Consider the following 68,753-nt stretch of genomic DNA (forward strand, 5'->3'; position numbering starts at 1 on the left):
TTAGCACAAGGTGAATTTTTTTGGAACGAGTTGAAAGTAGTTGAAGGTCAGGTACGCTGTTCCCAGTAACACCACCCGTTCTGCTTGAGAAAGAGCTGTATTGGAACACATTCACTCAAGATGATGAAGATGAATTCATACCTATCATGGTTCACATTACATTGATTCACTTGTTGTTGCAAAAGGAAGGACTAACGTACCGCCAGGAGTAGTAGCCTTTTTCAATCACTTATGGGAGGTGAAAGGAATGTTGTGCCTCATTAACTTGAGTAACTTCACACTGCATGTTCAACTAAATATATGGTCATATGGACAAAGTTAACAGCGCCATGACAAAATACTATAGTACTAATCTTCACGTGGCCCATAAATGAATATGAATATAGGAGGTGCGTGTGGAGCGCACCCATGAGATTAGAAAAGCTCCACTACTACATAACTAATTGCCTCAAACTATAAGGATTTACACCCCAATTTTTTTTAGCAAATTTCATTGCCGCACCCCCAAAATTTTCACAACTATAGTGAGAATATAATCAACAAAAAATAATAATAATAAAAAATATTTCAATAAACTAACGTTTTTTTTTTTACTTCTCTTTTTGCTTTTACAAAAATTATCATTTATCATTTATTCTGAATCCAAAACCATTAAAAATGGACAAATGTGTTTTCGAATGTTTGATGGGTTAATAAGAATAAAACAAATAGGCAAAGACCTAAAACCAAACCGGTCAGTTTGTATAATTCTAATCACCCATAACAAACCAGTCTCTCTCTTTTCTTTCACTCTTAATTCTTAAACAAACCTCATACCTCAACAAAAAAAAAAAAAAACAAAAAACAAAAAACAAATTCATAAAGAACTTGGGGCGCAGTTTGTTGTATGCTTGCCTTAATTATTTGTAAAACTTGTTATCATTATCAATAAAATTTCCACTAAAAAAACAAAAAACAAAACAAGATAATTTTTTATTTTCAATGTTAATATTTTATAGTTTTCTCCACATGATAGTAAGGTTATATAGACTTATAGCATTATAGTTAAGAAATTAACAATTTGTTGAATTGTTGTAGACTTGTAGACTAGATTATGTGGTTATCGAAAAAAAAAAAAAAAAAAAAAAAAAAAAAAAAAAAAGATATATATAGGCGTAGATTATATCAATTAATAATTTAAGTGCTTAAGTAGTTAGTGCTTAAGTAGTTAAGTCCATATTAAATTTTTATTAGTAGTTAACACACTCTAGTTTTGTGAATTAAAATAAATGTATAATTTTGTTGATATTTATTTTTTAGACTTTCTGATAAAAAATTAAAAAAATTGAATATTTTTTTTAGGTGAGTGGGGTGTGCACATAATCTCGTATCTGGCTTAGAATCCTAGCTCCGTCCCTACTTCTACATCCGGATCACTCTTTATCATAAGTTTCACCTCCCACCAATAAACGATGAGCACCCATATTCACTTTTTTTTTTATTATAAACATTAATGACGAGATTTATTATCGTTTCTCGCATGCCCCCGTAAATTCATAGTAGGTGCAAATTCTCCCAATTTGTGACCTACCATACGATCTGTTATATAAATGGGCAAGTGTTTCTATTTTGACTTGTTCCCCGCCGTGATCGAATGAAAATAGATAAGAGGCTCATGGGATTGACGTGAGGGGGTAGAAATGACTATATTTCTGGCCATATTGTTTCCATATAATATCCATGAGAGGTGGCTGTACTAGTAGTTTTGAGGACCTTCCAAAAATTATCTTTGAAAAAAAAATCAATTGTCCTTGTATGACTTAAAGAGCAAGACAAGCAGATTGCATCCGTACCTAAAAAGATATCTGTGGGTTGGCGTTTCCTTTCGCAACATAATAGTCTTGTTAGGTGGAAATGAAGGGCAGCCACTTGGTGATTGTTTTTTTAAGGTTCACCATTACAATTTACTAGTCACTTTGAAGTTGTTTATTAAAGCATTTTTAGGAGAAAAACCAAGAAAACACTAAAATTTTGAACCAAACCAAACCCCAAACCAAAAAAACACAAACCAACTCCAGGAGAAACATCAAATATTCCACATTAAATGACGCAATTTTGGATAAACCGCACCATATAGCCTACACAGCTTTCTCAAAACCGCGCCACTAAAGCCCATCTTAAAAGCCCAAGTCCACGCAAAACTGCGTGGTGTATCACACATCAACTTTTTTATTTATTCTCTTTCCAAATCTCTCGCACCATAGAAGCCCACTGTCTAGCCCAAGCCCATGCGGTGTTCAAAAAACCGCATAGTTTTTTCAAAACTGCGAGAAAGATTTGATACAGCACCAAAGTTGAAATCAAATTTTTGCCGATGTGTCTCTCCTAAAGATGAAAAAACACCAAAATATTAGAAATTCGGTATTTCCCCAATTTTTTGAACACCGCAAAAGAGATTTGATACAACACCAAAGTTGGAACCAAATTTTGACCGATTTCACCAAAATTGGAACCAAATTTTGACCGATTTGGTGTTTGGTTTAGTGTTTTTTTAGTGTTTTCATCAACATGTGTCTCTCCTGAAAATGAAAAAATACCAAAGTATTAGAAATTTGGTGTTTAATGCTAAGATAGTATCTCACCTAAAAATGCTCTTAGATGACCATCTTCTAGTAGAAGGGTTTTGTTTTAGTAATCTCAATCTCATCAAAGAACTTGTCTTGGAAGAGCTTACCAGCGCTCAACGGTTTTCCTGCAATAGCAAATTGTACTAACCAAAGAATTCTTACACACTAATTCAGACACACAAACAGGAGACTGATGAGACAACAGCGTCCAACAGCCCATACTGTCTTCCAGAAGGTCTAGAACACATTGGCTGCAGCCCAATTTTCAACGAATCACTGCCAGCTAAAGTTTACGTTTATGGTAGACTGGCTTACAGAGATTGGAACTGTTATTAATGTGAGGCCATCAAAATATCCATCAATCATTCATTTACAGTTTTACACACTTGGTGCTCTACCTAAATGCCTAAAACTCCACCCAAGTCTCCTATCAGAATTCGAATCATCGACACTGTTAAAGATCACCCTAGCTAAAACTAAACCTTTCAGCTCGCCAAATCTTTACAAAATGATGCTTCACCTTACATCTCGTAATCTACAGTAACAAAATTTGATAAAATCAGAACTCACAAAATAAACTTCTCAGCATTTAATGATCAGCCAATGATGCCGCTTTGATTATTTCTTCAAGACAAAACTTCCTAAAACCTGAGCTCCACAATAAGACAACTGATGATATATCACAAAAAATTTAGACAGACCAAAGAAAAAAGACCATAGGAGGCCAAACCAGCTGTAAAATTTTGTTGTCATCATCCCCTGAAGGGTCGATACAAATCTACAGCTTACTCTTTTTTCGCTAAATATATCTACAGCTGGCTTGAGGTTTGCCAAGGGCAAAGATCTTCAATAACCCATGCCGCCAACTGCTGGAGCTTCTGTCTCTTTTTTTGGGAGTTCAACTACAACAGCTTCAGTAGTGGTCATCAAAGATGATACACTGCATACAATAGAACATTTCAGTTGCTGGAGTGGATACTGAAGAGAATGAAAGAGCATGAAGAAGAAATAACATGGGCATGGGAGGAATCAAAAAGAAAATGCTGCACAAATTATCTTATTTCGCTTTTTTAGCCTCAATTGTCCATAATTACCTGGCAGCATCAACCAACGCAGTTCTAATCACTTTCAGTGGGTCAATAATTCCAGCTTTCACCATGTCTACATATTCACCTGGTTATACAAATTAAGTAAAGATTAGAGAAACCTATATTAATTTAGCTTAATAACATTGTTGTAGCTGCATACCTTTAGCTGCATCATATCCAAGGTCATAGTCATCCTGCTCCAATAGCTTGCCAACAATCACAGCACCCTCAACTCCAGCATTAGCAGCAATTGTGTGAACTGGCATCTGAAGTTGAAAGAAGGCCCAAAGGCCAAAACAAAATATTAGATCAGTAAATTAGGTATCAAAAGGTCCAAAAAAAGGGGATGCAAATGTTGAATTGAACTCCACTTATAAGTAGCCACTTGTATACTTAAATAGTGTCAAAAGGAAAAATCATGCAGAACAATTTCAATGAGACTTCTATAGAGAATATCATGTTTGTCGAATGTTTGCAATAAATACGTGTTCTAATAAACCAGTTGGCAATGAAATATTAACCTTCAGAGCATTCTGAATAATCTGGACTCCAACTTTCTGGTCAAAATTTGCAGTTTGCAATTTGTCCAACTCCTTTGATGCATAAACAGGGCGACACCACCACCTGCAGAAGAAAAGCTCTTATAAATCACATTTTCAATCCCCTAACCAACCTAAAGAAAGAGTGACAATTTATCAAATATTGAATTTACCTGGTACAATTCCCTCTTCAACAGCCGCTCTGGTTGCATTTAGTGCATCAGTAACTCTATCCTTTTTCTCCCCGACTTCAGTTTCGCTAGCACCTCCAATCTGCAAGAAAACTCACGCCAAGCACTAATCAGCTTCTCATACCACATATAATATTTCTATAATATTTCAATAGGCAAATCAGATTGTAGTCATCTGGCTATTTTGGAAATTATTTGCAAAAAAATCGACACCCTTATCACCATTAAGAAAAGAGAAACAGTTCATTGAAAATTAGGACCAAACCTTTAAAACAGCAACACCACCAGAAAGCTTTGCAAGTCTCTCTTGCAACTTCTCCTTTTCATAATCAGAAGTGCTTGATTCGATAACAGACCTTAGCTGTTACAAGAATGAAACATGTTACTATTCCTTAACAATTCACACTATTCAATAGATTCAAGCAATCACTTGTCCCATAAATTGACTAAAGTTGTAAGATGTTTGATTAGAGTATTGGAACAGAAAGGTATCACACAAACCTGCTCACATCTTTCTTCAATTGCTTTCTTGTCACCAGCGCCATCAAGAACAATTGTGTCATCCTTAGAAATTGTGGCCTAAGAATTCATTTACAATTAACTCAATGAGGATTAATGTAAAGAAGGGAAAGACTAAGTTTCTGGATTAAGATCTTATTCCTAGCACACCTTTTGCAAGCACCAAGCATATTTTGGTCCACCTTCTCGAAGTTCCATACCAAGCTCTTCAGTGATCAGCTAGAACAGGGAAGTTGCATGGATAAGTTGATTAAGTAACATGACAGAATAAATTGCTCCTAAAGATATGCAGACCAAAACAGTTAACTTACCTCACCCCCTGTGAGAATAGCAAGATCCTGCATGTTTGCCTTCCTGTTTTCTCCAAATCCTGGAGCTTTGATGGCACATACCTGTAACATGCCCAGTTTACTCTTTCTATTAGATCATTACATACATCACATATCTAAATACCACTAACGAACCTTTATCATGTAGTGGAAATACCTTTAGTCCAATTCAAGCTTATTTAAAACTAAAGTTGCAAGCACCTCGCTTTCCAGGTCTTCCAAGAACTATCAATAAAGGCCTTTGAGTCTAACAAGAAGAAGTTTGTATAAAATGAGAAACAATTAAATCTGAAAATGCATGCAGACCATATGAATAGATTGAACAAATTAATCGTCAAATATTTTTTTTACCTTCACTGCTATTTCCAACACTTTCACCAAAGCACTTAAATTCGATATTTTCTTCTCGTGGATTAATATGAGAGGATTTTCCAGCTCCTGTAAACAGAAAAACACTGATTAAAGCTAAATTATAAGCATTAAAATAATCTACAGACCAATGCCCAAGGAGACTAGTAAGGGACCGGGGGTCAGCGGGATTGTAAAAAGATCCAAAAAAAAGTATAATTGTAGACTATACATAGGTATCCTGATAGGGTATTAAAATCACATCAAGCAAGGGATGTAGACTGTCATTACAAATGGACAAAACTTACGCATTTCTGAGTCTTCTGGTTGGTAATAAAATAAGGGGATATATATCCCCTATCTAATTTCATTCCCTCAACAACTTCCAACTCATTTTCAAGTGTCTTGCCGTCCTGCAAAAGTATCAACATTAAGAGTCAGGATCTCATATTGTTGGCAGTATAGTAAAGACCTAGTATGCTCAACAAACAAAGCAGATTGACCTGTCAAAAGTACAACGACAATTAAGAAGTTAAGAATTTAAGTTGTGTTACCCAATGGAATGAAAAAAAAAAAATACGGTTAGAAATTTTTGTTGTTTTCTTTTTTAATCCGGATTTTTTCAATCCGGGAGAGAAGAATCTAATTGTCCCAAAAAAAAGAAAACCTGAAGCCATCATATGGTCCCCACAAGGTAATATTCAGGAATCTTAGCTGGAAAATTTGTGCATCTTGACATTCTTACAAAAAAAGAGGAAAAACGGGTACCTAAGCAATTCGGTGAAAGCTGAAGTAATTACAGTATGTGAAAAATAGCTCACAAAAGCTGAGCACACACAAAATTAAGCAATGGAAGCTAAAGCAATTGCAGTATGCAAAAAAAAGCTCAGAAAAGCACACACAAAATTAAGAAAACAGGATAATTAACAATTGGATATAATTTGAGCAAAGAAGAATATAATTAGCAATTGGAATTGATTAGTGCAAACAGGACTAAGAAGTTTGAAACACTTACCGCAATGGTAATGACTCCCTCTTTGCCAACTTTCTCCATGGCTTTTGCTATTAGCTCACCAATCTCCCTCTCTCCATTTGAGGATATGGTACCAACCTTCACAAAAACCAATTTAAGTTTGCAAAACAATAACTTAAAAGTAAAGCAATTGCTACGCAATAAAATCTTGACAGATATATTTCTTCTTCCTTTTTGTGAACACTTTTAACAGTTTTCTCATTTAAGTAAAATAATATCTCAGATGCTACAGACCTTATATTAGAAGGAAGAGTATTAGAATAAAAAAAGTAAAAAACAAACAGACCTGAGCAATTTCCTCTGATGTGCTAATCATTGTTGCTCTACTCTTTAAGTGTGTCACAACAGCATCAACAGCCATCGTGATGCCACGTCGCAGGTCCATTGCATTCATTCCAGCAGCCACTGATTTGCACCCTTCGGAAAATATAGCTCGGGTGAGGATAGTGGCACATGTTGTACCTGCAAAGATAGACAACATCCACAAATTCTTGAGACAACAAAAAGCAAAAGTATTGTCTAAAAGTGAGTAGAAATACATTTAAATGATTACACAAAATCCTACCACAACACAATTCTCTCCTATATCATGAAAAAAAAATCAATAAAAGCTTACCATCGCCTGCTACGTCATTGGTTGCATTTGCAACCTGCTTCACAAGGCTAGCACCCATGTTTTTAACTTTATCCTCGAACTCAATACTCTTAGCAACAGTGACACCATCTTTTGTCACTTTTGGAGAACCAAAGCTTTGTTCCAACACAACATTACGACCCTTTCAAAAATACATACAGTATAACAACATTCATCAACAACTTTAATCATTCAGAATCAAAAGACACATTTCCCTTATCCATAATATTAAATTGCAATAAAAAAGACATGAATAATTGTTCACTCAAATAATACCTTGGGACCCATAGTCACTTTCACAGCATCAGCTAGCTCTTCAACTCCTCTAAGCATCAAACCACGAGCTTCGACTCCGAACTTAATATCTTTAGCCGCATAATTTCTGTTCCAACTCAACCTACTAGTAACAATCTGTAATCACAAAACATTCAGCAAAAACAAAAAAAAAAACATTCTTTCCACAAAAGAAAAAAAAACTAATCATCACTCACTTGTTGGCTACTCTTCCTAGCAATCCTGAATAACAAAAAACACACAAAACATTCAAATAAACAAAACAAGACCCAACAAACAAAATGATTTAAAACTTGTAGATATTTGTTACCTGGCTTTAGAAGCAAGGTTTAAGGCTGCTCTATACATGATTTAGTGAGAAAGGGGTGGTTGTAAAAAAGATGGTGAGAGAAAAAGTTGAAAGTGAATTAATAGGAAAGGACTAGAAATGAGTTTGGGATGAAAGGGAATTCTCTAGAAGAAGTGTTGTAGGGTTTAGGGCTTATAAAATGGTTACACCAAAGCACAGCGCCAAGGGTGTGACCGGGTTATGTGAAGTGGGTATGGAAACGGGTTGCCTGTTTGTCAAGTAATGGAACCGAGTTTGAATTACATTTTTGAGGCCCATTAAGAGTCCGAACTTGTTAACTTGTTATATAGTATCTTGCGCAGCTTATATAATATTTTGCACAGTTTATATAGTGTCATATATAAACATAAATTAAAATTTTAGTAAGTATAAATTAAAAAAATTGTTCACGACACTATATAAACTGTTCAAGACACAGAGTTTCGTAGTCCGTTTAAGAACCGGACTATATATATATATATCATTTTAATCAGTATAGAAAGCTGAAGGAGCAGATTTGGTGTTACATGTTTTGGTTATGGAGTAATAACTAACACCTGATTTCGAGCACAATTGGTGCCATAAACAGGAGTACAGAACATATGTCGTGGGCTTAAACCAGCCATTTTCTGGTCATTGTGATAATCATTATCTACTGAAGCCTGGGTTTAGATTCACTCATTCACACAGTAAGAAAGTAACTGAAAGAACTCCAGTTTATTAGAGTATCGGGGACTATCAAACTACATTAGATGAGCAAAGCTGCTGGGTGAAAAATTCTTAATTCCATGACTATCTCATTCCAATTTCCAATAGAGTCAATTATGTTGATGATGGTCTGGTACTCTGGTGAGATATTTTTACTTACATACATAGGAGGTTAAAAAGGAGAGAAAATGTAATTGAACATCAACCAGATTCTGACGCTTGCCAGCTGAAAGTACCCATACATAAGTCAGAGCTTAAACAATTATTATACGGATGATAAACTTTTAGTCTATGACATGGGTCAAGGTCATATAATTCCAAAGAAAACCTTCAAGAATTGAATAACAAATGGAGCAGTAATTAAGGATGTATTTTATTATGAAGTTACCCAAGTCAAAGTATTTTCCATGACTACGTGTGGCGGAGTCTTTTCTACCTGAGCATTTCATTCCATTACAAAATCACCAATTATGAATTATCACATTAAGTACTTCCGATAGGAGAATTCAAAGCAAATACAAGCTAAAAGCAAACCAACACTAGCTTTTGAAGTACAAAGACCAAACAGAACTATAACAAACTTCCAAACCTTGCACATGCCATGCTTCACGGACAGACGAGTAGTCCAGAAGTTCTGAATATGCACAAAGTCACAAACACCATCACTAGGTTAATCATTTTGATCATGATCTATTGAGAAATGGGTTCAAAGTCAAGCAGCACCCCTAAGAACCCGTGTTGGGTCTTGGGTGTTTCTGAAAACATTGTAAAAATTGGACACGACAAGTGTAGCGAGATATGTTAGTTTGGTACCAAAAAAAAAGTGCAGCGAGACAAGACATTCTTCCACTACATGAGTACATGACCACTTCATATCATTCCATCAGAAAAGGAACATAGTATATAGTATAACCAGAGTACAACCAATAAGACAAAACATAATCCAAAGCTAATTATATTCAAAGCTAAAAGCATGCCAACAATATTTTAAGCTAGAAAGTACAAATACCAAAAGAAACTATACCCAGCACTTACTCCTACGCATTCAACATTCCAATTTCCAACTCCCATGTTTTAACTTTTAACAAACAACTAAAGCATGCTTTTCCTAACAATTCCTACAATAAACTGTCAGCTCTTGCAGGCAGCCTCCTGAAGAAACTTAAAGCTGGTGAAGGTAAACTGCTCCTGAACTTGGGTGGCCTGAATGCATATAGAACCCAAAGGGCCACCACGACCTGAAATGGAACAGCATAAAACCCGACAGCGGCAATCAAGCAAAGCACCACAAATAAGAAGGTAGCTCGTGGGTCTCTCCAGCTCAGCAAAGCTTGGAACCTTTCACCTTGTGTCGCTAAATCTCCCACAACAGTTTGTATCCTCCCTGCAACACTTCTCAATCGATCATACCTCATCCGAACAATTTCAGCGCTGCGAGATGTTGGGAACGTGTCAAATTCCTCATCTAGCTCATCCGGATACACTGTCTCAGCATGTGAGAGTCGCATGTCCATATGGGGCGGATGACGGGGTCGAGACTTATACCTCCACACTCCCAAAAGTGAGAGATACAGCAATATACATGGGAGGATTAGCTCTGGACAGAAAATAAGCACAAGGAACAATGCCAGGAACAAGACTGAGTACACAGGTTTTTGCCAGCTACGGACTGATTCCAGTGATCTGCCAATATGGATAACACCAGAAAGCACAGATACAAGTCGAGTAAAATTTGCCTTGCTCCTCCTCATGCTCCACATATGTGAATCATGGTCAAGCATGTATTCAACCACTTCGTCCAAGTGGTGGCTCTGCTCGGCTCAGACGGGCAGCCACCACATTAGTTGCCTGATACCTCAGGCTCTCAACTTGAGAGACGGACAATGGCTGTGCATAGTGCATCTTTGGCAGCAGTGGTGACATGTACATATGAAGCACATTAGCCATATTCGCACAAGAAAATCGAATAGCCAAATGAAGCTCCCCCATTTTCTTAACACCAGAAGGGTGTAGCATCAGTAACGGGTATGCATGAGTGTAGACACGATCAGATTCCAAAGTCGAAAGTCGAATTCTCACTTTTCCTATTCGAGAGTCACGCCCTCCAGCCCCAACTGTAGTGTTTTTCTCTAAGTGACAATTGTCAAACACTCCAACTGTCACGACGGTGCAGGGATCAAACACCTCCCATGTATACTGCTCATTCCATTTCGGCACCAAACTGTCGATCACTGTACGAGTGCGAACCCATTTCTGACCATACTTTGCAATGCAGTATGCATCAGTTGTGCTTCCTTTTCCCTCCTTGATCTTCATTGGCATTAGTCCAGTTGCTCCCAGTACACCCATCTCAAGCACACCAACATGCGGTTTCCAGAGCTGTTTTGCAGTAGGCCTTCCATCACTACTGTACATCATGGACTCATCCAAAACATGGTAACCTCCATCAAGTGAGAGACGAAGATGAATCCTAGAACCAAACCTGTTAGACACTTTTGACTCATTGAAGTTATTGTTCATATCAAGACTAAACCACTTTGAGACCACAGGCTTGTTATCCAAACGTCGTTCTATTGCATTAACAGGTACATGTATCCGACCCAAAACCTCATCTCGACCAGGTGCCAAACGATCCTCGACAGATACCATCAGATAATCTTCGAAAGGCTCTGAAACGACAAACATCATGTCCTCATTCCAAAAGGGATTTGATAGGCCTCTATTTGCTGTGGCGGGAGCAACTCTAGTCCTTAACACCTGATTCCCCACTTGGGCTTTGGCCATAATCTCTGGAAATCGCATCAACCCTGCACCTTTCTCCCCAGGCACTAGGTCTTGAGCTTCGATAATTGAAACTCGAAGACACCACAGTTTTGGGGATAGATAAACCTTAGACTTAATCGAACAAAGACTATCCAAATGCACATTAGCCGCCTTTGAGTGCCATGCTTCTGCAAATGCCTCATCAGCTTGAGTACCAAACCAGATCGAAGCCATCACTTCTCCCCCTTTTGATTTATCCCCTCTCCTATCTTCCATTCTGTACCATTGTGGAGCTAACTGACTATCAGGTGGAACACGCTTCGGCACCTCGCTCAAATCATACCAAACTCGACCCAAGAAATCATCCTTATTATTTTCCTTCACAAATATTTCTACAACTGAAGACTGTATACAATCTTTGGAGAAGGCAAACACTTGATCCCACTCAGGACTACTAGAACCACTCTTTTTTGTGATTCCTCTATAGTTACCAAGCTTCACTTCTGCTGTTACTTCCCCCATTGTCGAAATATCACGAGCCTTAACAACTCTAACATAAAGATATTGTACTTGCTCAACTAGATCATACGTCGAACTAGTCTTATCCTTATTAAACGCACCGCCACCAAGATGAGGACTAGTTTCCTTAAGTGAAAATTCATTGAAACCATGAAAACCATTGCCGCCACCACCATGAGCAGAACCAGCATTAACAGGAGCATGAACCTGATTTGGGGATGGCCCAATACCTGAACCAGGTCCAGTAGTGATAACAACTGGTTTCATCTCGCCTTGGTTCGGCTCCATTGGTTTCCCAAGCTGTTGCAAAATCTGATTTTGCTGCTGTTGTTGATTCTTTTGGACCATGTGTTGTTTTTGTTGTTGATTCAAAGGAAACATAGTAGAAGATGTTGAATTCATACTCATTTGTTGTTTCTGTTGCTGTTGAAACATCTTCTTCTGTTTCTTTTGGTTCTGTTTATGTTCTTTAGTTACTTCTTCTTTAGTTGTGATATAAAGTTTCAAACTTACTTCACCACGAACATGAGAAAACAAGCTACGTTTATCAAGAGTAAACATTTGAGCCATTTCTTCACCTTCTTTAGCAATATTAGAACCAGAAATCCTAACTTTACCAAGAAAATTCCTACTACTGTTTCCAGACTTACGTTCATTGTGAACACTTACCTCAACAGTTCTATAAGGAAGGTCAGCAACATCAGAAACATGAAACACCAGCTTCTCATTCCACACTGGATTCAAGTCCTTGTACTTCACTTGAGTTCTTAAGGTCTGGTTCTCAAACTCAACTTCCACAAATGCTGATGATGACCCTTCACCATCTTTTGGCATCAAGTTATGTGCTCCAACTACTTCCACAACTAGCTTCTCTTTCTCCATTTTTCTCGACCAAACAACTTCGTTTCAAGCAAGACAAAAAAGAGTGGCAAAGAATAGAAAAACAGTGAAGTTAGAAGAAGAAAGTAAGTAAAAAAAAGGTCCGAAGAAAGAGATTATGGGGGTGTTTAAAGCTATTGGTATGCTTTTAAACACTTGAACTAGTAATGATGAAGGCAAAGAACAGATTTTTATGACTTTCTGAAGAAAGGAGTTACTCTAAAAACTTTAAGTAGTGTTTTAAAACCACAACTTAAAAGTGTTTTTCGGACAAGAAACAAAGGAGTAGAGTGACAAAAGAAAGAGAAAGAGATAAGAGCTGTAGAAGAAGAAGAAGAGACCAATGTTTGAAAAATGTATAGAATAGAGAGATGTTTGGGGAAGAGTGAAAGAAATGAGGCGTTGGATGTTTTTGTGTTGGAAGAAGATAATGGGGACAAAAAAGGGAGGCTCAAGAGAAGGCTAAAACTGGTACAAACTACAAAAAGTGAGAAGAGTGTGAAGAGAGAGTTTGAGTAACAAGGCAAATGGAGCAGTAGCGCGTGCTCAGAATCTGACAGAGAATCTGTTCATATTTTAATGCAATATTCGCTTTGTTCGAGGTTGTTTTTTTTATTTTTTCCTTGAGAAGCAAGAAGATTATTGTCTCTTTATTACAAGTAGTGATTTTTGCTGAAAAATATTTTATTTTTGTAACTCCTATTTCTTTTCTCTTTTTTCAAAGATTTGAGACTTGAGAAGAGTGAGATTTCTTGTGTGTGTGGTCTTGATAATTGGATTCTATTATGGTACTTGGTTTGGTAGACTGGTAGAGTGTACACTGAGCGTCTGAGCATGAGTTGTCATGGTTATGGAGAAGTGTGACATAAGATGTCTGCAATTCTGCATCAAAGAAGAATTTGTACGAATGCCTTCATGGTCCACTGTTGGGGGCCATTTGACTATATCTGGAAGGTCTGGTGGTCAAAGGATCTGAACCATTTAATAGTGGAATAATATAATATGTGAGGTGGATAATGAAAATGATATCACAGGTCACATGATATTGTGAACTATGAATCTATGATAGCAAAGGGGTACGAGTAACATCATATAGGACATTCATAAGATCTTGTAAAATTCAATGAATGCACACGGGAAGATAATGTATGATATTATGATCGAGGATTTTGATGTATGATTTAACGGGATCTAAATCCAAGTCATTTTTCTCATATAATTTGTTTGTGAAGCTTTTGATATCATCACCATGAGGCTTGAATTCAAAACTCCTATGATCACCAAATGTTAGTTAAGTGACCAAGTGGCTCGGACGGAGGAAATGTGGTCGGGTACCAAGTATGGGATATTTAAAGATGGGGGCTTTCCACACCAACAAAAGGAACATAAATTGGCTCTGCACACAGCACAAGGACAGCTTTGTGTATAATATTTCTAGTAATTCAATTGTGAAGCTATTTATTATGGCTTCACCAGACGAAAAAATGGGTCTACCACAGAATATATAATCAAGCCTGTGCTCAATGTTGTACTTTTGTTTGTTAAACTGTGGAGTGATTGAATGTGAGTGGGAGAGAATTCACCTTCTGCATTTAAGACCACATCTACAACTGGTTGGTGTCTCCTTATAATTATCAAAATTCATGTCCAACCGTTTAATCTGCTATTCCCTTGATTCATGCAATTCTGTTATTGAACCTTGTGTACGCTGGGCTCGTGGCGTGTATGGAAACAGGCTCTTGGAAACCAATTATGTTGGTAATAGATGAGAATATGAAACTTTGGTATATATATATATGATGATGGTACATAAACTTTGGTATATGTAATGTACGCAATAAAGGATACAGATCAGAGTAGCAGTTGTTCAGTTCTAGTGTTACAAACTTTTACAGTTACTCAAATGAGTTGAACCGTAATTCTTGAAATCGATATCTGAAGGGGTTGTGATCATCCACAGCAAAGTAGCACTTGTGTCCTAACCTTTCACTCGTTCCCCAACTCCCAACTGAACCATACAAATTTCATACGTACAAACGGTACAATACATCAATTTTATTTGGAGGTTCAAGGCTCCCAGTTTATCACGAGGAAGCCATGTGAGCAAATAGGCGTGGGTGCCTGCCTAGCATATAGATAAAGGGTTGGTTTGAGCACTTGGGGGTCGTCGTTCATGTCCCCAGTCTATAGATGGATCTAATAGTAATTTATTATAAAAATGGTTAGACCTCTCAATTTTTTTAACAAAAGCTCCACTACTGGACTCCCTGGTTCAATTACTGGGTTACATATACTCTTGCACCCCCAGACATTGAATCCTAGTTCCGTCCTTACTCCAGTCCACACTTCAAACCTAGTGTTGCGAGTTAACAATCAAGATTTAAAAAAAAGCAAACCTAGCTATCGAGTAATTTCGTAAGAGCTTAATGATCAAGTGAGTGGAGCGAATGTTATGGACCAGGGAGAGGATATGTAGCCAAAAATATTGTTTTGTTGGTTTTTGTATGATTGTCCTCAGTCTCTCTTTTATTCTTCTTCGCCCCAAACTCACCTTCCCTCTCCGTCCGCTCACTTCCCACTACTACCAGTTATAGTGGATGTCTATCTGGCCCGAAACCCAAAACCCGAACAAAATACCCGCACCAAACCCAAGCCGAAATATATAGGGTAGGGTTTAGTCACACTTTCTAAACCCGGCTTGACTCGAGCCCGACCCAATAATTTAGCTCTAAACCTATTAAAAGGGCTAAAAAATTTGAAACCGAATCCGGACCAAAATCGAACCCCAAATTCGGTTTCAATTGCATACTACTAATCTCACATAAAAAAATGAGTTAGATAAATATTTGGATTATGATCTCATTTATGTTTACAGTGACGAGTTATTTAATATATTGCATTATGAAAAAAAATTATGTTGGGATTTCCAATTTTTTAAGTAATTGCACATGATCATGTATCTATAGTTCATTATGAGTCAATCTATTTTTAAATCATATCAAATAATTATGTCCGAGTATAGGTGTTTATTAGAAGTTTTATTTTGTTTGAAGGATTGGTAGATAGCCGAATAATGAATAAAATGTAGATATATATTTCAAATAAATTTTTTTATTGTCTTCTTTTTCATTTATATCATGTTTTATCCTACCCGAAACCTGAATTCGAGCCCGATGGGTATCCGAAATATAGGATTAGGGTAGGATTTGATCACACTTCTCAACAAAATATCCGACTCCGAACCCGGCCCACTGAAAACCAGTCCGGATTTGGGTAATCCAATACCCGTTCAAAACCCAAAAAATGGGATTCGGGCCGAGTCGGGTATCCATTTGGACATACTAGTTAAAATACGAGCCGGACTCAACCCGACTGCTCGAATGTATCGTTTCCCAAGCCCTTGCCGGCCTTGCGTGCGTCGGAATGATCGAATTTCGACCAACATAATGAACGATATTTCAACCACCATGTCAACAGTTGGAAGTTTCGAAATTTCGTGGCATTTCCAAGCAAAATGACCAAAGTAACGGCTAAACCCCTTGAACAGTTAAACGGTTAAACCCCTTCTTTCTTCCTTATCCAAAAATTTCTCCTCTTCACACAGAGAAAAAACAGACACTTAAAAAAAAAAATGTCAAACATCTTCACCTACGCACCAATTCCCTTAAAATTCACCTACACACACCCTGCTCTCTTCTTCACAACATCACTCTCAAGGTTCAACAACAATGGTGTTGTTGTTTCTGCAGTTTCAACACCAGAAAATAAAAAAACAAGAAAAAAGAAACAGCCCAAAGAAACTGACCCTTCCTCTTCTTCATCTTCACCTTCAACTCAAGAGAAAGGACTGAGATTCACTTTTATGGAAGAGTTAATGCTTAAAGCTCGTAACCGTGATGTGACAGGTGTTTCTGATGTTATTTATGATATGGTTGCTGCTGGTTTAAGTCCTGGTCCAAGGTCTTTTCATGGTTTGATTGTTTCTCATACTCTTAATGGAGATACTGATGGCGCGGTAAGTAATTTGATTGGTTTTGGTTATTGGAATGTTGTAAAGACTGGTTTTTTGTTCAGGCTATAGACTTATTTCAGCTCAATTTTACTTTTAAATGGTTAATTTGAGCTTATTTTATGTAATTGAAAAACTTGGGGAATGGTCATTTTTGAAGCTGTGTTTGAAACAGTTACTTATTGTAGTCTTAGTAATGCATTTGGGAAAAGGGGAATGTGGTTCCTTAAATTGTGATTGTGCATTTGCTTATTGCACTAATGGGCATGCTGTCGTAATTGAGTTGATTTTGGCGATGATTGTATTTCCAATCATTTTGGTTGTGTTTGAACTTCAGAGTGCACTGATAATGGAGACTACTATCCACAATGCAGATGCAGTCACTCCGGAGGGAGTTGAGTGCAGGTCTTCGTCCTCTTCACGAAACATTTGTGGCATTGATTCGTTTGTATGGATGTAAAGGTCATGCTTCTAGAGGCTTGGAAATTTTGGCAGCTATGGAAAAGTTAGACTTTGATATACGTCAAGCTTGGCTTATTCTTGTTGGTACAGACCTCTTCTTTTTTACCATACATCTTTTATTGCATGGAAGTTCAGCTTTTTAAAAACTGATAGAATTTTGATTGGAGTTATTGAAACCAGAGGAGCTTGTCAGATACAATCATTTGGGATTTGCCAATGAGGTGTTTCTGAAGGGTTTAAAAGGTGGACTGAGAGCCACTGATGAGCTGTATGATCTTCTAATTGAGGAAGACTGCAAGGCTGGGGATCATTCTAATGCTTTAACGATCTCATATGAAATGGAAGCTGCCGGACGAATGGCAACTACATTTCATTTCAATTGTCTTCTCAGTGTGCAGGTTAGTAGATGTGTATGTTTTAGTTTATGTTTATTCTCTGTTTGCATAGTGATATATTGTAATTAGTTACCTTCCACCCTGATTTACGTTGCGGACATATGCTAGTGAGTAGTGACCTGCTAAACGGTTCTTTTGTTTTATTCATTTATGTAGGCCACTTGTGGAATACCAGAGATAGCTTTTGCGACTTTTGAGAATATGGAATATGGGGAAGGTTATAATTTTCTTCACGTGTCTTTTGAGCATATAGATATGCTGATGTGCAGTCCTTTATTTAGTTTGTAAACTCAATTGCGTTCCTAGAATATCCGTAGTAGAAATTAGGGAAGTGAAAATTTTGTGTTGAGTAGTTAAAGTATAGTAGTTAAATATTCTTTATTTTTGGTTGCCTTCATATATAAAAAAATATTTGCCCAAAAAAGAGAAGAAGAAAAAAACGAACACCCAAGACCCTATATATGCATTTCAAATGTGTACGTTCCTCTTAACTTTATAAGGTACTAATGGTTGCCTTGTGTGAACAGAATTTATGAAGCCTGATACCGAGACGTATAATTGGGTAATCCAAGCCTACACCAGGGCTGAATCATATGATAGGTAGTGTCTAATGCATTTGAATAATCTATGTTATGTTGTACACCTTATAATAAAGTTACACTGCTTCAGATGGACTTCAACTTTACTAAGAGTCTTCCGTTTTTCATTTTCCTTGTTTTATGGTTTTCTTGTTTTTCAATAGAGTTATCGGATGCAAGCAAATAATTGTGAGAGTTTGTGTTGACTCATTTTACTATTTTAATGCGCAGAGTGCAAGATGTAGCTGAATTACTTGGCATGATGGTTGAAGCTCACAAGCGTGTGCAACCTAATTTGAAGACATATGCGTAAGTTCAGTTCTTATCTACTTTTGACTGGGAGTTAGAGCAGGAATGTCATAGATATATCACACGAAGATGTCCATTTGACGTCAGCAGTCCTGATGCAACCTTAAGTATCTCAAAAGACCTGTTTATTTTCTTTATCATTCAATCTCTATGAAATATGTACACAGACCGTATGATTTTAGTCTTCAAAGAATAAGGAAAATTTTGCTTGTCAAATCTCTATAACATACCATGAGGAGAAGACAACTGAACTTTGGAGAGGAAAATTAAAAGTAGAGATACACGTTGGTATATGGCATTGAATTGTTCTCACATGTGCTTTTCATTTTTTAACTGTTGCCTCAATATCACATGGTTGTGATAATCTCATTTGTTCTTTCTTCAGGCTTTTAGTGGAGTGCTTTACAAAATATTGTGTTGTTAGAGAAGCAATACGTCATTTTCGTGCCCTCAAGAACTTCGAAGGCGGGACAAGATTTTTACACAATCATGGGAATTTTGGGGACCCACTTTCATTGTATCTTCGAGCTTTAAGTCGAGAAGGTATGTTACTTTACTTCTGAGAAACAACTTTTGCTTAGTTGAACACCCAACACCCCCACACCCCCTCCTTCCTTTTTAAAATATCTCCCAATAGATAAGATTAAAGGATAGAGATAATATTACTATCAGTGATCACATGTTAAAAAGTGCATGTGCTACTATTTTGGGCCAATTACCTTATGAACTTCTACCTCGCCTTGAAGAGATTGTGGTTTTTAAGCCCAAGGAATTCAGATTTCTGCTCCAGGAACCCAAACACAAGTACAGAATTTGGGTAAGAATCCCATATGAAAATTTCACATTATATTAGTTGGAGTCAGGTATTCAGATCCTTTTAAGGGTGATCGGTAGTTCATGGGATTGTCTATGGACTCAAAACATTTTGCCAGGATGCTTTTTTGTCCATGAGCTCATGACAGCACTATAATTTGTATGATAGTCTGAATTTACATGCGATCTTAAATTACTTAATTAACAAAGAAAGAGATAGGGACATGGAGGGAGAGAGGGGTAGAGGGGAAAAAGAGGAAGTGGTTTCTTGTAGGGACATGGAATCTGTTTGAGCCAATTAAATATCACCCAGTGCCAATCTTTTCAGCCAGTGGCCCCTTTCCAAAGGTGACTCGTCCTTTACAGCTACTTCACCCATGTACACTATTAGACAACCAATTAACCATCTTCATTTGAATATTGTAAGTGTTATTAAGATTAACACTCATTGTTTACAGCATGTATGATACTGAAATCTATTTACTGGCAATTATATAATTTGTTATGTTTCGTTAAGTTTGGATTCCTTTCCTCTCGCTTCCCCCCTGAATTAATATCCTTGAGCATTTTTCTGATCTTAATCAGGAAGAGTTGTTGAGTTGCTCGAAGCTTTAGAAACAATGGCTAAAGATAATCAGCCCATTCCACCGAGGGCCATGATTTTGAGCAGAAAATATCGGACCTTAGTGAGTTCGTGGATTGAACCCTTACAAGAAGAAGCTGAGCTTGGATATGAGATTGATTACATCGCGAGGTTTGCGTTATCATTATCCTCAAATGGATAGTTCTGCAGATTATGCACAATGCAGTGCTTCCTAGACTTGAAATAAATTCTGATACCTGCTCAATGCCCTAAGATCTCAACTTAATAACACCTTTGTAATGATTCCCTGCTTATTATTGTTTGTGTTGCCACACTCGTATGTGATAATTAATGTGGTTTGGTTTCAAGTCTGTTTCAAAGAAATCTTCTCACTCTCTGACTGAAAACAAAATTAATGCCACTGAATGAAATACAATTGCAAGGTGTTTATCCAGAACAATTATCTTTGTAGTTTGAGATGGCATCTCTTTCATGCAACATGACGGTTGTTTGCTCTATTTTTCAGTCTTATCAGCGGATTAATTTGAATGTAGCTATCTGCAGTTAGTTATAAAATACATGTACTAGTTGAATCTGCTCTCAGGTAAAAAGTTAATTTATTATTTATCAGGTACGTAGAGGAGGGGGGCCTTACTGGTGAGCGTAAGCGGTGGGTACCACGCAGAGGAAAAACACCTCTAGATCCTGATGCCATTGGATTTATTTATTCAAATCCAATGGAGACCTCTTTCAAGCAACGGTGTCTTGAAGATTGGAAGATGCACCATCGCAAGCTTCTAAAGACCCTTCAAAATGAAGGACCTACAGTCCTTGGAAATGCGTCAGAATATGATTATCTTAGAGTTGTGGAGCGACTGAAAAAGATTATAAAAGGTCCTGAACAAAATGTTTTGAAGCCTAAGGCTGCTAGTAAAATGATAGTGTCCGAGTTAAAAGAAGAGTTGGAAGCACAAGATTTTACCGACAGATGGAACTAGAAATGTTCTCTACCAGCGAAAGTGCAAAAAGCAAGGAGAATAAACCGTTCACGTGGTCGGCCTCTTTGGGTTCCTCCAGTGGAGGAGGAAGAAGAAGAGGTTGATAGTTCTTGTGAAATTTACATTAGTTCCTTTGTGTTTGTAAAATGCCTAGACTTGCTATGTGTTCTTTTTTGTTTTCATGTATATATACCAAGTACCAACTTTAGGGAAAAAAAAAATATAGTGGGCATAAATACTCATATTGCAGAAGTTGTTGGCTTCTAAACATTAAGGAGTGGGTTTTTATATTGTTTTGTTATTAATTATTGTTTCCTTACAACTGATAATTTAAAATTTTGTCTCTGATTCAGGTGGATGAAGAGCTGGATGAACTGATATCGCGGATAAAGCTGGAAGATGGTAATACAGAGTACTGGAAGCGGCGTTTTCTCGGAGAAGGCATAAACAGTGATCAACAAGAAGCTTCTGTTACGGAAGATCCAGACCTTCCTGATGAATTAGATGATGTCGATGCCGTGGAGGATGTTGCAAAAGACATTGACGATGATGAGGCTGAGGCTGATGAAGAGGAGGAAGTTGAGCAGACTGAAACACAAGTGGGAGACAGAGTAAAAGAAAAGGAAGTTGAAGCTGTTAAGCCTCTTCAGATGATTGGAGTTCAGCTACTGAAGGACTCTGAACAAACAGCTACCTCAAGTAGAAAATCGAGGAGGAGAGTCTCGCGCCGAACTTCAGTGGAGGTCTGAAATTGATTTGGCTATCTAATCAAATTTTTTATACATTTTGTTTTGCTAACTTTGAATTCTATAGTCTCATATGACGGTGAAATATAAAAAATGGAGGTGTATCACATACAATATTGTCGGATACGTGTCTGTGGATACGTATCCGACACGGATTATTTTTGAAATATGGCGTGTCCATGTTACATAGCCTTGAAGTGTTCTGCCATTAGAGAAACTCCTGTGTGACTATTAGAGTATTGTATTTAGGTTCTCAACATTCTCTATCATGTTTAAATCTTGGCCTTTGTCATGCAAACAAGAAGCTTCAGATCCTCGGAATTAGTATCTCGAGTTTCTTTAAAAATATCAAAGTTCAACTTGAGTTGATTCCCACATTAATGATTTGATTCATTCAACACATTCTCTCTTTTCATACTCAACAGTTGACTAATGTTTTTTTTATAAATAGCAATAACAGAATTTGGCGTGTGACTCTTTTTCTCTCTGCTATAAGCTACTCGAAGACCTAAGGTGGGATATACTTTTAACTATAAATGTGTCACTTGCATGCAGGATGATGCCGATGATGACTGGTTTCCTGAAGATATTCAAGAGGCGTTTAAGATGATGAGAGAAAGAAAAGTTTTTGATGAATCAGATATGTATACCATCGCAGATGTTTGGGGATGGACATGGGATAGAGAGATAAAGAAGAGAACACCCCAAAAGTGGTCACAAGAGTGGGAAGTTGAATTGGCAGTCAAAGTGTTGCTGAAGGCATGTTCTTAAACTCCACTATTTTCCTTCCCTTTTCTTACCACACCTATTCAACTAAATCTTATTTATGCCATTTGGTTTGTATTTTGACATCTTCTGGACTTCTGGTGTTATTGAACAAAATTACACACATCAACTGCAACTGAGTGATAGTATACTTGCTTGTTCGTCTCCTTGCGAATTTATTACTTGATATTCTCATACTACTTCATTTATGAAATTTCATACGTTGTACATGCTGATATCAGGAAATAATCAAAATATCAGATGTGAGTTGAGTTAGCTATAAATTTTCATGTGCATTGAACAACGATTAATATCTCTCAACTCAACTCATGTTACCCATGTCTGTCCTTAGACCCAGCTTTTCACGGAGAGTTTTGTCTTTCAGGTGATCGAGCTAGGTAGCAAACCAACTATAGGGGATTGTGCTATGATACTCCGTGCAGCTATAAAAGCTCCACTCCCCACAGCTTTCTTTGAAATTTTGCAGACTACCCACAGTCTTGGTTATGTCTTTGGGAGGTAATTTCAAGTTCTTCATATAGTGTTTCGGATGATTAATCTATTTCAAATTCTTCAACAAATATCCCTTCTTGATGCAGTCCTTTGTACGATGAAATGATCTTGTTATGTCTCGATCTTGGGGAACTCGATGCAGCCATTGCAATTGTTGCAGAAATGGAAACTGCCGGAATCCAAGTCCCAGACCAAACTCTGGACAGGGTCCTTTCTGCCAGACAGAGTGTTGATAGCCCTGTTGAGGGTGAGGAGGGGGAATCCTGATTAAATAAATGATTTTCATCTGCATGTTGGATAAGCTGAATGCCAATTCCACACCGGTTCCTCATGGAATGAGTGTGAAGCTATTCAGGGTTTTCCAGAAACATCAAAACAAGCGTGTTTCTAAACTTTGAGGCCTCTTCCAGTCCTTGCTCAATGGTGAGACCAGTCTTTAAATCCAAGCGCTGTTTGTTGCTAGGGGTTGTCAATCTTAATCCGACACAAAGAATGATTCTCTCGCTCTACAGAAACATGGTACATGGAGAATCTAGAACCACTGTGATTTTCTTGTTTTCCTGTTAAGTCTGTAGCTATGCTTTTAGCTTTTCTGAGAGGAATAGAGGATACGAAACATTGTTGTTCTACTTGTACCATGATTCTATAAAGTTTATGTACATGCGCCATTGATAAATGAAAAGAGAACGGACTCTCCTTTGGCTTCATGATTTCACTAGGTTTCAGTTTTTTAAAACATTTTTGCAGAGATCACTGTTAAGGTAAGGAGCCATCCAGCTTCAACAGAAGAATCGAGCAAGGTTCAATGCCATCAGATAACGTCTTCTATTGTATTGTGGACGATATTTGTTACCAGTTTATGATAACCACTTTGAATTGCTAATCCTCCCCCTTTCGATGACATTATAAAGCTTCATGTATGTAAGTAGAAGGACCAACACATAATTGAAGGACCACCGCACTTTTGTGCATACCGTTTTACAGGGTTACCATGTAGCAGTTTATTTGTTACCTAATTAGGTCATTATAGGTCATAATTGAAATTTGAGATATGAATCTGGCCCTCGGAAGGATCACATAATAACCAGGAAGGCTCCGATAAAGTTTGCACAACAGAATATAACTTAAAACCAGCTCACAACCTAAAGCATAAAGTTGGGCTTTAGAAGTAGAACAGCAGATTAATGTGAACTTCTACATTTGATGAGAGAGTGGAGTAACTGTCAAGGAAAACGAAAGAAACAGAAGAGGAGAGAATCTGTGAAAATAGTCGTTCTTCATCATCAGTATCTCAGCTTCAGTTTTTATATTACTTCAGTCGGTAACATGACCAGTTTCAGAAAAGCACTTCCCTGCCGGTGGAGTAGAAGCACTTCCTTGCCGGTGGTAGTAAAAGGAATCTGTCAGAATATGATCACAAGCAGGGAGACTTTTGTCTAGAAAATCCTTAAATGTGCTGGAATTTGATTTCCTGAATAAATTTCACAAACATAAACTGTTAAATTCTTCACTGTCAACAGAAAAAATATCAAAAAGCTATTTATAGCAAATTAAATGCCAGGTTGGAAATAAGAACAGGTGCGAGTGTACCAGGTCATCCAACACAATCCAATGAAGTTATTTGCCTTTCCGACGATGTTTCATGATAGCACAATCCGAGCAATACCACTTTCCCCTTGGTTGTTCTTTCAGACCAACACAGCCAAAGTGAAACCATTCTATTTTGCACTACGAGAGTTGAATCAGAAAGAAACCAATAAGAAAAAAACAAAGTGCATTATATTTCATCATTTGATAGGAAGAGACATACAGATGGATAGTCACATGCAACCATCTCCCCATAGCTAACTTGGTTACACAAACAGTATGTGGGTTCATTTGGATCGACTGGCAAGTCTAAATCCATCATTGGCGCATCCGATTGCGCTGCAGCAGTTGCTAAGCGTGTCCTACATACATAGTGTATTACAAAATGTAACTGAGAAAATCCAAAACACACACTCAACAGTATTTTATAACCTTAATTTGAATAGAAGCAGATTTTAATTATTGCATTGGAAATGTTAGAAACTTAATCATAAATTTTCCCTTTAATCTAAGAAAAATGCTTACTTCTTCACTCGGTCTACCACTTCCACTGCCATTCCCAGGCTTTCGTGATTACCATCAGAGTTGGCAATAGACACCCCAGCAGCAGCATTGGTATCCCTCTCTGTTACAATCCCCATTACCACAACAATAAACGGATACATAAACGTAATCATAGAATAACTTTCTACTCTTGTAAAAGCATCCAGCCAGTGACCATAGTTCATAAATGAGAAAACTACCTCGTCTAAGTTCTTCATCAAATTTCCTCAAGTACTGATCCAGCTGTTGAATATGTGCATCCACCTGTTACACGAACGTGTTACAAAATACAAATCATAACATAACAAAAACACTGAGTAACAATGTTACGTACCAAATCATAGGCTTGAACAGCCAATGCCACCTTTTCGTCTGCAATCCTAATGCAATGTTTCTGCTCATCCAGAGCCTCGTCAGAGAATCTAATAACAGAAGCATCAGGTGTAATGTTCCCAGTCTTAATGCCGCGTTCAATATCAACTATTTCATGTTCACATCTCTGTTCATTTTGCCTCTGGCTTTCTAGTCATACATAAACAATACACACTAATTAATATAAGCCTAGTCATCAAACTTGAAATTAAAATAAAATGTAAAGATCAATTTTATTACCAGATAAACTTTTGTCCATATCCCGCATAACCGCATATTTACGCTGTAGCATAGCTGGCAATGATTCTAAAGCTGAAATTCAACAAATAATAAATTAATTAATAATAAAAATAAGGGTTTATAAAAATTAGGGAAAAGGGCTTACTAGTTTGAAATTCTTCTAGGAAAGACATATTTTTTGCAATTTGATTCGAGTTCCCGCCAATTAATAACCTAACCAAACCCTAGGAGAGAGAATTTTTATATTGGATGAGTGAGATAGAGCAAATCGTTTTCTATATTCCGATTTTCCAAAATTCCGTTAACTATCGGTACATTTCACCTGACAAATTGACATTATTTCAGTAAATACCGCCAAAATAGTTGTCGATATTGTTGAAGACCCCTGATATCTCAAACACGTACGCTGTTTGCAACAGCGGGTTAAAATTAGGAGTGGAACTCTGGCGGGTTGGGTCAGGTTGAGGCTTAATCCGAACTCAACCCAAGTTTCAAATGTTTCAACCTGAGAGCCTGGGACCAAGTCCTAATCGGTTCTTAAATTTTCAGCTCAGACTCTAGCCCGACCAATTCGGATTGGGTCGGATTATATCGGGTTAGTCAAATTTCTTGGGTTTTTTTTTTTGAATTATGAGATAAAAAAACTCTAAAATTGAAATCTTATAATGAAATCAAAGAGATTTGATTGTTTGAAAAGGAAACTAATCTTGTTGATTGCATTATCTACTATCTATATACTAAAGCAGAGACCTATAATGGAGGAATTTCTCTCTCCTATGTGGCACTCTAATATGAGAGTTAGTTTTTTTTTCTCTCTTATGTGGTACTACTAGATTTTTGGACCCGTTCAACGAACGGGGACCGTTTTTATAAATTTTATTATTATGTATTAAAAATATTATTTTCAAAGTATATTGAACTCATACAAGAAATTTATTGATCAAAAAATATTATTTCCAAAGTATATTGAAACTCATACAGTAAATTTATTGACCATAGACTAAAAGACTGTTTTTTTTTATTCAATGGGAACGGAGTCCGTTAAATAAAATCAATTTTTGCATGAAGATATTAAAAAACATAAAATCAATTTTTGCATGAAGATACTAAAAGTGATATTAATTTATTTTTACTTTTACAATTTTTTTGAAATTTACCTCTTCATATTTTTTTGAAGTCTAATTTTTTGTATATTTTAAAAAAAAAAGTCTATTAAACAAATAGTTTTTTTTTTTTTTTTTTTTTTTAATTTTCAATATTTTCTTTTCTTTTCTTTGCAGTTTATTTTTGTGAAGCCCAACTTCTACTTATACAACTAACTAAAGCCCATAGTTCATTTAAAGGCCAAATTTGATAAAATGCCCTACCTTTTGGATTTTCCATGGGAAGTAACGTCACTAATGTCCAACTCAAATAAAGCCTATTGAATTTTCATTTTGAAGTAAGCCCACTTCAAACAAAGCCCATACTGCATACTTACAAAATTAGTTCAAGTAATATCTCAGCCCAAAGTCCTTTGATTTACAAACTTAGCCCATATTGCATACTTACAAAATTTAGGTATTTGTTTTCAACCCAAGGAAATGTCTCCAAATATCACAATGTAATTATAGAGTAAGATCTTGTCAAAATATGAAGTAATCTTGGTGAGTTTTAATGTCCATTGATTCACAATATGCATATTATGTTTATTCAAGAACCCTTATATGAAGTAATCATTTGAATTATAATGCCCGTTGATTCACAATATGCATTTATATTTATTCAATAACCTTACTCGCACCAAAACAAAGGCTCTAACGATAACTATATAAATAACAAAAAAACAAACACTATAATCATAGTTACCACTAAAATTTGTTAGCTAAGCCCTAAGTATAAAGTTTGTTATTGTTTGGAAAGAATAACCTCAAAGTAAAATATTGGTTATTGCTTCGATAGAATAAACTCAAACACATCTAAGCATTATTGTTAATAGTCGGGGATTACCATGAGGCATGAGCTAATTATGCAAAAAAAAATGAATCGAAGGTAAGAAATAATAAAGTAATAAACAATAAAATAGCATACTAAGTAGTTAAAATATTATATATGAGATTTAAGTAATAATAACAAAAGGGATTAAAAATTGTTACTTATAACATCATTTCCAATATATTCATACATTTGTTAATTTGTTTTTCCAAATGATAGTACTTCTAGATGAACTTATGATGGGGACTTATAGCTAATGAAACTTGCCAAGCCACGTCGACCAATTTAAATCATAGTCGACTTAGATGGAATAGTTTCCACCCCATTCTATGATCATGGATCCATGGCCTGTTATGCAAAACCCTCAATCAAGCATCTATATTTCTACCAATTATGAATGTCTTTCATCAACCCCTCACTATTCAAAAAGTGTGCTCCATAGGTTGATCCTTGATCTAGAGGCATATATGGTAGCGCACCGCACATATATTTGGGAAGGGATTCTCTTCCAAAAATATTATTATACACAACCTGGAGAATTTATCATGTAACCTGCAAGAAAGGAATAAAATTGTGAATCCTCATACATGGAAGGGCGAATATTGGTTGTAATCACTAATCAGAATTTTGTGTATAGCTAACATTTCAGTGCTTCATTCTCAAATAAGAATACACATAACCAAAATATAGGCGCATTTTAATAGTTCCCAAGGGGTTAAATCACCTTCTCTAGGATATATGAACAATATGTTACACAGTATGTTACAATTGCTTTTATTTTTTTTTTTTTTCAAAAAAAGAGATCTTGTATAAAGTGTTCCTCCAAACAAAAAGATGTGTATTGCTATTTTTCATCATACATTAGTTATAATGCTTGTTGCAACATTAACCTAATGTTTTCCCTCCTTTCTTTCTCTCGATGTTTTGGAAAAGCTCATAAGTGGTTCGTGGTTCAATAGGGCAAAAGAGACCTATCGCCAGATTCTACTCATTAAGACCCATAGTTTGTGTTAAAAAAGGGTTGTTGAAATTTTTAAAACTCAACTCACACAGTCTATTGTATATAACCATTGGCATGTTTTAATTCCACTGACCATGTAGAGTTTATAGAGATGTTAATATAATCAAATGTTAGTATCTTGCTTTAAACTAATTACATAATACTAATTATATACTAAACTTAATAATGTAAAAGTCATATTATACTGAACCACATATTAGAAGTGCAAGGGAACAATATGCTCGATCTCCTTGGTGATAACGATACATAAATCTTTTCACTCTACATCCTATGATGCATTTGCCTTTGGTGCAAACATCTTTTCTTATCAATTAAACCCTGTCAATCTTGATAATCAATCAATGGAGCTTATAATGCCAAATTGACAGTTTAAATTAACATTCTAACACGCAAAGCAAAACCAAAATAGATGTAGAAAACATATCAGCTATCATAGCAATGGTATGTATATATACCTCGAGCAGAAGAAAATATTTTAGCTAAACCCAAGCACTCCAAATACACTACCGGCTGATTCTTAAATTGAAATCCAAATGAAGAGAGCATTATGTCGATCTATACCTTCCTAAACTTTTATGGGTAGAGCTACATAACTCCGAGGCTTCCAAACAGTGTGTCCATGGAACTATTGGGCACCATAGCCTTCTTTTTGTTCAATGCACAAAGGGTACCATTCTAAGTTCCTTTCCTTTTTGAACCCATTCAACGAACGGGGACCCTTTTTATATAATTTTTTTCATTTTATTATTATGTATAAAAAATCTTGCTACCAAACCATATTGAAACTCATACAGTAAATTAATTGATCAAAGTTCCTAGTGCCAATAATTTGTTATGGCTATTAAACAAAGTTACAAACATAGAACGTTGAGCAAAATCCATTAAAAAGTAAAACTTTGCGTTGTTGCTAGTCATTAGTGTGAAAGTGTGAAACAGTTTGCTGCTGTGTCTTTCACCCTCTGCCATGCTAACTCAAGCAAGCTCTCAATCTCTAGAGAAGTTGCAGCCTGCAGAAAATAACGCAAACAATCTTCACAAGCTAGACCATAATAGTAACAAAACCAAGGAGAGAAGGAACGACATTATGAATATAGAATGGGCACTCAGCCAGAGTCCCTTGATCATACACACCCAATCGATCGGCATTGTGATTCCTGAAAATAAGTTTGACATACCGACTTTTCGGAGATTAGGAGATGCAAAACCACGTGTGAAGCTTTACATAGCAACAAAGTTAAAGAGGTACAATCATGGCCCTCTTCAAAGGGAAGAAATTTGCCAATCCCAAGAACGAAGTATCTATTGGCATATAATTTAAACAGGATTAGTTCACATAAAATAATTGGTATGATCTTCTAATTATCGATCAGTTGACATTATGCACAATTGGAAGAGGTGGGATCTTGGCTATTTGTTCCAATGGTTTATTAGCACATAAACTAATAATCTACTTAACTTTTAATATTTGGATTAAGGAAGTAGTATTCATTAGTCCAGTGCACACACTTTCTCTCTCTTACGTAATATCTTGTCTCTCTCCAACTTTCTTCTGCTACTCTATCTTTCTCGTATTTTGCTCTCCCATTACTCTTCCAATTTGCTACTTATTTTTTTTTTCTAAGCTAGTAAATATGTCAACCAAAATCTAAACTCCAATTGTGAAGAAGACAAACAATATTTACTAACATGTAAAAAATTAATTGATGACATTGTTCTACTTTTAAGGCTGTTTTGTTTCTTTTAGAACAAAGCATATTATTAGTTTATAATTGATGAGAGAAATATCTTTTTTCTATGGTCTTAGCTGATTATCCAATTCGTCTTCGTATGTGGTAACTGGTAAGCAAGTTTGCATCTCAAGTTTTTAGGTTGAGGGTTTCAATTCTCAAATATACAATAATTCACATAAATGGGATCGTTACACTTTCTTCTTTTTATGTGTAGCTTGTCCTAGTCTTTAGTGTTACTTTGGTTTCCATTCTTTTGATTATCAAATGTCAAGTCCTTCCCATCCTTCTTTTCCCTTTTCTTAAGGATTTTTTGTCCTACACAAAGAAACCCTTATATTGTGAACTTATATATGTATGGATCCTATATGAGTTGAAGTCCTAAAATTCTCCATTTTGATGATACTCAAACAACAAAAGCCACCACAAACATCATCATTAACTTCACCTCAATACTTATGCGAACCACATTCTAATTATATGCATTAATACACTTACACTAACGATGTGAAGTAGCTTTTTGAAATGAAAACTATGAAAGTATGGGACAAATAAATATAGATGAGAAAGCTGATAATAGATTCAATAACCATAAGATACATAGGTAAAAGTTATAGATTTTACAGTTATTTACGATTTGAATCATTGGTCCTTCTGCCATGTCCAAAGTCGTTGATTGCATGATCTTGTACAATATGGTTTTGTCCAACTCATCTTCTCCATTCCAAAGGCGTTGAAGTCATGATCTTGTGAGAACAATCATCTACATCTAACTGGAAGAAAGCAACTAACTTTGTGAAGTCTTCAAATATTCATAAACTCTTGAACAACAATATATAAGAATATAAGATTTATCAATGTAGATCAGTGATTACTACTCTGCATAACAAAATATAATAATGTTATACGTCTAAATACTGACACTCACTACGCAACATAAATTGATTTGCGTCCCATCTTCTCAAGCAACTTTACAATTGAGATTACTTGGTTACCGGTCTTAATAACTATGACATCCGTCAATTCTTAAATTCCAAATTGCAAAGCCAAACAAAGTCGAGCATGGACACAAAATTGTACTGTGAATTACCAAACTCTATGTTGTATTATTAGTAAATAATAGAAAAAAATATATGCATAGATGGGTAACAAACTATACACAAAATCAAACATTGGTATATAAACTTTTTTTTAGCAAATTTGGGTAACGAAGTGTACCACGTTTTGCAACGTTGGGTTCTGCTTCACTTCCGTCCAATTTTTTCACACGTGTCAAGTTTTTTTTTTTCTTTTCTCTAATTATGTGTCACTTATTTTCCTATGTGGCTATCTAGTGGCAATTTGACACATGTATGAAAAAACTTGACATGTGTGAAAAACTTGACGGAAGTGAAACAAAACCCAACGTTGCAAAACATGGTACACTTCGTTACCCAAATTTGCTAAAAAAAAAGTTTATACACCAATGTTTGATTTTTGTATAGTTTGTTACCCATCTATGCATTTTTTTTCTAAATAATAGGGCAAAGATTCAAATGAAGGGAAAAACTTAATATATATACAATTGTTAATTCATCATCGCTCTAAAGAGTTGACATTGTCAAAGATTTGCAGCACATTGATTATAACTATTAGGGCGATCAAAAAACAGACCCAGTTAGGGCATATTATGTTAGACCTGGAGGGAAAAAAAAAAAAAAAACATACCAGTTATACATTTAATACCATATTGAATGAACTATTAGCTAGTGAATGCGTGATCTTCAACAAAATTTTGAATGAGCTTTGGTTCTCCTGGATCACATTAGATTCAAAAGTCTCAAACATGCAATTTCTATAACACTATGATTCAATGCTAAATACATATCATAAGGAAACATTCTTTCCTTCTGTACACCTATATCAAAAAAAGTTAAATACGTGGTTCGAACTGGAGGCATCTTGCGTGTAAAGCAAGCATGATGACCACTACACTACAACAACTTCATCACATTTAATAAATTTTGTGTGGTAATATAGTACATAAATTATATATAAGGTGCAACCTCTAGAGTAAGTTATCCTAGTTCCATAATATAACAATGTTCCAAGTTATACATAGGTATCTAATGATAGTTCTTTGAAAGTGTGAATCTTAGATAGGAACCATAATTTTTAGCGGCCCTGATTTGTTTTTCTTGGGTGACCCTAGTGTATATGTATAACTTAGGAAAATGTGCAAATTTATTCTAAATCTTACGTGAAGAAAAACCTTTGAGTGGAGAGTTGTTATGGATTCATTCCCTTTGTGTTAGAGGTAGAGAGGCCAAGCACTAACCTGCAAAGCTGCTGGTGCATTAGTGCTAAAATCCAAATCCATAATGAGCAAGAGCCAGTCCTATTATACACAATGCAACAATGACAATATATAGTTAGACAAACCCTATACATATACCAGTGTCATATCGAAAACAAAAGAGCAAGCAGAGAAAAAACACTTATTTTTTCATTACAAAAATTTGATAACAAATTATATAGATGTTATCTTTTGAGAAAGAAGCTTCTAAGAGTCCTAAGCATCTATAGAATTGTAAACAATTAGGTAGTGTCCAACACACTGAAGTAGATCCCTAACGAACTAAAAAACGTATTTGTTGCCTATGATAGCTTATATGTAAACCAAGTTGTTTGAGAGGTTATTTTAGGATAGATTCTTCAATGAAGGAAGCATATACTTTCTTTGTGTGAAAAATGAACAATATAATTTCTTTCTTCAATTTGTTCAATAAGAATTAGGGGGTGTTATACATTTACATCTATGAATAAAAAAAAGAGGTTTAAAGGTTGATCCTTATAAACCCTAGCCATCATTTCTTCCGGCAAGTTTTATCAAAAAGGAAAAACAAATGCTTCGATATAAATTTATCTTTCTATTAGGCTCCCAAACTTGGTCTTAATGTGTCAATGTCTAAATGCATGCTTAACTAACCTTTCAGCTCAAGAACCTTATACTAATGTTCTTTTCTTGTCCATCCTAAAACGTGTCAATGAACTTGAGCTGAGATCTTAAGTCTTACCTTTCCAAGGGCAACATTTGAGTTAACTACCCAATACTACATTTTAGTATTTCTTTATCTCTGTGCCTTGTTAATGAATTTGTGTTGTTGCTCACAACTGTCTTACCCACATGACAAATAGAACTCCAGTTAATGTTGAATATGAATCATAGACTATTTTAAATATTCTTTCCAGTTTAGTAATTATTTAAATTTGTACTAATAATCAAAAAAATTATGTTTTGTAATTCATTGAGAAAATGACAGCATATGGATATAAACTTTCACCTCATAATGTGTTTGTAGTACTTGTAGGATTCCAAATTCAATGATTTCAAAAAATTTGAAGACCACCATCCAAAATTTTGACAAATTACTAAAGAGATGGTAAACACTTTCGTGTATCTTTTGATCAGTTGTATAAAAGCAACAGTCTTCTCTCTTGAACTAATTACTTGTTATGATCTCGCGCATTTTCTCTCTTCTCACCATATGCCTCTATTTTCTTAACAAATAAATATTAAAGACTCCTAAAAAATATGGTGAGTTTGTAAATTAGAGAAACCTCCCCCCATTTGTTACTTTCTCCTTCATTTTAATCCAAATTATTAACACCTCCCCAAATTATGCATTTTGGTTTTTTCTATAATCTATATTAAACCTCCCCAAATTATGCATTTTGATTTTTTCTATAATCTATATAAATCCTCTTTCTTATTGGTATAGGATATTTGATCTATTGTACCTGCATTTGTATTAGGATATGGCACTTGGTTATTGTTTGGAAAGTGTGAGAAGTGGTGCGTCGATGGCAAAATGAACAAATACCCATTGTGATTAACTAAATTAAATGGTGCACACAATTTTAGTTTCAAAAGATATGCATACCTCTGAATATTCTTAATATTTTTCTCAGAAATGGGCTTGACAGCTATTGTAGTTTTCCTGATTTCAATTTTTGTGCACTTAAAGCAATAAAAATAAGGGGAGTTAGCAGGATAAACAACAAAGTGACTACTCTAAAAAGTTTAAAGAGAGATCAACTACTATATACCTACAACTACACTAAAAGGTTACTTGAACAATGCTTTCAGACTCAGAATCTTATCAAGAATGTAGCACCTAATTGTTTCACACAATCATTATCTTTTCTATTTGGCATCTACATTTGGCATCGAAGGTAAGCCTGAGGGCATTATAACTTGTAAGTTCGCATGTAAAATATATCCACTGGTTTCCTAAATTCTGCTAAACAAAAATTCGGATTTTCTACTAATATCTCAGAATTACCTAACATTTTTTCATTGAGTATTGCACCACTTGACATCTTGTCCACAGCTCTAACAGTAGTAGAATATTTTTTTTTACATGAACAAAAATACTATCTATGGTCACCAAACCCAGTTGAAAGAGTTGGAAGTCTTCTTGAAATAGTTTCTTTGCTTGTCGAGCATCCCTTCAAAGTAACAACTTCCATTCTACTTTGCCGGCTACATTGGACTATTAGTCTCATTTTTTCCAATGAATTAAGTTGTGAGTAGAGACATTATGCAACTTGTAGTAGCTCTAACAGTAATATATCTTTAAGTTCCCTATCCACTGAATAGAAGAGCTTTGCTTGTACGTTAGCACCTACAAAATTTGTGGGCATGCCTGTTTCTAAAGAGATTAGTAACTCGATAGAGTGCAAATGGGGTTTGAACCCGGACCTTCCAGTATTATCACCTAAAGGTTTTACCAACTAATCTAGCTGACACTTACAACTGAAATGGGATACCATAAGTGAAAAGAACAATTGTAAACAACAGCAGGAAATAAAAGACAATAATAAAAAGTAAACACCCTTATTAGATTTTACCAAGTGATACCATCAAACTTGAAAACTGGTTTGAAAGGGTCACCATGGTTTGAAAAAAAAATTTTAAAAATTAGGGGAAAAAAAAACAAAAGCTTACATCCTTAGAAAAAATTTAGTACTGTGTGTTGTGTCCATGCCATTACTATTACTCCAATGTTTCCAACGTGCATTTCTAATTAATCAATGTCCTTACCATGCATACTATGATAACTTAAGTTGTCAAGGCACCTACACTAACTTACAATCCCCTTGCAACTTATGTTGTTAAGGTACCTTCTAATAAATGAAAAACCAAACCAAGGCAACTTTCACAATAAGCATATTATCCAAAATAAGAACAAAATCTGTACAAAGCAAAAATCCATCCATCTACTAATAAATAAGGTATCTGTTTACGTGTTGTAAATCAATGCCCTGATGAAGAAGTAATACCTGCTACATGTGGTTTAAGGTTCATGCCAAACGTGGCAAGCTGCCGCCAATCAAATATCTCCTTGAGTCCCTTTACTACCACCACCCTGCGACATTAACAATTGAAATGATACTCCTAGGTCAGAGAATTGAACTTAATATAATAGGATCAAATTAAAATCTATCCACGTTAATGATAATCAATGGGAAGGAAAAATGTCGCTACCCCAATTAACAAAATCTCAAACCTCTACAGCAAGTTTAAACTCCAAAACCCAAATACAGAGTATTACCTTAATGCGAATTAGCAAAGCAGTCTCCCTAGCTTCATGTCATTGGTTCTGCAATAAATATTGGGATGGGAGGATAAAAAATGTTCATGGAGGTCTTGGGAAATGGCGGGTATGAGGGACAAAGTTTGGGTTTCCCAATTCCATTTTTCAGTGCATTATTTAAATAGTAGACTGAAAAGACTCATAAGAAGTGTTTAAGATGTTCTACTTTTTTTAATGGGAGTTATAAGAGATCTGAAATGGTTTTTTGGTGTGTTTCACTTCTTTAAAGTTCAAAGTGGGGAATAGAAGGTTTAGAAGATGAAGGCCTAACTTTTCGGTTACAATTATGAAAATTCATGAATGTATTATGAGATTTTATTATTCGACTTAATTGTGATCCCAATCCTCTGAATGTTATTGGAGAAAACAACAGTAATATCACTTTGAACGTACTCGGTTAAATTAATTTGTTCATGAAATATGACTACTCTTAGTTTATTACTATCAGTCCAATGAAATGATTTTCAAACTTAAATAGACATCAATGCCGTCAAAGATAGTTGCCACAGTACAAAGCTTCCTATAAACAAAGAACCTTCCATTAGTACAATAATAGAATTACAAAGATGAAATGAAGTTCACTATGAAAGTTTCCCAAAATTTGATAGCACTCACGCGTACATACACAAACAAAATGATAAACAAAAGTAAAGACGAATACAAATTTTTTTTACAGCCACCATCATATCCTAATCACCAAGATTGCAATAACAGACGATGAAGATGTTATAAGAGGTCCAATATAATTGTGTGCAGAGGCACCAAATTATTTGAACTTAAGGACATCAGTTGAAATGTTGTAGCTATGAACACCGCTTTCTCTTAATTACTTTCTAAAGTGCAACTCCTAGACATTTAGCCATTGAGTCTTCCTTTATTGAGAACAATAACTTGAATTTATAAGTTGGTAGCATGCTTAGTTGTCTGCAACAAAAATTGCTTCAATCCACTTAATTTTAGACACAACAGATGTTCAATCTTTGTTTGTAGGTCTTTCACCCAGGCTTAATGAACCATGGCAAGTATGAAGAACCGACTGCTACAACCGAATCTGATTCTACCCATAGCCTATCGAAGCCTTTATCCCCAGAGCAACTTCAACACTCTATTACTGCCAACAATGAGAATTGGGAATCACACCGGAGAACTTGTAGAATAACACATGATGAACTATGTCTGTATACCAAAGCCAGCTAACCCAAGTTTACTTTAAGCTAGGCTATCAATATTAACACATCTTTAATTTGATTGTTCAATCACTTTTATGCCAATCCTTTTCTGGGCACTACTATTTTTTTCTCTGAAAAATAGCCATCATATTAGTAGGATAGAAATAGGCAACATATTCAAATTTTATTTTCTTTGCAACCAATCCTAAATTCAAGTCCTTCATACCCTCTAATGGTATCATGTATGTCAGAGAGTTAGCTCAATAAGAATTCTTTATGTACAACAGACAAAGGCTTGGTCAGAATTATCAAGGCCGCCTCACTATGTAAGCTTTCAATTTGAAAGGAGCATTGAATTACATTGTTAAGGTATCATGAAGTATTTCTTGAGGTATCAAAACAATATATGAAGGTCTTTCATTGTCAGCCAAACCTATATCATGAGGGCAAACTAAAGTGACCAATAACTTAAAAAAGACTACAAACCATTTGTTGGAGTGGACGTACTTCTACTAATTAACTCCCTATATCTGGCTCCCCACTCTCATTAAATAACACTCAACACATGAATCTGTGAAGGGATAATAAAACTGAAATGCACCTAATTGAAAGAAGGGTCCCCGTGACATATCTTTTCCCGCAACCACAAAATTAACAATACATGTTCCAGTAAGCATAAGAAATTTGCAAAGCCCTCAAAATTCAAGTAAAAAGAATAATGTCCCAATCAACTCATAGGAAAGAAATTAAAAATTAAAAATGGAAACAACCGGCAATGATTCAATTCACCCTTGTCCCCACTCAAAATTCTTGCTAATTCACAAATATGTGATGCAAACAATGAGTATCATTTCGATGGAAGAATATAATTAGATAATCTATATTAGATGATTTCAAAACAGGAAAAGATCGAGTTTGGGATTCAGTACCTTTTTCAAGGATAGTTTCATAAATACCTTTTTCAAGGGATCGGATTAGCTTCTCCCCATCAGGGAATAATAATAACTGCAGCAACAATCCCTATAAAGTCAGAAGAATCAATGTTAAGTTAAGAAAAACAAACAGAATTTTAGGGCTACAAAAAAGAGAAGATAAATTTTCCGAAAGACAATTGATATTACTAAGTCATTGCACACTCTTAGATACTTACCAGCAAGAACTTTATGTATTAAGACTGAAAGGTCAAAGAGAACACGGGAGACTCACTTTTAAGAACTTAATCGCAAACAATGATGAATCCAACTATAATAATGAAATTAAAAAGAAATTAAAACTTATAGGTACTGTGAATGCAAATGAAATAAAATGGAACAGCTGCAAAGTACAATTATTGATTGTAATATAATCTTACAATAACTCAGAATAACTTACTGGACATTGGTCGTTGAATCAACTTTAGAATTTGCATACGTAAAAGCCCAAAACACAATTTCAAGCGAATTGGCAACCTGAAAACCAAAGTAAAAACTGACTTTTTAATCTTTGAGGAAGAGAATTTGCATGTGTAGTGTATTATTAGCACTAAGTACAGGGGAAAGAGAGTCGTACTTGGGTCTCTCGACCTTAAGATAGGAGCAACTTGACCAACCCACGATGTTTGATACCCTCCACCTCGTCGTCACATATACTCTTTCCCTCTCCATCATTATCTATTAATGGCACCAATCATTCAACTCACCTTTATGTTCTGTAGGGATATTCTCCAAAGCTTCTAATCTAGGTTCTTATAGTCATCAAGATTGTTTCCTTGTAAGTAAATTACAAAACTCAAAATCTCATTGAAAATTTAGAAAGAATGATTTGCAAGAAAAAAACAATACCAGCAACAATATCCTTGTCCTGCAATAAGGATCCAAGTGTTTTTTTTTATCATAATTGTGATAAAAGGGTGTATATTTTCATAACGATTAAAAAGAAAACATAACACATGCATGGTCTATTACATTGTCTAGCTAGTGAATTTGCCACTGACTTTCCTTCATCATAAGGCATGATATGCATTGTCTATTACATTGTCTATGTACCAAGTTCTATTTATTTTTTAACCATTTAAGAAAACAAAATGCATTCGATCAGCGGGTAAAAGAAAATTGACTCTCAAAATGAAATCTTATCAAAACTCACCAATGACCTAATTGAGACGCAATCAGGTATGTACGTGAGTTAATCTATGAACCCTTTTCAACTTTACAAACAAATCATGATGAACAAAGATGAGTCCAAGTAAGGAACAAACATTAGCACTTCACGTCCATGACACACTCATTTTGCTAGTATAGATACACATGTTAACAAATTATAGTGGCTGAACATGAACTAACCCTCTTGTCTATATATTTGTGTAAATGGACTCTAGTCGTTTATTTTCAGTTCTATCCACTTTATGTACTTGCGTAAAGGGATTGAAGTAAGACAGAAATGCCAATATGAAAATAATAATTAATTTGACATTACAACATATCTATCTCTTTAGCTGCACTGATACATACCATGCATAGTTCCAACTTAGAGAACTCAGCTATGATGAAATCACTATTGCTTAATGATTAGCACTCACACCACAAATGAAAGCTATAAAGTTTAAGTATCTATGGTGCAACCACATTATTATGATTATAGTAACTATAACATAAAAATTGTACCAGATTAGAGTGAAGTGCATAGGAGCACTGCTTGCAAACCTATATACAAACAACTACCATAGCAAGAGTTGCAAACCTGCATATATTAATAGTTGTTTCATATAAAAATTACAAATGAGTAAATGCTTTTAAAAAAGAAGATGAGAAACCAAACCGATAGTGAGACAAAAGAAAAATTGCCCCTTACCTGCGGATGATTTGTGATGTAGGTGCTTTTGTCTCGTATGTGTCTCGATTGATTTTGCTATTACTTTGAATCATGATTTATTTGACAGATCAATAGGAGTTTTTTATAAATTAAATCCTGGAGGATCAATTAGAAAACAGACCATTTAATTTGAATCTAACTTATACTAAACCCATCCTAAGAACGGAAATCCCAATTATGCTAAATCGTTTTTTATGTAACGTTTTTTTTAACTGGTTCAAATTTTGTTGACAACATCTTGTATAGATGAAAAAAATACTTGAAAATAGTCTGTCATGAACAAATTAAGAAAATATGTATAATCACGCAACAAATTAGCTGAAAGTATGGACAAAAATGAAAGTAGTACCATATTAGGTGTATGTACGTGAGTTAAACAACATATATGTTCATGCAACCTCACTACTCTGACCTCAATTCCTATTTTATTGACTACCTTAAACATTGCAGCACCTCCAAGAGAGCTGACGTAAAAATGCAAAGGTGGAAGATATATATTGTTTAATTTCAAGTATAGTCAATCTTCATAAGTCATAATTAAAAAGCATAGGTCTTGCGCCCTTTTGCAAATTGCTCCTCTATTTACCAATATGTTTTTAGCTCTTTGGAAAATGAATGTTACATCCTACTTCTTCACATCCATTAATGAAATCCCAAGCCTAAGAGTAAGAACTGTATGATAATATATTAAATCGATTAGTGTGGTAAACTTTTACTTCATGCAACTACCTGCATTTGGAACTCCACTGTCATATAACAAATATCGTCGAAACCTCAAAAAAAAGTTTCTATTCATTAATTACTACGTTTAAATTTGATAACAGATACAACATTATTTTCTAATTGACAATTTTATCCCAAATCCTGTTATCAATTATGTTTTGCTTCAATATAATCAGTGCAACTAATTAATAGAACTGGCCTATGAAACAAATGCAAAACAAAAGTGGAAATGAGTGTATTCATTTACCACTCAAACAACCTGAGTTATCCAAAACGAACAATTTAACTGTAAATCCAATATGATATTGTTTAAAGTTCTTTATCTGAGAGCATTCTGTTTTTTGATACATTAGACAATATATGGGATTTACGACAGTAAGCTACCTTATCGTTAACACTAAGCTATATTAACGTTAAAAGAAGAGAATGATGTGGATGATACCTTTAGTTGTACATTGAAGCAACGCAAATTCCCATTGCAATTCCTAAAAACTCAATATCATAAAGAAGATCCAAAATGTCAAAAAACACACAACTTGGCTCTAAAAATTGCAAAGAAATCCCCAAATCACTCTTAGAGAACTCAAAACCCCGTGAAAATATTTCAGAGAACCATAAAAAATCCCGAAATAAATATATTAAAAGAAGAGAAGATAAGAAATGGCCCAAGGTTGCTGAACGAACCTTTGAACTAAATGTGAGACTTCAAAAAATAAGAATTGCTGATGAAGAGGATGGGGGAGTCAACAAAAAGAAGAAACATGATCTTAGGTAATTTATCTCAACCCCACCAAACCAAAGGCGCATTCCAACTTCATTTTGCATCAAAACATAAATTAAGGCAAAATCAACAATCAACATACAAATTCGTAACATTGCTCATACCTACAAAGATGATCTTAAGTAAATGCGTGTCTTTCGCTACCAACGTCTTTGACTTCCATTGCATTGCAATGACAACCATCTGTTGCTATCTACTGAATGAAAAATGAAAAACCAATCTCTTGAACATTTATTTGCAAATGGCTAAACTTGGTTTTTTATATATTTTTCTCGTTATAAAATGGTTTGGATATATAGCACAGTTGAGGTACCAATATTACATCTTGATCACTAAAAAAGTTCCAACTAATCTTAACCAATATAAGGTAAACCACAAAAAACTGATAAAGTACCTCAACTGTTGTTTCAATCAATTGGATCCCAAACGCGTCTGTTGAACAGCCGAGAGAAGTTGTTACACAGGTGATGTCAAATAATCAATCAAGTCCATGTCGTACATGTGAAGCACCTATTCCTCACAAATCACTGGTAAAAAAATGCAGAAGTTTAAAAAATAACAACTTAATAGAATAAAGACCAAATCCAAACTCAATATATGTTTTGTAGCATCGATGGACAACTAATTAGTACTCAAACAGACAATAGTATGATCAAAATCTTTTGGCCAAGATACTAACCACACGATTATCTATGGGTTTTTGCCTTTATGGTATAACTACACAAAATTTAAAACTCCGGCGCAACTATTAACCGTCAAACTAATTTATTAGTAGAACTAATTAGATTTTAGAACTTCAAATTTTCAAACACAAAGTCAAATAAAGAATCAAACATGTAGCAAATCAATTGGGTGCAACAAAATAATTCGGAACTCTAAAGTTAAGTGAAGGAATACAAAACCAAGAAATTCTAATAAAAAAAATATACCCAATTCAGATTGAGGTTTTAAATACCCGTATATGGGGAAGAGCTTATAACATAAGGCTTCAAGTTGGGCTGGGATCATGAAAGTTGATCAGACTAACGGAAAGAAGCACAGCTGAAGGTAGAGTATGATCGAGGTTCTTTCTGCTGCTAGAATGCAAGTAATGAGAAACCCTGTCCTTCTCTTGTCTCAAACACATTTGAATCTTCAACATGGACTCAGTACTCTGCACAGGAATCTTCTTCAATCCACTTAGTGCCCTTCCCATCATAATTAGCAGAAGTATCAGCAAGAAAGGCTGCTTCAAAGTCGTTTGCATAGCAATATATCCATTACCCCCATCCCAAGTTCAATGAAGATATCCAAAACGTTCTTCAATAATGCAACATGTGTTCACTGTGTGTTTCTGGGATATATGGCAAAACCTTCGCAGTGATATATTCAACGAAGCCTTTTCTGTATTGGTCGTAGTGATCTTCAAACTAATCATTAGGATTTGTATGAAACTTTACAGCATCACAAAAAACAAATACTTCTACTCACAATCTAGCTTATAACAACCGATTTTCTCCAATATCCTACAGCCTGAAAAACTTCGGTGACGGTGAGCATGTCTTTGGTTTTACCGAACCGAGAGTCGTAGATCGAAAAGAGAAAATGTTGTTAGCACTCGATGGTGCATTGGATGTTACGTTGTACAATGTTACTCGGTGCTCACCGAGGAAGACATGCATTTCTTATCCGATAATATTCTTTGGAGACCCAAAATAGATACTTGGGCACTTGGCAATCGGTAACTTTTTCCGGTTACGAACCGCGGCGTGGTGCGATTGATTCCTCCCACTTTTTCCATTAGCGTATCTATATATAATGAAGATTGCTATGAGTTTTGACTGGCTTGGCTGTGGGTCAATGATGGATATATAACATATCTATGATAGGTATTGCAGAGACACTACATTACCTTCAACCCTCTAAGAACCATCATTGTCGCGTAAAATATCACATGGACAACTGCCAACACGAAGATGAAAATGTGTAGCTGATGCAGTGCTTCAAGCGATAGCAATTGAACAGATCCCTGGAAGATTAATGTAGTACCTTCTTTGCACAGTACTCGGGACCAGTACCCGAATATAAAAGTCGTTGCCCATTCCATAAGGTGTAGCGCTTTAGTATATGTTAAAAAATATATAGTAAATTTCGAGAGAGAAAGGAACAACAAATCTTTTTTATGTTGCTGAACATGAAGAAGTGCTTGATTACAACTAATACATGTATTTTAGTAAAGATGATATTACATACTTTTCCGAGGTGATGAAGCAAGCGTTCGGCACCAAAAGAAATGAAAACTCCAGCAACTATCCATGTAGGAGTGTATACCAAAGATTGTGCATCTTCTGCCATTTGAAATCAGTGATGTAAGCCTGCCAGTAGGTTGGAAATGCTACCAGGAGATGATAAAAGGGCCGGAACTTGACTTGAGCTTTTCCCTAATCTAAAACTTGAGGCAAATAGTGCAAATCTTGAAACTAAGAAACATAACTCCCTTCGGGATATTTACGAGGATGAGCGTAAATTCTCTTACGTACCAATTCCTTTTCTTTTTTTATATTATTTTTCAACAAAACAGCAAAAAGTTGGAGACGCCTGGAAGCTCTATTGCCATATTTTTATATATAGCCCACCTTTAAGCGACTCATAGAAGAATCCTCTTTATTCTCATCCTCACTTGGGTGGTCTGCTAGATCATCTTCTTGTACTTGATGATTACATTTGTTCCACATCATATTGCAATTCTACATCTATGACAGTGTTGTCTTCAATGTCAAGTATAGTAGTTTCCAAGGGTTCACCCTGTTCAAGGGTACCGAGCGATTGAAAAGAAAGGGCTTCGTGGGTTTTTTATTTTTTTAAAAGTTTCTGTATTTGGCGTTGGATTTGTTGGTTTAGGTTTTTTTGGTTATTTTGTTTTGCTTTTTTTCATTATTATTTGTTTATAAAATTAGAATTTGAAGAGGTCATAATAATAATATAAGAATATATTAGGGAGATTTAAACAAATTTGGGGAGGTATCACTAATTATTATTACATCCGATTTTGTAGGAACCAATCATATTGCTCGGAGTATAAAATAGAGCGATATGGTGAGGAGAGAGAATGTGCGCGAGCTTTTATATATATATATAGATAAGCTTACGGGTTAACAATAACTTTTGCAAACACAAATTGATAAACAACAATAGATTGAGTCTAAATTTATTAAAAAAAAAGGAGTGATCATGGACACACCCATAAAAACACTCTCATATCCCAATTTTAAAATAAATAAATAAAATAATTTTAGACACATTTAATTTCCTAAATTACATTTTTTTTTTTAATTAGACGTACCTAAGATATTTATTGACTAAAACAAGTCATTTATTGAATATAACTCGTGGGGCCCATACTATCCTACATATTACTCTACGTGATTCACTTGTAGAAGAAAAAGATCGTGTTTTTATTTTTCTTCTTCTCCAATAATCTCTTCTTTTTATCTCACCAATAAACATGCAAACACCCACTTTTGATTTGAATCAACCATACCAAAGTAATGAGGATGAAGAAAAAAAAAAATTCAAAATCAAATTTTGATGAATGGGAGAACTCATAAGACTATGGGAAAACTCATAAGACTATTATACTTTGGATTATTACAATGAACAAGTACAGACACCAAACAAAAATGTGAGTTTGTTTGCAATATTAAGCAAAGTGCTATTTCTTTTGGGTGTATACTGAGTATAAGAAATCTAAACCATTTTTTTTTTTGATAAAATTTTATTTTGAACAGCCTCATCCTATTATTAGTGCATCTCCAAATACATTGTCTTTGCTTCAACTGCTCCCATGTCTAGGTTTGGTTCAACTTCCCCAGGCAATGATAAGATAATTGAGGATAGCATGACTAAAGACACATTACATGCATCAACTGCACGAGGCTTGAGGTTTTGTTTAGCCAACTATTCCACCTTAAGCCCACAAAGTCATGTCAGTTTTGAATGATACCTCTTCATGCTTTTCTACCAAAATGGGTACTAGATGATCCACCAATTATAGAGACCCTTAACAAATAATCATTTTACAAGTGTTTGCTTACCATTATATCAGAAAGTGGCATCTTAACTTTGGTGCGCGCATTATTTCACAGTTATTTGCCCGTCTCAAGTCAACTTCAGAAGATAATAGACACATCATGAGTGAAAGGCTTGACAATTATCAAAACAACATATAACAGCTCTTACAGATTGTAATTTATGTAATATATTATTTAGCAAAGACAAGTTTATTTTGGTATATTACCCTGTAAAATGACAAATTGACAACTCTTTTGAGGATTTGAAAGTGTCAAAGCTCCAAATATATATATAATAATTCTCTAAAAAGTAGCTACTTAAGTTAACTTAAAATAAGTACGTACGTAAAATTTCGCCTACAAAATGAATTCAAACCTAATTTTTTGTGGTTATGAAGCATTCACCATAATGATTATCTTCCCAAAATTTCAGCTCATTTGGAAACCTCTAATATAGATAAAAAATTGTTGTCATTTTTAAAAAAAATCTAATGGTTCAGAAATGTTGAATTTTTGTAATTGGTTTTTGCCAATGTTAGAGGTTTCCAAATGAGTTGAAATTTTGTAGAGATGATCTTAATATTGAGTACATCATATCTACAAAAAAATAGGTTTAAATTCATTTTGTAGGTGAAGTTTTACTTACGTACTTATTTTAAAGTTAACTTAAGTAGCTATTTTTAAGAGAATGACTATATATATAAACCTTGTTCACATAAACCAAAAGAAGCTCTACTTCTAGAACTACTTGAAAAGTTGATTTAATATGGCAAAGGCAAACCATCCAATAAGATCACTAATCAAAATCAAGAATTGCAACATATAACTAAAATTACATGGTTCTTCAGTAGAGATGTTTGTCATAATAAAAATTTCACATTAGACCTATCTCCAGGACCGTAGATCATGAAATAGGATATTCTAGGTAAAATATATGTTATTTTTCTATTTTATCAAAGGGGGTTTTTTTTTTTGTTGTGGTGTGTGTAGAAGATAGCAAGGGATGAAGAAGAATGCGAAAAGAAACATTCACTAAAAAAAAAGAGTACCAAATAGACGAGTCGTTATTTTGTTTTTTTTTTTTTTTTAAATTATTTTACCCCTGGCCCTTATTGGAAATACCCCAAATTAATTTGGAAGATATTATTGGATTTAGGTGACTATTGGGGTAAGACAAAACTTATGTTAGTTATGGGGTATGAGAGTGTTTTTATGGGTGTGTCCAAGATCACACAAAAAAAATCTGAATTTATTAAAAAAAACCATGTTTTATTATTGCACAACATAATACTACTACTGACTATTTTCTTTTGTTTTAGGTAGTTGGGATAATTATGTCTAAAAATTACGAAACATATCTTAAAATAGGTCATACACAGTCCAAGGTTGATGACCGACCTATTAGACAGGAGAACTAATTAGGTTTACTCATGACTCACGAGTTACTCAGGTTAACAAATGTGACCCTAACCCAATCTATTTATTTGATGGGTTCGATGGGTCCTTATATATATATTATAGTTATACTCTCTTGACTCTATTTTTCAAGGTTTTACAGAGTCTCCAATTTGTTGTAAACTCTAATATTAATTACGAAAAAAAAAATTCCAAATCTTTAGATATATATTATAGTTATACCCTCACCAATCTATTTTTTGGAGCACTCACAGAGATTCTAGTTTTTTCTAAACTCTATTACTAATTACGAACAAGTAAGATATAAATAAATAACCAATCCCATCTAGAGTTTCACAGAGTTTTCAACTTTTCCTAAACAATATAGCTAATTACGAGAAAAAAAACAAAAAACTAAATTGCTAAAAACAATAGTTTTAGCCAAAAACGATTTTCCTAGAACTCTTACGCCACAACGAATAGTTTTCACACTAATCTCAGGTGAAGTTTAACATAACAAATTTTTTTCTAGAAAATAACAATAAAACTATGAAAGAACAAATGAAAAAATAAATTGAGTTGTTTAAACATTTACTTTATGCATTTGTTACCACACATGTAAATGAGAAAAAAGGAAAAAAGAAAGAAAGAATAAACTAATCATAAAATATGTAACAGTATGGGTGTACACCCAAAACAAATAAAATTGTACGTATTGTATGCACTATATATATGGGCCTAACAAATAAAGTTGGATCAATTTAATGTGTCATCCACTGTGGTATTTAGACACTTAGACATAGTTAAGAATTTCAAAAACTACAATTCCAGCAACAATAATTACGACATATTCTAATTAAATTTATGAATTTTATAATTTCCAATTTTAGCGAAATAATGAGATTCAATTAAAGCGGATGTTGGCTTAAATAAATTATATAACTATTGATTTAGTTAAAGTGGACGTTGAGCTTAAATAAATTATATATCAAACCAAACCAAAACAAATTATATATGGAAAACTAAATTATACAAAAAATAACATCACAAAATATATAATATAAAATGAAAAAAAAAATTGCAAACTAATAATGACAAATATTTTAAAATATATATAATACAGCATGAAACTAACGTCAAAGAACAATTAACGGGAAACAGAAAACTAGATGCAAATGCATCGAATTAACCTTAAATAATATTTAATGGAAAATTGAAAATTAGATGCACATAAGTATTAAACTAATCTTAAAAAGTAATTAATAGACAATCGGAATATGGATACAACTGCATTAAACTAACATCAAAGAATAATTAACGGAAAATTAAAACATGGATGTAAATACATCGAACTAACATCAAAAAATAATTGTCAGGAAATCGGAAACTGGATACAAATGCATTGGACTAACCCTCAGAGATTAAATTAATGGGAAATCAGAAAATGGATGCAATTGTATTGACTAACCTAAAAAAAATTAACTATAAATTGGAAACAAGATGCAAATGCATGAAACTAATCTTAAAAAATAATTAATGAAAAATCGAAAACCGGATGCAACTACACTGAACTAATTTTTAAAAATAAATTAGATGCAAATGCATTAAACTAACCTCAAGAAATAATTAACGGCAAATCAGAAACTGGATGCAAATTCATTGAACTAACCTCAAACAATAATTAATGGGAAATAAAAAAAACTAGATGCTAATGCAACCTCATCAAATAATAAAGCCAGAAATCGAACTGGATGCAAATGTATTAAACTAATCTCAAATAATGATTAACGGAAAATCGAAAACTGGATGCAAATGCATTGAACTGACCTCAAAGAACAATTAACAGGAAATTAGAAATTAGATGCAAATGCATTGAACTAACTGCAAAGAATAATTAACAAGAAATCAAAAACTGGATTAAACTGCATTGAACTAACATTAAAAAATAAATAACAGAAAATCAGAAACTTAATGCAAATGCATTGAACTAACCTCAAAATATAGTTGTGTTATATGTTATGGGAATGTCTCGATAAGTATATATAGTTTTGCATTAAAAACGGTATTTATCTTATCTTTTTTCTTATGGTTGGGAACATCTTGTTATTCGAGTATCTCCAATATGAACTTCGTCTTATTAGACAATCTCACAAAACTTCAATCATATCAAACTTCTATTATTAAATAAAAAAATAAAGTTGAAAGGTTTTATCAATGATGAGTTATTTTTTTTACTAGAGAGTACGTGGGGTTTTCATGTTATAAGAAATTTGGATGAGTGATCAATATAATATTTGTATATAATAGTTTGGCATATATAGTTGCATATATTTTTCAGAATAATTAATGTGACAGGACCCATCCGTAGATAATCTTTGAAGATCCCACATAGTGAGTCAGGTATAATTTAAAGAATAATTAACGGGAAATCAGAAACTAGATAATCTTTGATGATCCCATATAGTAAATCAAACATAATTTATTTTTATGTCATGTTTGCAAAGACACTACAGATGGATCAATAGAAAGTTTGTATTATACACTACATTGAATAATTAAAAGGAAATTGAAAATTGGATTCAAATACATTGAACTGAGCTCAAAGAACGGGAAATCGGAAACTATATGCAAATACAATAAACTAACGTCAGAGAATAACTAATGGGAAATTAGAAATTGGATGGAAATCCTTTAAAAATATTTAACGGGAAATCGGAAGTGGTATGCAAAAATGCATCAAACAAACCTCAAATAATAATTAACAGGGAATCGAAAAATGGATGCAAATGCATTGAACTAACCTCAAAAAATAATTAACAGAAAATCAAAAACCGAATGCAACTGTATTGAACTAACCTCATATAATAATTGATGGGAAATTAGAAACTAGATGCAAATGCATTGAAATAATCTCAAAGAATAGTTAACGGAAAATCAGAAACTGGATGAAATTGCATCAAACTAACCTCAAAGCATAAATTGTAAAGACTCAAATTCTCACTAAAGGTATTTTCGTAAATTTAATATTTAACCTAGGGACATTTATGTAAATTTAATATTTAACCCAAGTGTGAGGATTCGAAATTTCTGGAAATCGCGTCGTACCAAGGTAAAAGGTGAGTTTAATTTCTTCCTAAATAGATATTTAAACTAAATTTCGATGGATTAGGGGTGTATGGATGAAATTAATTGAATGGGGGTGTTGGTAATGTCGTGATAGCTATTTGGTGAAGATAGAGTGGGGAATTGGTGGAGAAGCAAGCTAAGGAGCTATTCTTGTCGATTTCGGTAAGAATTATAAATATTCAATCTATTTTAGAGCATTGATGCTAGTTCACACTTGTTTAAGATCCGTTGAGTCGGTGAGTGAGAAAAGAACACCCACTTAGTATTATTAGCGTCGAGAAAAGAATTACTCGCTATCTACAATATTCAACGTTAGCATTATTATTCAACGTTAGTAATATTCAAGCGTTAGTATTATTAGCGTTAGTATTATCAACGTTAGCATTATTAGTAACGTTAGTATTATTAACGTTAGTATTATCAACGTTAGCATTATTATTAACGTTAGTAATATTCAACGTTAGTATTATTCAACCCACTTAGTAATATTCAACGTTAGTATTATTAACGTTGAGAAAGAATTTGGTTTTGATGTTGTCTACAAAACCAAATTCTTAACGTCGAATTCTTTCGACTTTCGTGAATAAAATTTCCTCGTTAGTTTGATAAACTTTAACGAATCGCGTATACATCGATGTTATAGGAGTGAAAGTGGATTTGGTTAAGTAGACTTGATTGGTTAAGTGGGCTTGAGGAGAAGCGGAGCTTGCTAAGGTAGGAACCTACATACCAATATATAGCATGCTTATTTTCATGCATGATTTGATTTGGTTAAATTGTTAAGAGATAGTTTAGCATATCAACCATGCATGTATATATGACATTCATGTTTTGTATTTGTATTTTTCCATGATATAAACTAAATATCACGGATAGCTTTTGTGTGAAAAATGAGTTTGCGAAATCGGGGTAGTGGGGATTTATTTTTCTTGGTTAAAAGAGTAAAACCTGGTTTTGGGAAGGGTTTCGTCTCTTGTCAGTAATGGGGAGGCGAGATGATGGATTTTTAATCTTGGGTAAGGATTACCCGGTTGTTTTGTAACTAGGTGTGAGGTTCGGATTGTTCAGGGATGGTTGTTATTATTTCACGATCATTCGCCGTTTGGGAATCATCGGTTGTTATTTACTATGACTGGCCCGTTTGGGAGTCATAGGTTGCTTTTACTTGATGGTGGGAAATCCAGGAACTCACACCTCTGAGAATCAACAGTTTAAAAGGAAAACTAAATATGTATCTATAATATTTGGAAGTAACCGGTAATACGAGTATATATATAGATATTACTGTGCTTATCACGAGGGGATTTAGAAAAGGAATTGTGAATTCCTATAAAGAAGGAACTGTTGTCGAAATTAGGAGGCGGCGTGATTCGCTTTAGGATTTCAAGCTGTGGTGTACACCTTTCGAGGTGGTGGGCCACCTTTAAAGGGATGCATCCTTTGGATGTAGTCCGGGAATTCCTTTTCTACTTTTTCTAGATAACCATGCTTATGCGTGTCATATTTGTATGGTAATTAGCTTGTGTGGGGTTACATGTTACCTCGATGAGGTTTAGATGCGAAGAGTGAAAGTTTAGTCTACTCCTAGATGTGTGATCGGGGGATCTGGCGGTCTGCGATCGTCGAGCGGTTGACCACCGTAAGTAAGTTAGGTGACACCCGTGTATGGGGGTCGTGGTCATAGAGGCCCCACGAGCCCTAAAAGCTTTGGGGATTTTGTGTAATGCGAACACAACAACAACATTTCGACTCCCTACCAGGTAAAATCGGGGAAAACAACGATTGCATGGTTCCTGCTTTGGAAAGTAATGAACCGAGATTTTACTGTATTGGGGTGAGTACCCGGTCGTACCCTCTCACCATTCTAATAGGATGCGGACCCACAATAGTTGTATGATGATTGTGAAAATTATATTTTGAATATTAACGAAGCATGTCGAAATGATTTACGCTAGTTAGTGATGTATGTATATAGTCGCGATATTTGAATACTTTTATGGAAACCACGTATGTTTTAAATGTTTTCTATAAGTAAACTATTTATTGGTTATAATGCGTTTTTTTGGGCATAGTTGTTGCTCATCCTACTTAACATTTCGAGGCGAGCGATTCGCGGAGGAGGCCCTAACCTAGCGATGATGGTTATGGGGATTTGGGAGGATTCCCTTATGCTTGACGAGGGGCGAGTCAAGTTCATATTTTAGGTTGTATAGAGATAGTCTAGTTTATTCTTTTGTTGTATATAGAGAGCATAACTCTTTTCTTTTGGTTGTATAGAGAGACTAGTTTCTTTTTGTTGTATATATAGAGAGCTAGGTCATTTTGATGTAATAATAGATGTATTTGGTAGCGGTTCTCCTTGTTTTTGTAGATATACCGTCATATCCCTGTAGTATCTAAAGTTAAGAGTAGTATATATGGTTGGAAGGATGAATTATGGGATGTCCAGGGGTTATGGCGGAGTTTTATGACGAGGTTTTTGTATACGAAATGTCGATTAAAAAAAAAACTTCTGTCGAAATTTTCGTTAGAATATGGATGGTGTCGCCTCGAGATTCACTCCTCGTCCTCGGGATGTGTGTTGGGTCTCGGTGATGAACGGTATCGAGGCGTCACTATTATTAGGTCCGCCCGGGAGGGCTGTAGTGGGGGACTTCGATAGCGGCAGCGTTCGAAAGTTTTAGTCGAAACCGATAAAACTCTAAGTAGTGGTTACGTTACGTTAAGCGTTAATAATAGCTTAGCAATGTCGGGGCGTCTCACGGTTAGTCGTCTTATCACGGTGAGGAGAGCGACTTAATATAGTATAAATTGAATTTTTTTTTGGAAGGCATGTTAGGCGATACTGCGCTCTTGTCGTGAGGAAGTTCGATAACTTAGCGCACTTTGCGCTTGACCTGCGCCTCTTGCATAATTTTGAAAACTTTCTCTCATTTATCAAGCACTGAATTGGCTCGTGTATATGTGCAGAATAGTTACCATGGATCCAGAAAGTACTAGTGGGGATGATACTACTGATCGTGGTCGGGAGGACCGAATGGATAGGCTCCTCGCTATGATGAATCAAATGGCTCAAGCACAGAATGAGATGAGAGCTGAGATCAAAAGTTTGAGGGCTAGTCAGAACGAGCCCCAACCTCTTCTAACATCCGCTGTTATTCCACCTGGCGTAACACCAGAGGTAGCATCGCCAACCGTAGGGAGAGTTGAGGAGTTCAGGCCACCAGTGCAAAGTCAATCAGGTTTTCTGCTTGCAAATTTCATCAGGTTATGTCCACCTGAATTTGTGGGATCTTCTGAGGTTAAAGTAGCCGAAGACTGGTTGTTAGACATGTCTAGTATGTTGGACTCCATGATGTGTACTGATATGGAACGGGTTACTTTGGTTGCCTTCATGCTTAGAGGTGAAGCCAAACACTGGTGGATCAGTGTTAAGAATGTTGAGACGTTTCCTATGACTTGGGCTAAATTTGAGGAACTCTTCCTTTTGTGGTATGTTACCGAGGCGGCGAGAGCTAAGAAGCGAATGGAATTCCTCAAATTGGAACAAGGAAACATGACCGTGGGACGATCTGAGAGAAATTCTTTGTTCTTTCCGCGATCACGGGGAAGGAGTTGATTTCCATAGAAAAAGCTAAGGCTAGGAAATTCATTGACGGGCTGAAACCGTATATGCAGAGCAAGATGTCGGTCCTTCAGATCGATTCTTATGCTGAGGCTGTGAGAAGGGCTCAAGGCATTGAAAGAGTTGATGATCAGTTATTGCTCCAGAGGCAAAAGGTTGGAAGGGTAAGACAGTTGACATTTCAGGGCAGGCAGGATATGGGAAAGAGGCAGGTTTATCAAGGTAGTGGTTTTAGTCGCTTAGCAGATGTATAGGCGGTCATCCAGCAGCACTGTGATGGAGGGCACCAGCTGTACATAGGGGTTTGAATGTGGTTAGGCCAGCACATAGTCTACCAGTTGCGAGACCGATGAGTGGATCACAGATGGCACCGATGGTACCTGCTCCTTCTCAGACCAGAGCACCAGCGCAGAATTTTAGGCCTCAGGGTCAGAGAGCTAGATTGCAATATGTAATACCGCAAAGTACACAGTCAGGGCGAGAGGGTGTGGTTTGCTATAGTTGCGGTGAAGCTGGGCATATCCGGCGGTTTTGTCCCAAGTTCAGTTTAGGGGTGGAACAGAGACCACGAGGGCAAGGTGTATTATCTAGTGCGGAGGAAGAGGTTATGGGTCTGCTCGGTCAAGAGGAAGCCATGGTATATAATGCTATGGGGGCAGATATCAGCGCTACCGATCAAGTGGTTGAAGGTATGATATGTCTGTTTACACATAGGGTGCATGTCTTATTTGATACGGGTGCTACTCATTCCTTCATTTCTAAAAATATGGTGGAAATTATTGGGTTGGATGTAGTTAATACCGGGAGGAAGCTTATTTTATCTACTCCTCTAGGAAAGAAAACTATGTTCTTTGAAGTTTGTCACCATTGTGTGATAAAGATAGGTGATAGGGAGATGATAGTTGATCTAACGGTGATGGACCTAAAAGATTTCGATATCATCATAGGGATGGATTTGTTAGGGAAGTATCATGCCCATGTAGATTGTTTTGCCAAAACGGTGACTTTTAAGTCACAGGACGACTGAGGTTGTGTTCAAGGGGATTAGACATCTGATATCTCAGTGGTGAAGGCCAAGTCGACTTCAAGTATGATAGATCACGGATTGTTAGCTGGTCTTAGTCTCAAGGGCGAAGTTGAATCTTCGAGTTTGTTCTCGTGGTTCGTGAGTTTTGGCGGTGTTCCCGGATGCATTGCGGGATTGCCTCCCTGGCGTGAGATAGATTTTGTAATAGACCTAATGCCGGGAACGTCGCCTATTTCGATGATTCCCTATCGAATGGCTCCTCTCGAAATGAGAGAACTCAAGTCCTAATTAGATGAATTGAAAAGATTGGGGTTTATAAGGGAAAGTCAGTCACCTTGGGGAGCACCGGTGTTATTTGTGAAGAAAAAAGATGGGTCTTTTTAGGCTATGTGTGGATTATCGAATTTGAATAATGTGACTATCAAGAACAAATATCATTTGCCTAGGATCAATGACTTATTCGATCCAGTTAAAGGGGTGCCAAGTATTTTCGAAGATAGATCTCGAGAACAGGCTACCATCGGATGAGAATTCGAGAAGAAGATATAAAGAAAAGCGACTTTCGAACGGTTAGGGTATTTTGAGTTTTGGTGTTACCGTTCGGTTTGACAAATCGCCCGGCTGCGTTTATGGATCTCATGCACCGAAAGTGATGTGGAAATACTTAGATCAATTTGTTATCGTATTCATAGATGACATTTTGATTTATTCGGGACTAGAAATTTGAACATAAGGAACACTTGAGGATTGTTCTCAAACCTTAGTTGATCATCGACTTTATGCCAAGTTTAGCAAGTGTGAGTTCTGGTTGAATGAGATGAAGTTTTTAGGGCATGTTGTATCGGAGAATGGAATAAAAGTTGATCGTTCAAAGATAGAAGCGATGAATAATTGGCGAGACCGGCGTCGGCGGGAAATCGAAGCTTCTTGGGATTGGCGGAGGTTATTATAAATCGTTTTGTAGAAGGATTCTCTAGCATGGCGTCGTCCTTAACTAGATTGACGAAGGAGGTGAAGTTTGAATGGGGCGGAGGCATCGCGAAAAAGCTTTTCAAGAGCTCAAAGGCGTGATTGATAATAAGCGCCGGTTTGACTATTCGGATCGGAGAAGAGTTATGTGATTTATATCGATGCCTCTAACACGGGTTAGGATGTGTCTTAATGCAAGAAGGCCAAGTGATAGCGTATCGTCTAGACAATTGAATGCCCATGAGAAGAGTTATCCTACTCATGACTTGGAGTTAGCGGCGATTATTCATGCTCTAAAGATATGGAGGCATTATGTGTATGGTGAGAAGTTTGAAATATTCTCGATCACAAGAGTCTCAAGTACTTGTTACTGAGAAAGATTTGAATATGGCGAGGAGATGGGTTGAGTACATGGAGGACTATACATTCTCATTGCAATACCATCACGGGGTAAAGCAAATGTAGTTGCCGATGCATTGAGTAGAAAGCGAGAACATGTTTGTGCTTTCGGATGATGATGAAGGAGTGGCAATTCTTTGGAGTCCGCTGCTTCTTATGGTTTTGAAATCGCGGAAATGGAAGTGGAGATCCTCAAAAGTGTTGTTATTTGCTACGGATAGCGTGTGCGACAGAAAACACCTTAGTCCAGGAGATTGTGAATGCCCGAATACATCGAAGGATGGACCTAGGTACCAGAGGATATGTGGAGAATGCCGAGGATGTCGATTGGGAAAAACACGGAGACGAAAGTATCAAAGTCAGAGGAAGAATTTGGGTACCGTTTGATCACTCTCTGAGGAATGATATCTTGAGCGAAGCACATAGATCGAAGTATACAATTCATCCTGGCGGTACCAAAATGTACAAAGATCTGCGTCGTCAGTTTTGGTGGCCGGGTATGAAGTGACACATTGCGGAATATGTTAAGAAGTGTGCCACATGCCAACAGGTGAAAGCGGAACACCATAGACCACCTGGTCTTCTTAAACCTCTGGAGATTCCGGAATGGAAGTGGGAGAATATAACCATGGATTTTGTATCCGGGTTACCGAGGACTAGTGAGGGAATGGATTCTATATGGGTTATTGTTGATAGGCTGACCAAGTCTGCCCATTTCATACCTGTTAAGACTATTTACTCTGCTGAAAAGCTAAGTAGAATCTACATGTCAGATGTACTGAGGTTGCATGGGGCACCATTATCGATAATTTCGGATAGAGGTACTCAATTTTGGTTCATTTTGGAGAAGTCTTCAAAGGGAATTGGGGACCAAACTGAAATTGATCTGACATTTCATCCATGAACCGATGGGCAATCGGAAAAGAGTCATTCAAATCATAGAGGATATGCTTGGGCTTGCGTGCTTGATTTTGGGGGTAGTTGGAAGACTCATTTGGCGTTGTCGAGTTTGCTTTACAACAACAGTTACCAATCTAATATTGGTATGGCACCGTTTTGGCGTTGTATGGCAGACCTTGTAGAACACCTCTCTGCTAGACTGAAACCGGAGATAGTATTATGTTGGGGCCAGAGATGGTTAGTGACACCACGAGAAGATTAGAGTGATCTGGAATCGGTTGCTCACAGCCAGTCGTCAGAAAAGCTATGCGGATAGGCGTAGACGTCCCTTGGAATTTTATGAAGGTGACTGGGTATTTTTGAAAGTATCTCCGAAGAAGGGCATTCAGAGGTTCGGGATGAAAGGGAAACTTGCACCGAGATATGTGGGACCGTTTCCGATTATTCAGAAATCTCGGAGTTGGCATATAGGCTTGAGTTACCGAAAAGGCTATCACGTGTCCATAACGTGTTCCATATTTCGATGCTACGCAAGTATGAGCCGGATCCACTACATGTTGTCGATTTGGAATCGTTGGAGTTGGAAGAAGACATTACCTATCCGGAAGGGCCAGTTCAGATCCTAGATGCGAGAGAGAAGAGATTGAGGTCAAAGGTCATTCCGTTGGTAAAGGTCTTGTGGAGAAATCTGGCGTGGAGGAAGCAACATGGGAGAAAGAATCCGATATGAGGCAACAATATCCAGAATTGTTCGAGAACTAAGGTATGATTTAATTTCGAGGACGAAATTTTCTTTTAAGGAGGGTAGGATGTAAAGACTCAAATTCTCACTAAGGGTATTTTCGTAAATTTAATATTTAACCTAGGGACATTTATGTAATTGGTCGGTCGGGTTATATTTCAAACATACGTAACTTAATGAAACTTAACTTCGACTCATAAGCCACGTCAGGTAAGTAACTCACATACGAAAATTTGACCAAAAATGTCGGTTAGTGGTTTTCTGCGTTCAAAGCTGGCGCGAGTTAACAACTTACATGCATGAGTGGGTTATCATTATAGCCGCGGTGAGATAGAATGTAGGAGAAAAAAAAAATTAGCGGGATGGGCGGAAAAATAATTACGACGCGACGTCAAATGAGTTACTAGTTAGGAGTGAATTAGGACCTTAAGCCTAATTGGGATATATTGGGATTGGGCCTTAATAACTTAAACCAAAAAAATCGCGAAAATAAAACGTATCGCACCAAAATAGAACGAAATCGCGAAAACAGAAAAAATCGCACCAAACAAAATCAAATCGCACCTTTTTTTTTCCCCCAATTTCGCTATCTCTTGAAACCCTAAGAGAGAGAGGGTTAATTCACTCAATTTCAATCGATTACAACCTCAATTCTTCACACCCAAACCTTAGAAACCTTAAACCCAAGTGTGAGGATTCAAAATTTCTGGAAATCGCGTTGTACCAAGGTAAAATGTGAGTTTAATTTCTTCCTAAATAGATATTTAAACTAAATTTCGATGGATTAGGGGTGTATGGATGAAATTAATTGAATGGGGGTGTTGGTAATGTCGGCAGTAGCTATTTGGTGAAGATAGAGTGGAGCGAATTGGTGGAGAAGCAAGCTAAGGAGCTATTCTTGCTGACTCGGTAAGAATTATAAATATTCAATCTATTTTAGAGCATTGATGCTAGTTCACACTTGTTTAAGATCACGTTGAGTATCGAGTGAGTGAGAAAGAACACCCACTTAGTATTATTAACGTCGAGAAAGAATTACTACGCTATCTACAATATTCAAGCGTTAGCATTATTATTCAAGCGTTAGTAATATTCAGTTAGTATTATTAGCGTTAGTATTATTAGTAGCGTTAGTATTATTAGCGTTAGTAATATTCAACGTTAGTATTATTAGCGTTAGTATTATCAACGTTAGCATTATTATTAGCGTTAGTAATATTCAACGTTAGTATTATTAGCGTTAGTATTATTCAACCCACTTAGTAATATTCAGCGTTAGTATTATTAGCGTTGAGAAATAATTTGGTTTTGATGTTTGTCTACAAAACCAAATTCTTAACGTCGAATTCTTTTCGACTTTTCGTGAGATAAAATTTCCTCGTTAGTTTGATAAACTCTAACAACCGACGTATACATTTGATGTTATAGGAGTGAATTCGAGTGGATTTGGTTAAGTGGACTTGATTCGGTTAAGTGGGCTTGAGGAGAACGGAGCTTGCTAAGGTAGGAACCTACATACCAATATATAGCATGCTTATTTTCATGCATGATTTGATTTGGTTAAATTGTTAAGAGATAGTTTGCGTATCAACCATGCATGTATATATGACATTCATGTTTTGCATTTGTATTTTTCCGCGATATAAACTAAATATACGGATAGCTTTTGTGTGAAAAATGAGTTTGCGAAATCGGGGTAGTGGGGATTTATTTTCTTGGTTAAAAGAGTAAAACTGGTTTTGGGAAGGGTTCTCGTCTCTTGTCTCAGTAAGGAGACAGAGAGATGGATTTTGTAATGCGGGTAAGGATTACCCGGTTGTTTGTAACTAGGTGTGAGGTTCTGGATTGTTTTAGGGATGGTTGTTGTTATTTACGATGATTTGCCGTTTGGGAATCATCGGTTGTTATTTACTATGATTGGCCCATTTGGGAGTCATAGGTTGCTTTTACTTGATGGTGGAAAAACTCGGGGAACTCATCAGTTTAAAAGGAAAACTAAATCAATAGTATTTAAAAGGAAAACTAAATATGTATCTTATAGTATTTGGAAATAATTGTGAATTCTATAAAAGGAATTGTTATATATATAGATATCTCTAGGATTACTAGGCGATAAGGGATTTAGAAAAGAATTGTGAATTCTATAAAGTAAAAATTTATTCATGATGGGGTCACGACCCTATTTGATATTGAGGAATAGGGTCAAGCATGAAAACTCAGCCCTTAACCGCCCCTCGGCCCTCATTTTTAGGGTCAAATGAGGGGCGGGTGTCTAATTATACTTCACTAGTTTACTATTTTTTTGTAATTTTTTTTTTTTTGTAATATTTTTTTTTTTTTTTTTTTTTTTTTTTTTTTGTAATTGATTTAATGATATGTATATAAGTATACAAAACTAATTTTATATCTTTAGAAAAAAAATATATAGAGATGGTGGAAGAGATGATATTCTTAAAATATCTACATTTTTTTTTTCTATGTTGTTAGGTTGGATTTGCTTTATGTATGACTTATATATATATCATTAAATCAATTACAAAAGTGCATATATTATATTATGTTATAATTTATCCCCTATTGAAAACTAATTTAATAATTTTTTATACAATTTAGATAATTATAGTATAATACATAAATATAATGTAAAATAACAAGAAAATATGGTTTTCTTTTTTAGGGTTTACACAAATATATAGTATAATACATAAATTATCACCTCTATTTTGGGTTTACACAAAATAATCATAATTCACTTTTCTTTTTTATATTTGAACTCTTTTACTCAAATTACAAAATACCTCATATGATATGTGGTAAACTACTATTATTAAACATTATTTGTAGTGAAAATATTTAGTTCAAATAGGGATAATTGTGGTACCTTACATATATAATGTAAAAAAATATATATATATTTTATCGAAAAAAATATGAGGGGCGGTGAGGGGCTTGGAAGGGCCAAATGGGTCGGGCCTATGCTCAGAACCTAGTTTAACAAGCATGAGGGGCGGGACCTCCCTCCCTCAAATCTATGAGGCCAACTTTTGAGGGTTTTGACGCATTTTTGAGGGCGGGTTGAGGGCACGAGGGGCAAATTATCACCCCTAATTCCAATTGTGGTGTACACCTTCGAGGTGGTGGGCCGGCCACCTAAAGGATCTTTGGATGTAGTCCTGGAATTCCTTTCTAAATAGATAACCATGCTTTATTGGGGTAATTAGCTTGTGTGGGATTACATGTTTCGATGTGAGAGTTTAGTCCACTCTGGATGTGTGTCGGGATCTTGAAGCGGTCTGCGGTCATCGAGCGGTTGACCACCGAAAAGTTAGGTGACACCTCGTATGGGGTTGTGGTCCGGGGGCCCACCGAGCCCTAAAAGCTTTGGGGATTTTAAAAACAACAACAATGACATTTCGACTCCTTGGTAAAATCGGGGAAAACAGCGGTGCATAGTTCACCTTTGGAAAGTATTGAACCGAGATTTACCGTGGATCGGGTCGAAGTATGTCCCTCACCATTCTAATAGGATCGTGACAATGATAGTTGTATGATGATTGTGAAAATTATATTTTGAATATTAGCGAAGCATGTCGAAATGATTTACGCTAGTTAGTGATGTATGTATATAGTCCGCGATATTTGAATACTTTTATGGAAACCCTGCATGTTTTAAATGTTTTCTATAAGTAAACTATTTATTGGTTATGTCGTTTCTCTTGGGCATAGTTGTTGCTCATCCTACTTAACATTTCGAGACGAGCGATTCTTGAGGAGGGCTTTTCTAACCCCTAGATGATGATGATTATGGGGATTTGGGGCGATTCTCTTATGCTTGGCCGAGGGACGAGTCAAGTTCATATTTTGGGTTGTATAGAGATAGTCTAGTTTATTCTTTTGTTGTATATAGAGAGCATAGCTCTTTTCTTTTGGTTGTATAGAGAGAGACTAGTTTCTTTTGTTGTATGTATAGAGAGCTAGGTCATTTTGATGTAATAATAGATGTATTTGGCAACGGTTCTCCTTATTTTTGTAGATATACCGTCATATTCCTGTAGTATCTAAAGTTAAGAGTAGTATATATGGTTGTTGGATATATATATATGGTTGGAAGGATGAATTATGGGATGTCCAGGGGTTATGACAGGTTTTATGACAGGTTTTTGTATACGAAATGTCGATTAAACAAAGAAAACTCTATCGAAATTTCGTTAGAATTGGAATGGTGTCGGCCTCGAGATTCACTCCTCGTCTTCGGGATGTGTGTTGGGTCTCGGGGCGTGACATAAATAATAAGAAATCATAAACTAGATGCAGATATATTGAACTAACCTCAAAGAGTGTTCATTTTTCTCAAACCTATAGACAACAGGAAACATTGCCCTCAAGAATGCTATGTTCCAACTTTCAACGCGACTCTGCAGTGCATGTGAGCTCTAAGCAATTGGTTCAAAATCACTTAAGGGTGGCCCTCTCAAAATCACTTAAGGGCGGACTGGAGCAACTACATGTCTAGTAAGGTAGCTGATAGGTCTTGGTCAGGTCATTTCCCTCTCAAGATGAGGGGGCAAGAGTATGTGAGGAGGCAGTAGTACATTTTCTTGAATTTTTTTTAGTTTCACAAAATCTTGTAGTGATTAGAGCATATTTAGGTGGAGGCATTAGTGCATATTTGCCTCCATCATTTGGAATTTCACTAGGTGGAGGCAAATGTAGAGGTATCAACTGTCTAGCTGTATCCGTAAAGACAAATTTGCGATTTCAGATGCAGATGTGGCGCAACAGTGGTGCTGTCGCGCGCCACTTCTAATGTCGCGTTGGATTTTATTTTTATTTTTTATTTATTTTTTAGTTTTTAGTTTTTAGTTTTTATAACTTCAAGAATGGTAGCACGACATTCCAATTGTCACGCGCCACTTCTAATGTCGCGTGGGTTGTTGTTTTTTTTTTTTCACTTTTGGTTTGGTACATGCAATACTCTAACTATCGCGCCACAATAGTAATTTCGTATAGGACCTACACGAAATTTGAGATTCTGGTTTGCATACACCTATAATTGGTCATTGTTTGCGGATGTTTACCTCAAATATTAGCCTCAAACATGCAATTGATGCCTCCACCACCTCTTCGTGTACAACATAGAACTTTTTTCAAAACCTTGGGAGTGCCCCTTGTCTCCGTCCTTGCCCAGGAAGCATAGGTAGCACTCTTGTTTCGTTCTCGCTATTGCTTCCACTCTCAGTTTCCCACTTTCACTGTCATTTTTTCAATGAATGTTGTGTATTATGAGTCGCAAATTAAGCAGTCACTCACGCACTACTCCACGCTAGGTGATAATGTGATATGGTCCTTACAATTATTGGATTGCATTCTTAGCACACTGAACACCCATAGTTTGTGATTTCAAAGGAATTTTTTGAATTCCATTGAATATTTCGGTTTTTGAGAAATTTGAAATTCCAAATCAAAAATCGAAAAAATGTGAATTTTGAAATATGAAATAAAAGCCGAAATTTCGGTTTTTAGATTTATCGGAAATCCGAAGATTCCGAAATCTTGAACTATGTGAACAACTCACAACCAGAAATCCCTACAAATTGCAGTTTTTTCCTGTCCAAAACTTTTTTAAAAGTCAATAACAAACCAAACAAAACGAACTCTCTGCACTCCCAAAACAGCATCATTTCCTAACTTCACACGGTTAAAAAGGCAGAGACAAATATACTCTAAGGTCACTTATTTTAGACTTTACTGTATAAAGAAACGAATAATGGAAAATCAGAATAAAAGTCAATCCAAACTCATCATGTTGTTCTCTTTTTTTCATTTTCTTGTTACTGTTCAAGGTTCTTTTCACAACAAAGTTGTTCCGATCAGATTTCCATGAATAGTCCACTGAGTTAACTCAAGAAGAATGCCGAACCGAACAAGCTACCACTTGAGCCCATTGTTTCAATCTTGCTTTCACCAATTGAGGATTATTACCTTTCACAAAAAGTTGATTTTTTTTTGTTAAACAGTCTAATCCAATAGATCAAAAGATCTAATTATATCTTATAGAGATTAGTATTACCTGTATCGAATATCGTATTCGGACTGTCTAAAGGTGAACAAGAATCAAAATCTGAAGACCCCAATGAAGAAATAGACGACCGGGACGGCGATGGAGATGGGATTTTAGAAACACTGTTATTATACTGTTTGTTAACAGCAAAGTAAAACTCCAAAGCTGGAAAGGTATCAGTTAACTTCCGATCTAAATCTGGTGAATCAAATCCGAAACCCAACTCCATACATGCTTTAAGTTCATCTAGATCATCATCTGTAACACTTTTGCTTCTTCTGTTTTTGCTGTTTTTTCTTCTTCTTAACCATGCTTCATCTCGATACGTGTCGGATGATAAAGAATGCTGTTTGTATAAAGGTGGTTGAGCACGTTGAGATTCAGACATAGATTGAAGTAAACTTCCGAACCCGTTAACGGATTGCGGAGTTTTCGAGTAGCTGCCTTAGCTGCTCTCTCTTTTCTTTCTCTCGCTCGCTCTTAGTTGTTTCCAGGAAGGGAAGAAGAAAAGTATTTAAAGAAAAGAGGGGTGTTTTCGGAAATTAGGATTTATTCTTCCACCTCAAGACTTGAGAGTTTAAAATTGGAAAGTTAGGCTGGACTGAGGTTTGACAAATATGTGTACAACCGAATAAAAAGAATTTCAAAAGGAATTTTTTTTTTTTTTTTTAAAGGAATTTTGAAAATTTTAACCGTAGCACTAATTTAGTATAACACTTGTAAATTGTATTCATGAGCAGAGTAAGAACATGCTTAAACTTGACTCGAATTTTGCCGATAAAATTTTTAAATCAGTAAAATATTATAATCCACTTATATCTTTGAAACCATTTAGGTATCTAATGGCCTACACAGAACGGAATTCTCACCTCGTCATAAAAATTTTACACTTTTATATGATCAGTAATTTAAAAATTATGTCCACATAATACATTCTTTGCAAAACATTTTGACAGTGAATATTCCAATGTTGGCTTCTATTTTGGTAAAAATTGCAAAACTTTTTAGGTGGAAACATAAATAAAATACTATAAAAAAAATTAGAATTAAAACCCGCAGAGTACATTTTGTGTAGAAAATTTACTTTACTTCGACTTAATACAGAACATTGATGTCTATACAATCAGATCATCCTTGTAATAATTAAAACTTAATCAATGCCAAGAGTACTTGAGGTTGGACAAATGTGTCAAACCTCACTAGGCACTATCACCGTTCTAAAGAATGTTATTTCTTAGTCGCCGGTGTGATAAGTTGGATGGACCAATTAAGGACCAACATAAGGCTCTCGTTGGTCCTCTTCACCATGACCGTCGTTTCTATTTTTCATAAAACTTGCTATTTCTTCCAAATTTCACAATTGATTCGCGGAGGATATTTAATTATGGTACGCCTAATCCATCATAAGCAAGACGCGTGGTACTCTCATTGTGTCCCACAATTATGCTGGATGTGGCCCATTTCAATAATTTCCATACACCAAGTTGGATGATTGTACGGTCGCTTTGCTATTGCTATTGGTAGCTTGTGGGACCAAGTATCCAACAAAAATATTTAATGTGATGCTGCTGTGTCCAATTTCTTGTTGCGGATGATGCGGGATTACAGGTCAGATTTAGACTATTTGAGCCAATGATTTTGGATGCCTGAATGGCTCGTGGTTTCAGTTTACCGGTTACTGGAAAGTGGAAACTAGGGGTGTCTTTTGGTCTGATCGGTCGGAATATGTTATAGGTTTCAGATTTTTCGGAATCCGATATGTTGTGCTGAATCCAATCCCATCTGGTTTTTTTTTTAGATTTTTCAGAAATCGGATGAAAATTGAAATTTGGAAAATTCGGATGAAAAATCAGAAATTATTAAAAAATTCAAATATTTTAATATTAAATCTATTTTATAATTTGTACAATAAATAATAATTATAGAATCTTTTTTTTTTTTTTTTTTTTTCAGTAAACGAGGTTTTTAGAGAGGTCCCCTACCCCTTTTCATAATATAAAATAATAGCTTGTTACATCCTTACATATTGCTTTCCAGAAGCATCATCAAAAATAATTTTCTTTACATCCTCAGAAAAAGAACTAGGGACTAATTCTATGTATCTACTAGACGGGATGTTATGTGCCAAAGCGTCAGCTAGCCTATTTGTTTCCCTGAATACATGGATAATATTAAAGTACTCGAGCTCTTCCTTCATAGCTTGTATACTTCTGATTAGCTTCTCTACCACCCATGGATGTTTTTTGTTGGTGTTCAAGAATGATATCACATTAGTCGAATCATGCGTATCGAAGTTTTTGATGCAGCGTCTTAACGCCATTTGAATGCCTTGCTTTCGGTACTGCAGTTCAATCATCGAAATACACTTCAAATGTGAGCTGCCTTTACTTGCTGCTATCACTTCACCATTGCTATTCTTTGAATTATTGCTGCCCATCCCCTTATGATCCTTGTAAGGTCCCATCTGTGTTCATGTTATGTATTGGCATTTCTGCCCGCACCCATCTGCAGTACTCCCTTTTCTCCTTTTTGAATGCCACTTCAATGTTCCATCTATCCATAAACTGCTGAGCTTCAGGGCCTTGTGTCATGGTAATGTTCATACCAATGACTTAGTCCTTGTGTCTCGATCCGTTCTCAAGCATCCGGTGGGCATATGCGTTTTTATTGTTGAAGATACGATCATTTCTAGCTTTCCAGATCATATACATGAATGCATTCTAGACAATACGAAACCCATCTTGAATACACCCTTTCCCTCTTGTCACTGATACAACCCATTTAGTTTGTTTGTACTATATATTGATTAATACAAGTTAATCCGCTGTAAATGAGAAAAAAAAAAAAGATGGGATTATATTAAAACAATTCTAATTACATTAGAATTTTATATATATCATATGTAATTCCAAATAATAATTCAACAAAATCGGATCGGATATGCACCGTAGATTCGAATTGGAAAAAATTGAAATTTCAAAAATCATCCGAAACTTATCTGAATTTAAATAAGATTTTCATAAATGGGACAAGTAATATTGATACTGAATCCAAAAAAAATCGGATCGGAATTCAGAAAAATTAAAATTTTGAAAAAAAATGGCTCCTCTACTATAAACTCTGTAAAAGTATTTCAAAGTCAGTTGGTAATTGGTAACTCACTAGTTTTTTTTGGTAAAGAATTGGCAACTCACTAGTCACGACCTTGATGGATCAAGATGTGTGGGGGATATTCATCAATATTTGTATTAGCTTCGCATTTTGTATTTTCTCCTAGTATGGTTGAGTGGTCAACGAGCTTAGTAATCCGACTACCGATTCCTGTGATATATTGAATTATTGATCACGTCTGTTGTGAGCAATGTAGATCGTCAGATTTGAATCCAACAAATCAAGAATCGCTAGCCGACGTTCCAAAATCCACTAATAAATCTCATATTTTAATGGTTAGATACACATTATCAGCCGTATCCATGGATAATATTCTTTTTAATTCACAATTTACATAATTGTTTACTTGGGCTCAATGTAATAAGACTGTGAAATGGTAGTTCATATAAATTATTGGTTGGACTGTGGTCTCGCTTGACCGCCTAAATGAATTGCTCTTTGGAGTCATTTTCGTTAATCTAGCTAGTTAGCCTAGATTAAATCCAGTTTAATATATGAGTAATGTAAAGCAAATTCAGCAAATTGGGTCAACGTATGCATGTTTTATTTGATTTTTTATTTTGTTTGAGTGTTTTGTATTTGTGCGTGAGATACACGATATAGTATTTTATGGTGACTCGATAAGGTCTAGCAAAGGGCGCAGATCGGATCCAGCGTGGATTCGATCTACTCGAGGTGGAAGAGGCGTCGGGTTGGCTTCTAAGATGGGGAGAATAAAATATTATGCTCTGTCCAGTTACATAATAAACAGCCCAACAACATTGCTTTATTATGTAAACAATGGTAGTCCTTTCACATTGAGAGTAATTTTATACTCTAGAATCCGAAAGAATATAAGATAGGAGAAGACTACATATCTGAGTGGCGGAATGAGTATAATTCTACTTTAATGAGTAATTAGTATGAGTAATAATAGATTAGTGCTTACGCGGCTGTGTTCTAATACTATACTTTAAAATTTGTAGTTTTTGTTTTCCAACCCCAAACTTGTTTGGTAAGGGTAGGGACAAATTTGGAATTCGGCATCAATTTGACAAGGATGATATCGCTAATTCGTGCAAATTTAATAATTTAAAATATATATATATATATAGAAAAGCCATAAATAATTAAATGTTTTCATATAGACACTAATGATTTTACTAAGGGCACCACATACTAACCACAAGACAAACGGGTCATAGAATTATGAATGAAAATAATAATATTTTAAAATAGTTTATTAATAATTAAAACACAATTTTTTTTTTACGAAATTTTACAATATTCAAAATCAAACAAGAAAAATTTATAAAATTTATCACTAATTGAAAATATTTATTGATTTATTTATTTTTTATTTTTTAAAAAATTGATTAAATTGTAAAATTTATCAAAATTTGGAAGAACCCCCAACATGAAAACAAATAAGTCTCAAAATAATTTACGAATCAAATCCATAATCTTTTCTCTACAATATTACAGTTGAAATCAAAGCAAAACTTTTAATGAAATTAATCAATTGCGTATTTGAATATACTAATTTGTTCAATTTTATAAAATATGATTAAAATTTTAAATTTTGTCAATATTGAAAAAGCTTTACATATTGATTCAATGGAGCGTAAGATAAAACCAAACTAATCAAAATTTAAATATTTTTTTTATAAAAAAAAAAAAAAATCTTAAATGGTGCCCATTTGGTCTTAGGGTCCGTTTGGTTTTGTTTTGGGTG

General features: G+C 35.4%; 3 protein-coding genes and 3 pseudogenes across 5 annotated transcripts; 1 reads left to right on the top strand and 5 right to left on the bottom strand.

Moving 5' to 3' along the window:
* Window positions 1–3,067: 3,067 nt before the first annotated feature.
* On the bottom strand, window positions 3,068–8,110 carry LOC147500432 (chaperonin CPN60-2, mitochondrial-like; annotated as a pseudogene). The gene is made up of 18 exons (XR_015196351.1): window positions 7,892–8,110; window positions 7,779–7,803; window positions 7,564–7,698; window positions 7,270–7,429; window positions 6,940–7,115; window positions 6,636–6,731; window positions 5,929–6,033; window positions 5,624–5,710; window positions 5,408–5,519; window positions 5,255–5,335; window positions 5,094–5,162; window positions 4,926–5,003; window positions 4,690–4,785; window positions 4,407–4,506; window positions 4,216–4,318; window positions 3,855–3,960; window positions 3,701–3,779; window positions 3,068–3,546 (listed from the first exon to the last, which is right to left on the bottom strand). The product of XR_015196351.1 is annotated as a chaperonin CPN60-2, mitochondrial-like (transcript).
* A 1,446-nt stretch (window positions 8,111–9,556) lies between these two features.
* LOC147500433 (multiple C2 domain and transmembrane region protein 10 pseudogene) lies at window positions 9,557–10,398 on the bottom strand (annotated as a pseudogene).
* Window positions 9,557–12,781, bottom strand: LOC147500434 (multiple C2 domain and transmembrane region protein 10 pseudogene; annotated as a pseudogene). Its single transcript, XR_015196353.1, has one exon. The product of XR_015196353.1 is annotated as a multiple C2 domain and transmembrane region protein 10 pseudogene (transcript).
* A 3,564-nt stretch (window positions 12,782–16,345) lies between these two features.
* On the top strand, window positions 16,346–23,656 carry LOC147500435 (uncharacterized). The gene is given in 15 exon segments (XM_086562067.1): window positions 16,346–16,793; window positions 17,162–17,333; window positions 17,430–17,647; window positions 17,801–17,861; window positions 18,172–18,244; window positions 18,454–18,531; window positions 18,917–19,074; window positions 19,930–20,098; window positions 20,559–20,904; window positions 20,906–20,944; window positions 20,947–21,024; window positions 21,279–21,668; window positions 22,227–22,430; window positions 22,822–22,955; window positions 23,036–23,656. Coding segments are annotated over 15 exon segments (2,685 nt in total). The 5' UTR covers window positions 16,346–16,409; the 3' UTR covers window positions 23,217–23,656.
* Window positions 23,657–23,999: 343 nt separating this feature from the next.
* Window positions 24,000–25,898, bottom strand: LOC147500436 (PHD finger protein ING1-like). The gene is made up of 8 exons (XM_086563644.1): window positions 25,837–25,898; window positions 25,692–25,763; window positions 25,414–25,601; window positions 25,280–25,343; window positions 25,062–25,161; window positions 24,760–24,961; window positions 24,540–24,677; window positions 24,000–24,420 (listed from the first exon to the last, which is right to left on the bottom strand). Exons 1-7 carry the CDS (start codon window positions 25,862–25,864, stop codon window positions 24,567–24,569), a joined length of 765 nt encoding a protein of 254 aa, XP_086419770.1. The 5' UTR covers window positions 25,865–25,898; the 3' UTR covers window positions 24,000–24,420; window positions 24,540–24,566.
* A 37,628-nt stretch (window positions 25,899–63,526) lies between these two features.
* LOC147500437 (membrane insertase, putative (DUF1685)) lies at window positions 63,527–64,369 on the bottom strand. Its single transcript, XM_086562068.1, has 2 exons — window positions 63,878–64,369; window positions 63,527–63,789 (listed from the first exon to the last, which is right to left on the bottom strand). Exons 1-2 carry the CDS (start codon window positions 64,254–64,256, stop codon window positions 63,710–63,712), a joined length of 459 nt encoding a protein of 152 aa, XP_086418194.1. The 5' UTR covers window positions 64,257–64,369; the 3' UTR covers window positions 63,527–63,709.
* Between the last annotated feature and the right edge of the window lie 4,384 nt (window positions 64,370–68,753).

This window comes from Coptis chinensis, chromosome 5, assembly GCF_015680905.1.
Source record: "Coptis chinensis isolate HL-2020 chromosome 5, ASM1568090v1, whole genome shotgun sequence".
Taxonomy (NCBI): domain Eukaryota; kingdom Viridiplantae; phylum Streptophyta; class Magnoliopsida; order Ranunculales; family Ranunculaceae; genus Coptis; species Coptis chinensis.

Coding starts and splice junctions, on each gene's coding strand:
- LOC147500436 (XM_086563644.1), bottom strand. CDS start 25,864: ATGTCTTTCCTAGAAGAATTTCAAACTA. Junction 25,602..25,691: donor TATGGACAAAAGTTTATCTG/GTAATAAAATTG, acceptor ATGTATGACTAG/AAAGCCAGAGGCAAAATGAA. Junction 25,344..25,413: donor CTGTTCAAGCCTATGATTTG/GTACGTAACATT, acceptor TTCGTGTAACAG/GTGGATGCACATATTCAACA.
- LOC147500437 (XM_086562068.1), bottom strand. CDS start 64,256: ATGTCTGAATCTCAACGTGCTCAACCACCTTTATACAAACAGCATTCT. Junction 63,790..63,877: donor GAATACGATATTCGATACAG/GTAATACTAATC, acceptor TTTTTGTGAAAG/GTAATAATCCTCAATTGGTG.